This window comes from Pleurodeles waltl, chromosome 4_2, assembly GCF_031143425.1.
Source record: "Pleurodeles waltl isolate 20211129_DDA chromosome 4_2, aPleWal1.hap1.20221129, whole genome shotgun sequence".
Lineage (NCBI taxonomy): Eukaryota > Metazoa > Chordata > Amphibia > Caudata > Salamandridae > Pleurodeles > Pleurodeles waltl.
In genome coordinates, this window is record NC_090443.1 from 1,066,859,012 (window position 1) to 1,066,931,100 (window position 72,089).

A 72,089-nucleotide genomic window follows, 5' to 3' on the forward strand; every position below is an offset into this window, starting at 1 on the left:
GTGACTTTTGGACTTGGTCCCCTTGTTCCACAGGTACCCTAGATTGGAAATCCACAGTTGTTGCATTGCTGGTTTGTGTCTTTCCTGCATTATTCCTCTAACACGACTATTTTGTCCTTAGGGGAACTTTAGTGCACTTTGCACTCACTTTTCAGGGTCTTGGGGAGGGTTATTTTTCTAACTCTCACTATTTTCTAATAGTCCCAGCGACCCTCTACAAGGTCACATAGGTTTGGGGTCCATTCGTGGTTCGCATTCCACTTCTGGAGTATATGGTTTGTGTTGCCCCTATCCCTATGTTTCCCCATTGCATCCTATTGTAACTATACATTGTTTGCACTGTTTTCTAAGACTATACTGCATATTTTTGCTATTGTGTATATATATCTTGTGTATATTTCCTATCCTCTCACTGAGGGTACACTCTAAGATACTTTGGCATATTGTCATAAAAATAAAGTACCTTTATTTTTAGTATAACTGTGTATTGTGTTTTCTTATGATATTGTGCATATGACACTAGGTGGTACTGTAGTAGCTTCACACGTCTCCTAGTTCAGCCTAAGCTGCTCTGCTAAGCTACCATTATCTATCAGCCTAAGCTGCTAGACACCCTATACACTAATAAGGGATAACTGGGCCTGGTGCAAGGTGCAAGTACCCCTTGGTACTCACTACAAGCCAGTCCAGCCTCCTACATTGGTTGTGCAGTGGTGGGATAAGTGCTTGAGACTACTTACCACTCTTGTCATTGTACTTTTCATAAGAGAAAAATATACAAAACAAGGTCAGTGTATATACACATAGCCAAAAAGTTTTGCATTTCCTCTTTTCACTCTTTTCTAAGTGCTGAAAAGTACTCCTAAACTTTCAAAAAGTTCTTAAAAGTTTAAAAAGTTTTTTTTTCTGTCTTTGCAAAAAAGTTCTGAAAACTTTTGTCTCTTTCTCTATCACTTTAACTCTCTCTAAAAAATGTCTGGCACAGGCCAAAGTGTTGATCTGTCCAAACTTGCATATGACAACCTTAGCTGGAAAAGAGCAAGGAGTCTCTGTATAGAGAGAGGTTTGAGTGTAGGGAAGAATCCTGCCTTGGAACTGTTAATTAACATGCTTAGAGAACAGGATAAGGCCAGAGGTGGCCCATCTGTTGAAAAAGTACCTAATAGTTCCCAATCTGATTCAGGGACTCCCCCAGGAAAAGATTCAGGAAAGAAACTTCCTAGCCTGCCCATTACTAGACAATCTAGCATAGATGGTAATGATGATGAGCCACACCAAAGAAATAGTGTTATCTCACATCATAGCAAAAGCATTTATTCTCACCATACTGGTAGTAATGTTTCTGTAAACCAAGCTGTTAAGTTGGCTTCTGTAAGGGACAGGTCTCCTTCTGTTCATTCCCATCATAGCTCTGTTTCTAGAAATGTCCCTCCCACCAACCCTGATGACAGAATGTTAGAGAGGGAACTCAATAAGTTGAGGGTGGAACAAAGCAGACTGAAGCTTAAAAAGCAACAGCTGGATTTGGATAGACAGTCTTTTGAATTAGAGAAGGAAAGACAGAAGTTGGGTTTAGATACCCATGGTGGCAGCAGCAGTATTCCCCATAGTCATCCTGCAAAAGAGCATGATTCCAGGAATCTGCACAAGATAGTTCCCCCTTATAAGGAGGGGGATGACATTAACAAGTGGTTTGCTGCACTTGAGAGGGCCTGTGTTGTACAGGATGTCCCTCAAAGGCAGTGGGCTGCTATCCTATGTGAGAAGGTAGCCTCTTTCTAGCCTTGTTACCCCCACTTTTGGCCTGTTTGTGAGTGTATGTCAGGGTGTTTGTCACTGTTTTCACTGTCTCACTGGGATCCTGATAGCCAGGCCTCAGTGCTCATAGTGAAAACACCATGTTTTCAGTATGGTTGTTATGTGTCACTGGGATCCTGCTAGTCAGGACCCCAGTGCTCATAGGTTTGTGGCCTATATGTATGTGTCACTGGGACCCTGTCACACAGGGCCCCAGTGCTCATAGGTGTGCATGTATATGTTCCCTGTGTGGTGCCTAACTGTCTCACTGAGGCTCTGCTAACCAGAACCTCAGTGGTTATGCTCTCTCATTACTTTCAAATTGTCACTAACAGGCTAGTGACCATTTTTTACCAATTTACATTGGCTTACTGGAACACCCTTATAATTCCCTAGTATATGGTACTGAGGTACCCAGGGTATTGGGGTTCCAGGAGAACCCTATGGGCTGCAGCATTTCTTTTGCCACCCATAGGGAGCTCTGACAATTCTTACACAGGCCTGCCACTGCAGCCTGAGTGAAATAACGTCCACGTTATTTCACAGCCATTTTACACTGCACTTAAGTAACTTATAAGTCACCTATATGTCTAACCTTTACCTGGTAAAGGTTAGGTGCAAAGTTACTTAGTGTGAGGGCACCCTGGCACTAGCCAAGGTGCCCCCACATTGTTCAGAGCCAATTCCCTGAACTTTGTGAGTGCGGGGACACCATTACACGCGTGCACTACATATAGGTCACTACCTATATGTAGCTTCACCATGGTAACTCCGAATATGGCCATGTAACATGTCTATGATCATGGAATTGCCCCCTCTATGCCATCCTGGCATTGTTGGTACAATTCCATGATCCCAGTGGTCTGTAGCACAGACCCTGGTACTGCCAAACTGCCCTTCCTGGGGTTTCACTGCAGCTGCTGCTGCTGCCAACCCCTCAGACAGGCATCTGCCCTCCTGGGGTCCAGCCAGGCCTGGCCCAGGATGGCAGAACAAAGAACTTCCTCTGAGAGAGGGTGTGACACCCTCTCCCTTTGGAAAATGGTGTGAAGGCAGGGGAGGAGTAGCCTCCCCCAGCCTCTGGAAATGCTTTGTTGGGCACAGAGGTGCCCAATTCTGCATAAGCCAGTCTACACCGGTTCAGGGACCCCTTAGCCCCTGCTCTGGCGCGAAACTGGACAAAGGAAAGGGGAGTGACCACTCCCCTGACCTGCACCTCCCCTGGGAGGTGTCCAGAGCTCCTCCAGTGTGCTCCAGACCTCTGCCATCTTGGAAACAGAGGTGCTGCTAGCACACTGGACTGCTCTGAGTGGCCAGTGCCACCAGGTGATGTCAGAGACTCCTTGTGATAGGCTCCTTCAGGTGTTAGTAGCCTTTCCTCTCTCCTAGGTAGCCAAACCCTCTTTTCTGGCTAATTAGGGTCTCTGTCTCTGGGGAAACTTCAGATAACGAATGCATGAGCTCAGCCGAGTTCCTCTGCATCTCCCTCTTCACCTTCTGATAAGGAATCGACCGCTGACCGCGCTGGAAGCCTGCAAACCTGCAACATAGTAGCAAAGACGACTACTGCAACTCTGTAACGCTGATCCTGCCGCCTTCTCGACTGTTTTCCTGCTTGTGCATGCTGTGGGGGTAGTCTGCCTCCTCTCTGCACCAGAAGCTCCGAAGAAATCTCCCGTGGGTCGACAGAATCTTCCCCCTGCAACCGCAGGCACCAAAAAGCTGCATCTCCGGTCCCTTGGGTCTCCTCTCAGCACGACGAGCGAGGTCCCTCGAATCCAGCGACACCGTCCAAGTGACCACCACAGTCCAGTGACTCTTCAGCCCAAGTTTGGTGGAGGTAAGTCCTTGCCTCACCTCGCTGGGCTGCATTGCTGGGAACCGCGACTTTGCAAGCTACTCCGGCCCCTGTGCACTTCCGGCGGAAATCCTTCGTGCACAGCCAAGCCTGGGTCCACGGCACTCTAACCTGCATTGCACGACTTTCTAAGTTGGTCTCCGGCGACGTGGGACTCCTTTGTGCAACTTCGGCGAGCACCGTTTCACGCATCCTCGTAGTGCCTGTTTCTGGCACTTCTCCGGGTGCTACCTGCTTCAGTGAGGGCTCTTTGTCTTGCTCGTTGTCCCCTCTCTCTGCAGGTCCAATTTGCGACCCTCTGGTCCCTCCTGGGCCCCAGCAGCGTCCAAAAAAACGCCAAACGCACGATTTGCGTGTAGCAAGGCTTGTTGGCGTCCATCCGGCGGGAAAACACTTCTGCACGACTCTCCAAGGCGTGGGGGATCCATCCTCCAAAGGGGAAGTCTCTAGCCCTTGTCGTTCCTGCAGTATTCACAGTTCTTCAGCCTAGTAAGAGCTTCTTTGCACCAACCGCTGGCATTTCTTGGGCATCTGCCCATCTCCGAGCTGCTTGTGACTTTTGGACTTGGTCCCCTTGTTCCACAGGTACCTTCAGACAGGAATCCATCGTTGTTGCATTGCTGATTTGTGTTTTCCTTGCATTCTCCCTCTAACACGACTATTTTGTCCTTAGGGGAACTTTGGTGCACTTTGCACTCACTTTTCAGGGTCTTGGGGAGGGTTATTTTTCTAACTCTCACTATTTTCTAATAGTCCCAGCGACCCTCTACAAGGTCACATAGGTTTGGGGTCCATTCGTGGTTCACATTCCACTTTTGGAGTATATGGTTTGTGTTGCCCCTATCCCTATGTTTCCCCATTGCATCCTATTGTAACTATACATTGTTTGCACTGTTTTCTAAGACTATACTGCATATTTTTGCTATTGTGTATATATATCTTGTGTATATTTCCTATCCTCTCACTGAGGGTACACTCTAAGATACTTTGGCATATTGTCATAAAAATAAAGTACCTTTATTTTTAGTATAACTGTGTATTGTGTTTTCTTATGATATTGTGCATATGACACTAAGTGGTACTGTAGTAGCTTCACACGTCTCCTAGTTCAGCCTGAGCTGCTTTGCTAAGCTACCATTATCTATCAGCCTAAGCTGCTAGACACCCTATACACTAATAAGGGATAACTGGGCCTGGTACAAGGTGCAAGTACCCCTTGGTACTCACTACAAGCCAGTCCAGCCTCCTACATTGGTTGTGCAGTGGTGGGATAAGTGCTTTGAGACTACTTACCACTCTTGTCATTGTACTTTTCATAAGAGAAAAATATACAAAACAAGGTCAGTGTATATACACATAGCCAAAAAGTTTTGCATTTCCTCTTTTCACTCTTTTCTAAGTGCTGAAAAGTACTTCTAAACTTTCAAAAAGTTCTTAAAAGTTTAAAAAGTTTTTTCTGTCTTTCCAAAAAGTTCTGAAAACTTTTTTCTCTTTGTCTATCACTTTAACTCTCTCTAAAAATGTCTGGCACAGGCCAAAAAGTTGAACTGTCCAAACTTGCATATGATCACCTTAGCTGGAAAGGAGCAAGGAGTCTCTGCATAGAGAGAGGTTTGAGTGTAGGGAAGAATCCTTCTTTAGAACTGTTAATTAATATGCTTAGAGTACAGGATAAGGCCATAAGTGCCCAATCTGTAGAAAAAGTAGCTAATGGTTCTCAATCTGATCCAGGGACTCCCCCAGGAAAAGGTTCAGGAAATAAACTTCTCAGCCTGCCCATTACTAGACAGTCTAGCATAGTTGGTACAGAGGTTGAATCACATCATACTGATGATGTGCTCTCACATTATACTGGTAGCCAAGCTGTTAGGGTGCCCTCTGTAAGGGACAGGTCTCCTTCTGTTCATTCCCATCATACCTCTGTATCTAGAAATGTCCCTCCCACCCACCCTGATGACAGATTGTTGGAAAGGGAGCTCAATAGATTGAGAGTGGAGCAAACCAGACTGAAGCTCAAGAAGCAACAGCTGGATTTGGATAGACAGTCTTTAGAAATAGAGAGGGAAAGACAGAAAATGGGTTTAGATACCCATGGTGGCAGCAGCAGTATTCCCCATAGTCATCCTGCAAAAGAGCATGATTCCAGGAATCTGCACAAGATAGTTCCCCCTTATAAGGAGGGGGATGACATTAACAAGTGGTTTGCTGCACTTGAGAGGGCCTGTGCTGTACAGGATGTCCCTCAAAAGCAGTGGGCTGCTATCCTATGGCTATCATTTAGTGGAAAAGGTAGGGATAGGCTCCTTACAGTGAAAGAAAATGATGCCAATAATTTTACAGTTCTTAAGAATGCACTCCTGGATGGTTATGGCTTAACCACTGAACAGTACAGGATAAAGTTCAGAGAGACCAAAAAGGAGTCTTCACAAGACTGGGTTGATTTCATTGACCATTCAGTGAAGGCCTTGGAGGGGTGGTTACATGGCAGTAAAGTTACTGATTATGAAAGCCTGTATAACACAATCCTGAGAGAGCATATACTTAATAATTGTGTGTCTGATTTGTTGCACCAGTACCTGGTAGACTCTGATCTGACCTCTCCCCAAGAATTGGGAAAGAAGGCAGACAAATGGGTCAGAACAAGGGTGAACAGAAAAGTTCATACAGGGGGTGACAAAGATGGCAATAAGAAGAAAGATGGTGAAAAATCTCAAGATAAGCATGGGGATAAGGGTAAAACCAAAGATCCCACTTCAAATCTTAAACACTCTTCAGAGGGTGGGGATAAAACAAATTCTTCCTCTTCTTCCCAACCTGCACACATTAAAAAGCCCTGGTGCTTTGTGTGTAAAAACAGAGGCCATAGGCCAGGGGATAAGTCCTGTCCAGGTAAACCCCCTGAGCCTACCACCACTAATACATCAAGCTCTAGTGCCCCTAGCAGTAGTGGTACTAGTGGTGGGACTGCTGGCAACAGTCAAGCAAAGGGTGTAGTTGGGTTCACTTATGGGTCCATAGTGGAAACTGATGTAATCAGTCCCAAGACAGTTTCTGTCACACCTAGTGGCATTGGCCTTGCCACACTGGCTGCTTGTCCCCTTACAATGGATAAGTACAGGCAGACAGTTTCAATAAATGGTGTTGAGGCCTTGGCCTACAGGGACACAGGTGCCAGTTTCACTTTGGTGACTGAAAACCTAGTGCCTCCTGAACAACACATCATCGGACAACAGTATAAGATTATTGATGTCCATAACTCCACTAAGTTTCTTCCCTTAGCTATAATTCAGTTTAGTTGGGGTGGAGTTACTGGCCCTAAGCAGGTGGTGGTATCACCTAGCTTACCTGTAGACTGTCTCTTAGGTAATGACCTAGAGGCCTCAGGTTGGGCTGATGTAGAGTTTTATGCCCATGCAGCCATGCTGGGCATCCCTGAGGAATTGTTCCCTCTCATTTCAAGTGAAATGAAAAAGCAAAGGAGAGAAGGCCTGAAAACTCAGGATCCCTCTCCATCAACAGGTAAAAAGGGTATCACAGTATCCCCTAACCACCCTACCATTCAGGATACTATTCCTGTGGTGGGAGAAACCTCTCCTGGGGTGGCACCTGTTCCAAGGGAATCATCAGCTGGCAACGCTGGACTCCCTGAGGTGGAAGTACCTCTCTGTGGGATAACTAACATTGGTGAGAAAAACAGCACCATTTTAGTTAACATGGAGCATCCCTCCAACCCTCCCAGAGAAACTTTAGTGCAGAAACCCTGCACTACCTCACAACACTTAGGACAGCATCCCTGCCCTAGTGTGGAGCTGATAGGACAGCATCCCTGCCCTGCTCCAACCCAAGAGAAACAGCATCCCTGTTCTCTCTTCCAGCCATATGGACAAAGTTTTTGCCCAGCTATGGCTTTTCTGAGACAGCATCCCTGTCTGGCATTTCCATCACTACAAATAGGTTCAGTGGACAATTCCCACTGCTCTAAACTAAAACTTACTGATAGAAACTCTGAAAATACATCTACATTGTTGCTTAGCTAAAAAACTTCAAACAGGGTGGTTTACATCCCCACAGGGAAGTAACCATTTAGTGGATGATAAAGGGAGTAACCAGTCTATTGCAGAGCTACTCTCTACTTATCACCACTTAGACAATAAAGTCTCAACTGGCCAAGGTTAGCCTTATTGTCCTTCGTTTGGGGGGGGGTTGTGTGAGAAGGTAGCCTCTTTCTAGCCTTGTTACCCCCACTTTTGGCCTGTTTGTGAGTGTATGTCAGGGTGTTTGTCACTGTTTTCACTGTCTCACTGGGATCCTGATAGCCAGGCCTCAGTGCTCATAGTGAAAACACCATGTTTTCAGTATGGTTGTTATGTGTCACTGGGATCCTGCTAGTCAGGACCCCAGTGCTCATAGGTTTGTGGCCTATATGTATGTGTCACTGGGACCCTGTCACACAGGGCCCCAGTGCTCATAGGTGTGCATGTATATGTTCCCTGTGTGGTGCCTAACTGTCTCACTGAGGCTCTGCTAACCAGAACCTCAGTGGTTATGCTCTCTCATTACTTTCAAATTGTCACTAACAGGCTAGTGACCATTTTTTACCAATTTACATTGGCTTACTGGAACACCCTTATAATTCCCTAGTATATGGTACTGAGGTACCCAGGGTATTGGGGTTCCAGGAGAACCCTATGGGCTGCAGCATTTCTTTTGCCACCCATAGGGAGCTCTGACAATTCTTACACAGGCCTGCCACTGCAGCCTGAGTGAAATAACGTCCACGTTATTTCACAGCCATTTTACACTGCACTTAAGTAACTTATAAGTCACCTATATGTCTAACCTTTACCTGGTAAAGGTTAGGTGCAAAGTTACTTAGTGTGAGGGCACCCTGGCACTAGCCAAGGTGCCCCCACATTGTTCAGAGCCAATTCCCTGAACTTTGTGAGTGCGGGGACACCATTACACGCGTGCACTACATATAGGTCACTACCTATATGTAGCTTCACCATGGTAACTCCGAATATGGCCATGTAACATGTCTATGATCATGGAATTGCCCCCTCTATGCCATCCTGGCATTGTTGGTACAATTCCATGATCCCAGTGGTCTGTAGCACAGACCCTGGTACTGCCAAACTGCCCTTCCTGGGGTTTCACTGCAGCTGCTGCTGCTGCCAACCCCTCAGACAGGCATCTGCCCTCCTGGGGTCCAGCCAGGCCTGGCCCAGGATGGCAGAACAAAGAACTTCCTCTGAGAGAGGGTGTGACACCCTCTCCCTTTGGAAAATGGTGTGAAGGCAGGGGAGGAGTAGCCTCCCCCAGCCTCTGGAAATGCTTTGTTGGGCACAGAGGTGCCCAATTCTGCATAAGCCAGTCTACACCGGTTCAGGGACCCCTTAGCCCCTGCTCTGGCGCGAAACTGGACAAAGGAAAGGGGAGTGACCACTCCCCTGACCTGCACCTCCCCTGGGAGGTGTCCAGAGCTCCTCCAGTGTGCTCCAGACCTCTGCCATCTTGGAAACAGAGGTGCTGCTAGCACACTGGACTGCTCTGAGTGGCCAGTGCCACCAGGTGACGTCAGAGACTCCTTGTGATAGGCTCCTTCAGGTGTTAGTAGCCTTTCCTCTCTCCTAGGTAGCCAAACCCTCTTTTCTGGCTATTTAGGGTCTCTGTCTCTGGGGAAACTTCAGATAACGAATGCATGAGCTCAGCCGAGTTCCTCTGCATCTCCCTCTTCACCTTCTGATAAGGAATCGACCGCTGACCGCGCTGGAAGCCTGCAAACCTGCAACATAGTAGCAAAGACGACTACTGCAACTCTGTAACGCTGATCCTGCCGCCTTCTCGACTGTTTTCCTGCTTGTGCATGCTGTGGGGGTAGTCTGCCTCCTCTCTGCACCAGAAGCTCCGAAGAAATCTCCCGTGGGTCGACGGAATCTTCCCCCTGCAACCGCAGGCACCAAAAAGCTGCATCTCCGGTCCCTTGGGTCTCCTCTCAGCACGACGAGCGAGGTCCCTCGAATCCAGCGACACCGTCCAAGTGACCCCCACAGTCCAGTGACTCTTCAGCCCAAGTTTGGTGGAGGTAAGTCCTTGCCTCACCTCGCTGGGCTGCATTGCTGGGAACCGCGACTTTGCAAGCTACTCCGGCCCCTGTGCACTTCCGGCGGAAATCCTTCGTGCACAGCCAAGCCTGGGTCCACGGCACTCTAACCTGCATTGCACGACTTTCTAAGTTGGTCTCCGGCGACGTGGGACTCCTTTGTGCAACTTCGGCGAGCACCGTTTCACGCATCCTCGTAGTGCCTGTTTCTGGCACTTCTCCGGGTGCTACCTGCTTCAGTGAGGGCTCTTTGTCTTGCTCGACGTCCCCTCTCTCTGCAGGTCCAATTTGCGACCCTCTGGTCCCTCCTGGGCCCCAGCAGCGTCCAAAAAACGCCAAACGCACGATTTGCGTGTAGCAAGGCTTGTTGGCGTCCATCCGGCGGGAAAACACTTCTGCACGACTCTCCAAGGCGTGGGGGATCCATCCTCCAAAGGGGAAGTCTCTAGCCCTTGTCGTTCCTGCAGTATTCACAGTTCTTCAGCCTAGTAAGAGCTTCTTTGCACCAACCGCTGGCATTTCTTGGGCATCTGCCCATCTCCGAGCTGCTTGTGACTTTTGGACTTGGTCCCCTTGTTCCACAGGTACCTTCAGACAGGAATCCATCGTTGTTGCATTGCTGATTTGTGTTTTCCTTGCATTCTCCCTCTAACACGACTATTTTGTCCTTAGGGGAACTTTGGTGCACTTTGCACTCACTTTTCAGGGTCTTGGGGAGGGTTATTTTTCTAACTCTCACTATTTTCTAATAGTCCCAGCGACCCTCTACAAGGTCACATAGGTTTGGGGTCCATTCGTGGTTCACATTCCACTTTTGGAGTATATGGTTTGTGTTGCCCCTATCCCTATGTTTCCCCATTGCATCCTATTGTAACTATACATTGTTTGCACTGTTTTCTAAGACTATACTGCATATTTTTGCTATTGTGTATATATATCTTGTGTATATTTCCTATCCTCTCACTGAGGGTACACTCTAAGATACTTTGGCATATTGTCATAAAAATAAAGTACCTTTATTTTTAGTATAACTGTGTATTGTGTTTTCTTATGATATTGTGCATATGACACTAAGTGGTACTGTAGTAGCTTCACACGTCTCCTAGTTCAGCCTGAGCTGCTTTGCTAAGCTACCATTATCTATCAGCCTAAGCTGCTAGACACCCTATACACTAATAAGGGATAACTGGGCCTGGTACAAGGTGCAAGTACCCCTTGGTACTCACTACAAGCCAGTCCAGCCTCCTACATCCTATGGCTATCATTTAGTGGAAAAGGTAGGGATAGGCTCCTTACTGTGAAAGAAAATGATGCCAATAATTTTACAGTTCTTAAGAATGCACTCCTGGATGGTTATGGCTTAACCACTGAACAGTACAGGATAAAGTTCAGAGAGACCAAAAAGGAGTCTTCACAAGACTGGGTTGATTTCATTGACCATTCAGTGAAGGCCTTGGAGGGGTGGTTACATGGCAGTAAAGTTACTGATTATGAAAGCCTGTATAACACAATCCTGAGAGAGCATATACTTAATAATTGTGTGTCTGATTTGTTGCACCAGTACCTGGTAGACTCTGATCTGACCTCTCCCCAAGAATTGGGAAAGAAGGCAGACAAATGGGTCAGAACAAGGGTGAACAGAAAAGTTCATACAGGGGGTGACAAAGATGGCAATAAGAAGAAAGATGGTGAAAAATCTCAAGATAAGCATGGGGATAAGGGTAAAACCAAAGATCCCACTTCAAATCTTAAACACTCTTCAGAGGGTGGGGATAAAACAAATTCTTCCTCTTCTTCCCAACCTGCACACATTAAAAAGCCCTGGTGCTTTGTGTGTAAAAACAGAGGCCATAGGCCAGGGGATAAGTCCTGTCCAGGTAAACCCCCTGAGCCTACCACCACTAATACATCAAGCTCTAGTGCCCCTAGCAGTAGTGGTACTAGTGGTGGGACTGCTGGCAACAGTCAAGCAAAGGGTGTAGTTGGGTTCACTTATGGGTCCATAGTGGAAACTGATGTAATCAGTCCCAAGACAGTTTCTGTCACACCTAGTGGCATTGGCCTTGCCACACTGGCTGCTTGTCCCCTTACAATGGATAAGTACAGGCAGACAGTTTCAATAAATGGTGTTGAGGCCTTGGCCTACAGGGACACAGGTGCCAGTTTCACTTTGGTGACTGAAAACCTAGTGCACCCTGATCAACACATCATTGGACAACAGTATAAGATTATTGATGTCCATAACTCCACTAAGTTTCTTCCCTTAGCTATAATTCAGTTTAGTTGGGGTGGAGTTACTGGCCCTAAGCAGGTGGTGGTATCACCTAGCTTACCTGTAGACTGTCTCTTAGGTAATGACCTAGAGGCCTCAGGTTGGGCTGATGTAGAGTTTTATGCCCATGCAGCCATGCTGGGCATCCCTGAGGAATTGTTCCCTCTCATTTCTACTGAAATGAAAAAGCAAAGGAGAGAAGGCCTGAAAACTCAGGAACCCTCTCCATCAACAGGTAAAAAGGGTATCACAGTATCCCCTAACCACCCTACCATTCAGGATACCATTCCTGTGGTGGGAGAAACCTCTCCTGGGGTGGCACCTGTTCCAAGGGAATCATCAGTTGGCAAAACTGTACTCCCTGAGGTGGAAGTACCTCTCTGTGGGATAACTAACATTGGTGAGAAAAAGAGCACCATTTTAGTTAACATGGAGCATCCCTCCAACCCTCCCAGAGAAACTTTAGTGCAGAAACTCTGCACTGCCTCACAACACTTAGGACAGCATCCCTGCCCTAGTGTGGAGCTGATAGGACAGCATCCCTCCCCTGCTCCAACCCAAGAGAAACAGCATCCCTGTTCTCTCTTCCAGCCATATGGACAAAGTTTTTGCCCAGCTATGGCTTTTCTGAGACAGCATCCCTGTCTGGCATTTCCATCACTACAAATAGGTTCAGTGGACAATTCCCACTGCTCTAAACTAAAACTTACTGATAGAAACTCTGAAAATACATCTTCACATTGTTGCTTAGCTAAAAAACTTCAAACAGGGTGGTTTACATCCCCACAGGGAGGTAACCATATAGTGGATGATAAAGGGAGTAACCAGTCTATTGCAGAGCTACTCTCTACTTATCACCACTTAGACAATAAAGTCTCAACTGGCCAAGGTTAGCCTTATTGTCCTTCGTTTGGGGGGGGGTTGTGTGAGAAAGTAGCCTCTTTCTAGCCTTGTTACCCCCACTTTTGGCCTGTTTGTGAGTGTATGTCAGGATGTTTGTCACTGTTTTCACTGTCTCACTGGGATCCTGATGGCTGGGCCCCAGTGCTCATAGTGAAAACACTATATTTTCAGTATGGTTGTTATGTGTCACTGGGATCCTGCTGGTCAGGACCCCAGTGCTCATAGGTTTGTGGCCTATATGTATGTGTCACTGGGACCCTGTCACACAGGGCCCCAGTGCTCATAGGTGTGCATGTATATGTTCCATGTGTGGTGCCTAACTGTCTCACTGAGGCTCTGCTAACCAGAACCTCAGTGGTTATGCTCTCTCATTACTTTCAAATTGTCACTAACAGGCTAGTGACCAATTTTTCCAATTTACATTGGCTTACTGGAACACCCTTATAATTCCCTAGTATATGGTACTGAGGTACCCAGGGTATTGGGGTTCCAGGAGATCCCTATGGGCTGCAGCATTTCTTTTGCCACCCATAGGGAGCTCTGACAATTCTTACACAGGCCTGCCACTGCAGCCTGAGTGAAATAACGTCCACGTTATTTCACAGCCATTTTACACTGCACTTAAGTAACTTATAAGTAACCTATATGTCTAACCTTTACCTGGTAAAGGTTAGGTGCAAAGTTACTTAGTGTGAGGGCACCCTGGCACTAGCCAAGATGCCCCCACATTGTTCAGAGCCAATTCCCTGAACTTTGTGAGTGCGGGGACACCATTACACGCGTGCACTACATATAGGTCACTACCTATATGTAGCTTCACAATGGTAACTCCGAATATGGCCATGTAACATGTCTATGATCATGGAATTGCCCCCTCTATGCCATCCTGGCATAGTTGGCACAATCCCATGATCCCAGTGGTCTGTAGCACAGACCCTGGTACTGCCAAACTGCCCTTCCTGGGGTTTCACTGCAGCTGCTGCTGCTGCCAACCCCTCAGACAGGCAGCTGCCCTCCTGGGGTCCAGCCAGGCCTGGCCCAGGATGGAAGAACAAAGAACTTCCTCTGAGAGAGGGTGTGACACCCTCTCCCTTTGGAAAATGGTGTGAAGGCAGGGGAGGAGTAGCCTCCCCCAGCCTCTGGAAATGCTTTGTTGGGCACAGAGGTGCCCAATTCTGCATAAGCCAGTCTACACCGGTTCAGGGACCCCTTAGCCCCTGCTCTGGCGCGAAACTGGACAAAGGAAAGGGGAGTGACCACTCCCCTGACCTGCACCTCCCCTGGGAGGTGTCCAGAGCTCCTCCAGTGTGCTCCAGACCTCTGCCATCTTGGAAACAGAGGTGCTGCTGGCACACTGGACTGCTCTGAGTGGCCAGTGCCACCAGGTGACGTCAGAGACTCCTGCTGATAGGCTCCTTCAGGTGTTAGTAGCCTTTCCTCTCTCCTAGGTAGCCAAACCCTCTTTTCTGGCTATTTAGGGTCTCTGTCTCTGGGGAAACTTTAGATAACGAATGCATGAGCTCAGCCGAGTTCCTCTGCATCTCCCTCTTCACCTTCTGATAAGGAATCGACCGCTGACCGCGCTGGAAGCCTGCAAACCTGCAACATAGTAGCAAAGACGACTACTGCAACTCTGTAACGCTGATCCTGCCGCCTTCTCGACTGTTTTCCTGCTTGTGCATGCTGTGGGGGTAGCCTGCCTCCTCTCTGCACCAGAAGCTCCGAAGAAATCTCCCGTGGGTCGACGGAATCTTCCCCCTGCAACCGCAGGCACCAAAAAGCTGTATTACCGGTCCCTTGGGTCTCCTCTCAGCACGACGAGCGAGGTCCCTCGAATCCAGCGACGCTGTCCAAGTGACCCCCACAGTCCAGTGACTCTTCAGCCCAAGTTTGGTGGAGGTAAGTCCTTGCCTCACCTCGCTGGGCTGCATTGCTGGGAACCGCGACTTTGCAGCTACTCCGGCCCCTGTGCACTTCCGGCGGAAATCCTTCGTGCACAGCCAAGCCTGGGTCCCCGGCACTCTAACCTGCATTGCATGACTTTCTAAGTTGGTCTCCGGCGACGTGGGACTCCTTTGTGCAACTTCGGCGAGCACCGTTTCACGCATCCTCGTAGTGCCTGTTTCTGGCACTTCTCCGGGTGCTACCTGCTTCAGCGAGGGCTCTTTGTCTTGCTCGACGTCCCCTCTCTCTTCAGGTCCAATTTGCGACCTCCTGGTCCCTCCTGGGCCCCAGCAGCGTCCAAAAACGCCAAACGCACGATTTGCGTGTAGCAAGGCTTGTTGGCGTCCTTTCGGCGGGAAAACACTTCTGCACGACTCTCCAAGGCGAGAGGGATCCGTCCACCAAAGGGGAAGGCTCTAGCCCTTTTCGTTCCTGCAGAAACCTCAGCTTCTTCTGTCCAGTCGAAGCTTCTTTGCACCCGCAGCTGGCATTTCCTGGGCATCTGCCCATCTCCGACTTGCTTGTGACTTTTGGACTTGGTCCCCTTGTTCCACAGGTACCCTAGATTGGAAATCCACAGTTGTTGCATTGCTGGTTTGTGTCTTTCCTGCATTATTCCTCTAACACAACTACTTTGTCCTTAGGGGAACTTTAGTGCACTTTGCACTCACTTTTCAGGGTCTTGGGGAGGGTTATTTTTCTAACTCTCACTATTTTCTAATAGTCCCAGCGACCCTCTACAAGGTCACATAGGTTTGGGGTCCATTCCTGGTTCGCATTCCACTTCTGGAGTATATGGTTTGTGTTGCCCCTATCCCTATGTTTCCCCATTGCATCCTATTGTAACTATACATTGTTTGCACTGTTTTCTAAGACTATACTGCATATTTTTGCTATTGTGTATATATATCTTGTGTATATTTCCTATCCTCTCACTGAGGGTACACTCTAAGATACTTTGGCATATTGTCATAAAAATAAAGTACCTTTATTTTTAGTATAACTGTGTATTGTGTTTTCTTATGATATTGTGCATATGACACTAGGTGGTACTGTAGTAGCTTCACACGTCTCCTAGTTCAGCCTAAGCTGCTCTGCTAAGCTACCATTATCTATCAGCCTAAGCTGCTAGACACCCTATACACTAATAAGGGATAACTGGGCCTGGTGCAAGGTGCAAGTACCCCTTGGTACTCACTACAAGCCAGTCCAGCCTCCTACAGTTTGGCAGTACTGAGGGTCCATGGTGGAGTCCCCAGGATGCATGGAATTGGCTCCCCAATACCATATTTGGAATGGGGGACAATTCCATGATCTTAGACACCTTACATGGCCATATTCAGAGTTACCATTGTGAAGCTACATTTAGGTATTGACCAATATGTAGTGCACACGTGTAATGGCGTCCCCACATTCACAAAGTTCCGGGAAATGGCCCTGAACTATGTGGGTGCACCATTGCTAGTGCCAGGGTGCCCTCACTCTTAGTAACTTTGCACCTAACCTTCATCAAGTGAAGGTTAGACATATAGGTGACTTACAAGTTACTTAAGTGCAGTACAAATGGTTGTGAGATAACGTGTGCTTTATTTCACGCAGGCTGCAGTGGCAGTCTTGTGAAAGGGTTTGTCTGAGCTCCTTATGGGTGGCAAAGGAAATGCTGCAGCTCATAAGGATCTCCTGGAACCCCAATGCCCTGGGTTCCTGGGTACCATATACTAGGGACTTATAAGGGGGGATCCAGTGTGCCAATTAAAATTGGTAAATTAAGTCACTAGCCTATAGTTACAAATTTAAAAGCAGAGAGAGCATAAGACCTGTGGTTCTGATTAGTAGAGCCTCGGTGACACAGTCAAGCACTATACAGACACACACATTAGGCCATAAACTATGAGCACTGGGGTCCTGACCAGTAGGATCACAGTGAGACAGGCAAAAACATACTGACATACAGGTACAAATGGGGGTAACATGGCAAGAAAGATGGTACTTTCCTACAAACGGGTCTCTAGTTGGCAGTCAGTTTGCACCCTGTCCTAGTAGGGACCCTCACTCTAGTCAGGATAGGGGAGATACCCGCTCAGATAACTCCTGCTAACCTCCTTTGTAGCTTGGCACGAGCAGTCAGGCTTATCTCAGATCAATGTGGAAAGCATTTGCACATAACACACAGTAACAAGTGAAAACACTGCAAGAGGACATCACACCAGTTTTAGAGGAATAGCCCTTATTTATCTGTGTAAAACAAGACCAAAATGATAAAAATCCAACATACAGTGCTAAAGATATGAATTTTGTAAGATTTATCTTAAAAATACAATTCCTTGAAGTCGATAGCTTCACCTGGGGCTATGGTGCAGCCAGGTAGCGACGCCGCTGTCAGCTGGAGCGGCGTTGTAGTGGATGCCCAGGCTGCGGTGTGAGCAGGCGATGCCGGAGTGCGAGGCCCACAGGTCACGGTGCGAGAAGCAGCTCGGTGAAGTCATCCGATGACACGTCGGTGAGACCAGGGTCGCGGTGCGAAGAGGGGCAATGTGACTCAGTGCGGCGTTGACAGGTCACGGTGCAGGCCAGCGTTGTTGGCGGCATCGAGGTGGTTTCTCCTCTTGAACAGCACACAACACACAGTTCCTACAGCAGCAGGTTGAGGAAACTGAAGTCATTGGTGTCACTGAGACTTCCAACAGGAGGCAAGCTCCACTCAAAGCCCTTGGAAAACTTTCTCAAGCAGAACACACAGCAAAGTTCACCCTTTGCACACCTTTCAGGCAGAAGCAGCAACTGCAGTCCAGCAAAGCAACACAGCAAAGAGGCAGTACTCCTCCTCGAGCTCTTCAGCTCTTCTCCTTGGCAGAGGTTCCTCTTGATTTTAGAAAGATTCCAGAAGTCTGGGGTTTTGGGTCTTCTTCTTATACCCTGTTCTGCCTTTGAAGTTGGCAAACTTCAAAGCAAAGTCTCAAGTGTTTGCAAGATCCTTCTTTGTCCAGGCCAGGTCCAGACGCACATCAGGGGGTCGGAGAGTGCTTTGTTTGAGGGCAGGCACAGTCTTTTCATGTGTGAATGACCTCTCCTCCCTCCCCTCTAGCTCAGATGGCTCATCAGGATATGTAGGCTACACCCCCACTCCCTTTTGTGTCACTGTCTAGAAAGGTGCAATACAGCCCAACTGTTAAACTGACCCAGACAGAGCCACAGAATGGTTTCAGCAAGACAATGCCTACTTTCTAAAAGTGGCGTTTTCAAACAGATTCCTGACGAGAGTACCTGTGGAACAAGGGGACCAAGTCCAAGAGTCACGATCAAGTCGGGAGTGGGCAGATGCCCAGGAAATGACAGCTGTGGGTGCAAATAAGCTGCCACTGGATGGTAGAAGATGTGGATTCTGCAAGAACGACAAGGGCTAGAAACTTCCCCTTTGGAGGATGGATGTCCCACGTCATGAAGAAGCTTGCAGAGGTGTTTCTGTGCAGAAAGACCGCAAACAAGCCTTGCCAGCTGCAAGGGTCGCGGTTAGGGTTTTTGGATGCTGCTGTGGCCCAGGAGGGACCAGGATGTCGCCAATTGCGTGAGGAGACAGAGGGGGCGTCCAGCAAGACAAAGAGCCCACTCAGAAGCAAGCAGCACCCGCAGAAGTGCCGGAACAGGCACTACGAAGTGGAGTGAACCAGAGCTCACCCGAAGTCACAAAGGAAGGTCCCACGACACCGGAGGACAACTCAGAAGATCGTGCACTGCAGGTTAGAGTGTCGGGGACCCAGGCTTGGCTGGGCACAAAGGAAATCCTGGAAGAGTGCACAGGAGCCGGAGCAGCTGCAAATCACGCTGTACCCAGCAATGCAGTCTAGCGTGGGGAGGCAAGGACTTACCTCCACCAAACTTGGACTGAAGAGTCACTGGACTGTGGGAGTCACTTGGACAGAGTTGCTGAGTTCAAGGGACCTCGCTCGTCATGCTGAGAGGAGACCGAGAGGACCGGTGATGCAGTTCTTTGGTGCCTGCGGTTGCAGGGGGAAGATTCTGTCGACCCACGTGAGATTTCTTCGGAGCTTCTAGTGCAGAGAGGAGGCAGACTACCCCCACAGCATGCACCACCAGGAAAACAGTCGAGAAGGCGGCCGGATCAGCGTTACAAGGTCGCAGTAGTCGTCTTTGCTACTTTGTTGCAGTTTTGCTGGCTTCCAGAGCAGTCAGCAGTCGATTCCTTGGCAGAAGGTGAAGAGAGAGATGCAGTGGAACTCTGATGAGCTCTTGCATTCGTTATCTAAAGAATTCCCCAAAGCAGAGACCCTAAATAGCCAGAAAAGGAGGTTTGGCTACTCAGGAGAGAGGATAGGCTAGCAACACCTGGAGGAGCCTATCAGAAGGAGTCTCTGACGTCACCTGCTGGCCCTGGCCACTCAGAGCAGTCTAGTGTGCCAGCAGCACCTCTGTTTCCAAGATGGCAGAGGTCTGGAGCACACTGGAGGAGCTCTGGGCACCTCCCAGGGGAGGTGCAGGTCAGGGGAGTGGTCACTCCCCTTTCCTTTGTCCAGTTTCGCGCCAGAGCAGGGCTGGGGGATTCCTGAACCGGTGTAGACTGGCTTATGCAGAGATGGGCACCATATGTGCCCATCAAAGTATTTCCAGAGGCTGGGGGAGGCTACTCCTCCCCAGCCCTGACACCTTTTTCCAAAGGGAGAGGGTGTAACACCCTCTCTCTGAGGAAGTCCTTTGTTCTGCCTTTCTGGGCCAAGCCTGGCTGGACCCCAGGAGGGCAGAAACCTGTCTGAGGGGTTGGCAGCAGCAGCAGCTACAGTGAAACCCCGAGAAAGGTAGTTTGGCAGTACCAGGGTCTGTGCTAGAGACTCAGGGGATCATGGAATTGTTTCCCCAATGCCAGAATGGCATTGGGGTGACAATTCCATGTTCTTAGACATGTTACACGGCCATGTTCGGAGTTACCATTGTGACGCTATACATATGTAGTGATATATGTATAGTGCACATGTGTAATGGTGTCCCCGCACTCACAAAGTCCGGGGAATTTGCCCTGAACAATGTGGGGGCACCTTGGCTAGTGCCAGGGTGCCCACACACTAAGTAACTTAGCACCCAACCCTTACCAGGTAAAGGTTAGACATATAGGTGACTTATAAGTTACTTAAGTGCAGTGGTAAATGGCTGTGAAATAACGTGGACGCTATTTCACTCAGGCTGCAATGGCAGGCCTGTGTAAGAATTGTCAGAGCTCCCTATGGGTGGCAAAAGAAATGCTGCAGCCCATAGGGATCTCCTGGAACCCCAATACCCTGGGTACCTCAGTACCATATATTAGGGGATTATAAGGGTGTTGCAGTATGCCAATGTAAATTGGTGAAATTGGTCACTAGCCTGTTAGTGACAATTTGGAAAGAAATGAGAGAGCATAACCACTGAGGTTCTGGATAGCAGAGCCTCAGTGAGACAGTTAGTCATAACACAGGTAACACATACAGGGCACACTTATGAGCACTGGGGCCCTGGCTGGCAGGGTACCAGTGACACATACAACTAAAACAACATATATACAGTGAAATATGGGGGTAACATGCCAGGCAAGATGGTACTTTCCTACAAGGAGCACTTGCATGTTAGAACTGATTAGCAGTGGTAAAGTGCGCAGAGACAATAAACCGGCAAAAACAGACCGCAAAAAATAGGAGGAAGAAGGCAAAAAGTTTGGGGATAACCCTGCAAAAAGGGCCATTTCCAACAGCACTTCAATACAAACACATGCTTTGAGGAGCTGAGGTAACCTCAGCATGACACACCGCTGCCAATGGAATAGAAGCTTCTTTGAAAGCCTTTGATACAGCTTCCAGGATAGATGCTGTGATCAAGTTTATTTGCCATGCTTGAAGTATTGAAAGTTAAAACTGGATCTCCAAGACTTAGGTATTACATAGTTAAGTACTAAATCTGAAGACAGCAATGGAAGAAAAGGGGTGCAATATTTACTGAGTCATTCATAGTTGATAGGGAAGCTGTGGTATGAGGTGTAATTGGTCATTGGAAGGCATGATATGGTCAATACACTGGTATCAATTTACTTCTGGGACATCATTTGGTTCAGCAGAGCTCACAGAGTCTGTTGTTACCACCACCAGTTTTTTTCAACCAAGTAATGTCCTTCCTAATAATAGTACAATTTATTAGTCCCTAATCAGGCAGCAATATTTGATATTTACATTTTCTTGTCCTAACCATTTGGTACCTGTGTCCTGGGTCGCATGATTAAGTGTAGTTTGCAGTGGCCTTTGTGTATTCCTCCCAGACAGTGAGACAATGAAGGACTAGGTTTTGGTAGAATGGGAGGGGTGGAATTTCATCTCGCTCCCCTTACATTTGTGCTGCCTCCAGTACACCCACCAAGAACTCAGTCGGTGACTCTGGCCCTAACGCCCCATCCTTTCCCATCAGTTAAGAGAGTGAGACCTCAACTTAACTTACTGACTGGCCTTGTTACTATCACTAACCAGTGAAGGACAGACCCAGAGGCACACCACCCATGAAGAAAAGCCCTGCCTGAGCAGCAGAACAGTCACTATTCATGAGGAAAAGTCCTGCCTGAGCAGCAGAACAGTCACTATTCTTACCCTTCACCCATTATGGGAAAAGCCAGGTTGCTACAAGTTGCACTTAAAGAAGCATGGAGCAGGGGATGGATATGAGCTCCTGTAAAAGCATTGATGGAATGAGCTCCTGTAAAAGCTGTGATGGAAATGAGCTCCTGTAAAAGCTTTAATGAGACTCAGCTCCTGTAAAAGGTTTGATGAATGAGCTCTTGTAAAAGCTTTAATAGCTTCTGGCTGCGAGATCAACCTATGACTGAGGGAGGTCCCCTGATCACACATCTGTCTTCAGATTGGAGGGGTGCACAATGATTAAGACATCCAGAGGATTCTGAAACACCCCAATGGATACAGGTAGTGGGCTGGTGGTCAGACTTTTGGCCGCTATACAAATTACAGTCTATGTTATACCATCAGGAAAATCTATAGTAAAAAATGCCCCGGCAGCCCATGAATGAAGCGCACAAACAGCCACCACAAAGGCTCTCATACTGATCTGTCAGACTAGTCCTTGCACTGCCGCACTGTCCTTGAGGCCTCTTTGACCCGGACTGGAGGTGTGGACAGAGCATATGCTCAGGGTCACAGACACTTTGATTATTGTTTCTGGACGTGTGTGCCAGAAACAATGCACATCTATTGTAAGAAGCTGGGCCCCGAAGACGATTCCATGATAAGCCAGCGACCGCCCAGCTCAGACTGCAATAAGACTAAACAAATGAGCTCTGGCTGCAGTCAGGCCTCAAAGAAAGCAAAGCGTCCCGAGAAATATTCAGAGGAGCTAATAATATGTGAGAAATGTATTTTAGTGCAACAATGTGGTGAGATGCACCAAAATGTGTTACACTAACCCCTGAGGCGTGACACTTGCAGGGCAGATACTTGAAAATGCCTCCTCCCGGTTGGAACATTATGACTCTTTCAGCCATCATGAAGACTCTTGCACCTAAAGTAATAAAGAAAGTGAAAACAGAAATAAGAAAGAGGAGCCCTCGCCTAGTTTACATACAGAAAGGCAGGCCCTCTGACCCCAGAAGGTGGGTGGAAGACGTCATCAGCACTTACTCCTACATAACGTACAGCAGCCCAGGAAACAAGAAACAACAGTAACATTAAATTCAGAAGCTGCTTCTTTCAAGGCCAAATCAAAGCCCTGGAAACTGACAGATCTGCGACGTTGGATCATGTTCTTGACCCTGTGGCCCTCACTCCTAACATCTGGGACTCTGGGTGGGGAGGGGATAAGAAGATCCCTTTGAAGGGGTGTTGTGCAGGCCCCGAGGTGCAACAGAGCCCAGCTGCGGCCGGGGGTGAAAGAGACACGGTCAGGGGTTCACGCTCCAGCTCCTGCAGGGATCTGTTTCTGCAGACTCAGCAGCAGGTGCTGACGGCTCCTCCCGGCGCTGACCCCTCCGGACCCTCTGCTGCCCCTGGGCTGAGGGGCGGGTCCGAGGCCCGTGAGGGTCTGAGGAGGAGGTGAGACCGGACAGGACGTACTGCTGGTGCTGCCTCTGCCGCCGATGACCCGGAACTGATCCTACCTACAGGCGTGAGGGGCGGGTCCGAGGCCCGTGAGGGTCTGAGGAGGAGGAGGTGAGACTGGACAGGACCTGCTGCAGTTGCCGACGCTGCCGCCGCTGACCCGGAAGTGATCCTATCTACAGGCCTGAGGGGCGGGTCCGAGGCTTGTGAGTGTCTGAAGAGGAGGAGGAGGTGAGACTGCCCCGCTGCTGGTGCTGACTCTGCCACCGCTGACCCGGAAGCGATCCTATTGACAGGCTTCAGGGGCGGGTCTGAGGAGGAGGCGAGACTGTCCCGGTGCTATCGCTGACTCTGCCGCCGTCGACCCGGAAGTGATCCTACCGAAAGGCCTGAGGGGCGGGTCTGAAGCGTGTGAGTGTCTGAAGAGGAGGACGAGGTGAGACTGCCCCGCTGCTGGTGCTGCCTCCGCCGCCGCTGACCCGGAAGTTAATCTATCTTATTCTCTTCCCCGCAGAGCAGGGAGTAGGAGCTTCGACTTGAGCGGGAGGTGAGTCTGAGGAGGGCAGAGGGAGGGGGCAGGACCCGGTGCACTTTAAGGGGGGGTGAGTCTGAGGAGGGCAGAGGGAGGGGGCAGGACCCGGTGCACTTTAAGGGGTGGGAGGTGAGTCTGAGGAGGGCAGAGGGAGGGGGCAGGACCCGGTGCACTTTAAGGGGGGGAGGGTGAGTCTGAGGAGGGCAGAGGGAGGGGGCAGGACCCGGTGCATTTTAAGGGGGAGGTGAGTCTGAGGAGGGCAGAAGGAGGGGGCAGGACCCGGTGCACTTTAAGGGGAGGTGAGTCTGAGGAGCGCAGAGGGAGGGGGCAGGACCCGGTGCACTTTAAGGGGGGGGGGTGTCTGAGTAGCGCAGAGGGAGGGGGCAGGACCCGGTGCACTTTAAGGGGGGGGGTAAGTCTGAGGAGGGCAGAGGGAGGGGGCAGGACCCGGTGCACTTTAAGGGGTGGGAGGTGAGTCTGAGGAGGGCAGAGGGAGGGGGCAGGACCCGGTGCACTTTAAGGGGGGGAGGGTGAGTCTGAGGAGGGCAGAGGGAGGGGGCAGGACCCGGTGCATTTTAAGGGGGAGGTGAGTCTGAGGAGGGCAGAAGGAGGGGGCAGGACCCGGTGCACTTTAAGGGGAGGTGAGTCTGAGGAGCGCAGAGGGAGGGGGCAGGACCCGGTGCACTTTAAGGGGGGGGGGTGTCTGAGTAGCGCAGAGGGAGGGGGCAGGACCCGGTGCACTTTAAGGGTGAGGGTAAGTCTGAGGAGGGCAGAGGGAGGGGGCAGGACCCGGTGCACTTTAAGGGTGAGGGTAAGTCTGAGGAGGGCAGAGGGAGGGGGCAGGACCCGGTGCACTTTAAGGGGGAGGTGAGTCTGAGGAGGGGAGAGGGAGGGGGCAGGACCCGGTGCACTTTAAGGGGGGGGGGGTGAGTCTGAGGAGGGCAGAGGGAGGGGGCAGGACCCGGTGCACTTTAAGGGGGGGCGTTGAGTCAGAGGAGGTCAGAGGGAGGGGGCAGGACCCGGTGCACTTTGAGGGGAGGAGGTGAGTCTGAGGAGGGCAGAGGGAGGGGGCAGGACCCGGTGCACTTTAAGGGGGAGGTGAGTCTGATGAGGGCCGAGGGAGGGGGCAGAACCCGGTGCACTTTAAGGGGGCAGTGAAGTCACAGAGCCCAGACTCTCCCTTTTGTTTATATTTTTAGATCTAATCTCCAAGTCTGCGTCTTGTACAATATCTGCCCCCTGTGCAGGATCCTGGGCTCCACATCCCGCACCGGCCCATCCTCTGCATCTGCCTTGTTTTGGGGCTGGAAGGAAATGGACAGTTTGCACCACTTTGGTCTTGATTACCTGAATTACTGCCCTTTTTCTCCAGGGCCCAGGGGTGGCAGACAGAGCTGTTAACGCGTCCCTTTATGTTAATTTATACACATTAGGACTCGTTTTAGGCCAATGAATCTTGTGACCCAGTGGTGAGACACCGTAGGACGAGATAACTGATCAATATGTCGAGTAATATATCAATAATATCATCAATATTCACCACCACAATACAAGTTACCTTAGTTATAGACATTAATCAAATTGTCGACGCAACCATGACCTTTCAGCCTTGAATCACCAAACCTTTTGATAGAATTTTATGAATTTAATGCCCTATTGATTACAATCTGCTAGCAGAAGTGTCAATCTCAAAACCAAGAAGCATAAGAGCATAGTCACAATATGGCAACTGTGATAAGATTTCATTAATGCAAGAATCACAAACATAAGAACATAGCACGGCGTGAACATAGATCAGAATACAATGAATATCACGTAAATCTCAGTTCAGCATAGCGCAACATCTGTCTTTGTCTATTAGCGTCAGTCAGAGTGATCACCTTTCCTAACCACTAATTAGCATCAGCATGTTCGGCTTCATGCAAAATAATTTAGAACATCAATTTAGAAAACATCTAACTATGCCTCTATTAAAAAATGAGCAGTTGGTACCTAGAAAGGAAAAGAAAACTGACAAATTGCAAGTCGCATTGTCATAATTACCCTCCAAGGATTAGGTCAGCACACAGGATCAGTCTTCGTCTTCAGGACATCAGTCAAATCGCCATCAGTCTAACCTTGTCTAAAGGACAGGGGACACTTTTCCTCATAAGGAGAAGAAGCGAAAAGGGCAGTCTATGGGTGAGGATGGTTTATTAAGTCTCAAAGTCACCAAACAAAGTGACAGAGTTTCTGGATAAAAACAACAGTATTCCCTACCTAGTTTCTCACGACCCTTCTGTGACATGGGTTTTTATCCCTTTTTTGTAATACTTTCACCCAAAATTCTATTGGACATTTACTCTACCCCACTATCTTTAACCTATCAAATTAAGCATTAGGTAATTCCAATTGTCACCCCATGATAATCCATAACATTTTGATTGGTCTTCGTAATTGACGCCTTAGGAGGTGGCACATCCGGATTTACTTCACCATTTGGCACGTCTTCTCGGGTCATGAGTTTCCTTTGTCCATGGTTAAACGTCCTTGTACATTACATTAATCTACTTTTGTTTCAACTTTGTATTGAATTTATACTAAACAACGAGCATGCGGGTGAGAACAGAATCTTAGGTTGATACATGAAATGAAGAAAAAGGAACAAATGCAGGGTCATGGCCCTTTGCGAGTCAGCACACTGAAAAACAGAGAAAAATGCTTTAATATGAGAGCTAGGCAGCTAAATCTACAACTCACGCTAACTTAAGGCCTATGAGATCTTTAATACAAATGCAATATCGTAAATATTAATATAAAACCATAGCATGAATAGTTTTACTCATCATTGTTAGTTCACGTATATATTGGTGACCACACACATTATAGTCGTAATTCTGCTGCTTGTTTAAGCAAAACACTAATTATTGCCGTTTTCTATGCAGCATCATTAAACATTGATATACGCATTTCACTTTTAGTATATGTAATATTAAAACTACACTCTCTCAGAACCATATTGTGAGTGGGGGACTCCAGTCGTCTTCTGCCACTCACACGGTTGTGGAATGTTTAATAATTGTCAGACTACAGGGCCCACTGGTATATATGACCCCTTCAGCCAGCCTCGGCTCATTCAAGAGCAGCACATTGCATCATGATGTGTTTGCACCCATACTACCGGTCTTTAAATCTAAACTACATGTCCCAGAATACAATGCAAGCTTGATACAATGCAGGACTTCAGGTGTACCGTGCAATAGGGTCCCTTGGTAACCTTGTTATATACATCAGAGATTCAATGTGACCTCAGTGTGTGGTCTTTAACTACTTTATATCTGGAAGGTCCAGAAAGGGTCCGTTTGGAGTTCTTACTTGTTTTCACAAATACCTGCTCAGAACTTGTACTTCGATATTTGTATTTGGGTGGAGATTGTCTCTCTAGTGGATTAACGGTTGTGCTAGAAGAAAACAAGCATATACATTTGTTTAAAGCTTAAAATTAACAGATCCTCAGTACTTTAACAATGCACTGTTGAAGTGTTGAACATTATTACATATTTCCACGTGTTCCTAGTATAATGACGTATTACGTGTCTATGGTGGTGATAGAAAGAAGCAGGGTCGGCTACTCCATGTAAGCGGAGGAGAGTCGCCCCACCAAAGAAATGCCCCCATAACAGAAAAATAAAATGGTAATAAACCTTGTTTATTGCCATTTTATTTTTCAGCGCCCCGTCCTGAACCAATCGTAAAGACGGAGTGGGGCAATTGCTGCTGAGTGGCAGCAGGGAGCTGTGCACTTGTTTAAAGTCTGCATGTCCCCTTGGTTGGCCGTCTTGTGATGGCCAACCAGACATGCACACTTTAAACATCTCTGGGTTTGAGAAAGCACAGGCCACCATCGCTCTTGTGAGCACTGAGAGAGCCCACTCCCACCATCCTAACACTGCTTTTATGCTGATTACCAGTATGAAAGCAGCATCAGGGTTGATTAGTGGCATTTCCTGGTCCTGCTGGAGCTTCCAGGAGCAGGAGGACACCCCAAGGAACACAGCTGAAGGTAAGTGCCTTTTTAACAAAAAATATTATTTTTATTGTCTCCCACCCGCATTACCCTGCCCCCCTGCCATAAGCATAAGCCAGCCGCCACTGGAAAGAAGTCGTTTATTTCCTTACAAAATGCTCCAAACACAGACAGTTGTGCTTCCTCCTCTGACACTGATATCTCTAAACTCCCTCAACACAATTTCACATTCAATGTTGCCTTCGAGAATCTAGAATGATTATAGAGGCCTCAAAAACTTTCTGTTAAAAAAAAATAAGTGAACTAACATTATTTGGGGTGTTTCATGTGATTGTTAACATCAGTGCCCACCCTGTGATTAGGTCTATGGGGATAAGTAATGCCTGTGAAAGGCTTGGATGAGCCCTAATCTTCCTCTACCAAATGTATGTAGGCGATCTGTGTGTGAGACAATATGTATGTGCTTGTTTGTGATTTGGGCCTCTTGGGTAGATACATTATATATCAGTGTCTAAACGATTGATCAGTTTGATGAAAAAAAATCTTATTTCCAGTGTGTAGGTCTTTGTTCCTAGGGGACAATCGGAGTATGTGTGTGCGCAGAGCAGAATGCCTGTGTAATTGTGTGTCTCTGTGCAGCATTGTGTCGTAAGGACTCTCGTATCTCTACTGGACTGCTGGAGTATGTGAGCGAGTCACGCCTACACCAGCTGACAGCTGTCGGCCCAGTCCTTCCAGCTCTCTAGCAGCACCTCTGCTGGAGTATGTGAGCGAGTCACTCCTAAACCAGCTGACAGCTGTCGGCCCAGTCCTTCCAGCTCTCTACCAGCACCTCTGCTGGAGTATGTGAGCGAGTGACTCCTACACCAGCTGACAGCTGTCGGCCCAGTCCTTCCAGCTCTCTAGCAGCACCTCTGCTGGAGTATGTGAGCGAGTCACGCCTACACCAGCTGACAGCTGTCGGCCCAGTCCTTCCAGCTCTCTAGCAGCGCCTCTGCTGGAGTATGTGAGCGAGTCACGCCTACACCAGCTGACAGCTGTCGGCCCAGTCCTTCCAGCTCTCTAGCAGCACCTCTGCTGGAGTATGTGAGCGAGTCACTCCTACACCAGCTGACAGCTGTCGGCCCAGTCCTTCCAGCTCTCTAGCAGCGCCTCTGCTGGAGTATGTGAGCGAGTCACTCCTACACCAGCTGACAGCTGTCGGCCCAGTCCTTCCAGCTCTCTAGCAGCACCTCTGCTGGAGTATGTGAGCGAGTCACTCCTACACCAGCTGACAGCTGTCGGCCCAGTCCTTCCAGCTCTCTAGCAGCACCTCTGCTGGAGTATGTGAGCGAGTGACTCCTACACCAGCTGACAGCTGTCGGCCCAGTCCTTCCAGCTCTCTAGCAGCACCTCTGCTGGAGTATGTGAGCGAGTGACTCCTACACCAGCTGACAGCTGTCGGCCCAGTCCTTCCAGCTCTCTATGTGAGTGAGTGACTCCTACACCAGCTGACAGCTGTCGGCCCAGTCCTTCCAGCTCTCTAGCAGCACCTCTGCTGGAGTATGTGAGCGAGTCACTCCTACACCAGCTGACAGCTGTCGGCCCAGTCCTTCCAGCTCTCTAGCAGCGCCTCTGCTGGAGTATGTGAGCGAGTCACTCCTACACCAGCTGACAGCTGTCGGCCCAGTCCTTCCAGCTCTCTAGCAGCGCCTCTGCTGGAGTATGTGAGCGAGTCACTCCTACACCAGCTGACAGCTGTCGGCCCAGTCCCGCACTGATTAAGATAATGATGAATAACAAGACCCGGATTGTGTAAACAAGTGATGTAAATGTGAACAACAGCAACATATTTGCAATAAACCTGAAAATGCAAATTCCTCCCTAACGCAGATTTTCTGCCCTAAAGAGAGCAAGTCATGATGAACCTGATCCGCCCACGCCATGTCCCTGAGAAGCGCCGCGACCCCTCTTATGTTAGGACAAGGCCGGCCTCCCGTCGTGTTCTGTAGACACACAAAGGCTGAGGTCTGCTGCAAAGTGAGGTGCAGTATAGATGGAATATCCTGAGTGAACCCCCTCTTATGGCCTTGGTCTCAGTGTGTTTTTATAGCGCGCATGTTATTGTTCGTGCAGACATCCCGACATGGGTAGCACCTGTAGGAGGCTGGCCTGGCTCATACTGGGTACCTGATGGTTCTTACACCTTGTGCCAGGTCCAGCTATCCTAGATTAATAGTGTTCTAGCAGCTTAGGCTGATAGAGGTAGCTATAGCAGAGCAGCTTAGGCTGAACTAGGAGACATGCAAAGCTCCTACTATACCACTTATATCATGAAGGTACTATATCATAAGAAACACAATACTCAGAGTTACTAAAAATAAAGGTACTTTATTTTAGTGACAATGTGCCAAAAATATCTCAGAGGATATACTCCCTTAGGAGGTAAGTAAAATGGAAAAAATATACACACAAACCAACTTCAGGTAAGTAAAACATTCAGAAAGTAGTGCAAACACTGTAGAATACAATAGGATGCAATAGGCCTAGGGGCAACACAAACCATATACTAAGAAAGTGGAATGTGAACCACAAATGGACCCCTAGACTAGTGTAGTGTGTAGAGGGTCACTGGGAGTGTAAGAATACACTAAGGGTATCCAAGATACCCCACCCTAAGACCCTGGAAAGTAGGAGTAAAGTACTACTATTTCCCCAGAAACACACTAGAGTTGTGCTAGAGGATTTTGCAAAGACCACAGCAGACTGCAAAGCACCGAAATGGATTCCTGGACCTGAGGACCTGCAAAGGAAGGGGACCAAGTCCAAGAGTCACAAAAGTGTCCAGGGGGCAGGAGCCCACTAAATCCCGGATGAAGGTGCAAAATGGCTGCCTCTGGATGGAAGAAGCTGAAGATTCTGCAACAACGAAAGGTGCTAGGAACTTCTCCTTCGTGCAGAAGATGTCCCACGGAGTGCTGGAGGATGCAGAGTTGTTTCCTTGGCAAAAAAACACAAACAAGCCTTGCTAGCTGCAAGAGTGAAAAAAGGGTGCTGCCCAGGCCCAGGAAGGACCAGGATGTCACCACTTGGGAGAGGAGACAGAGGGGACCCTCAGCAACATAGAGAGCCCTCGCACAAGAAGGTAGCACCCGCAGAAGTACTTGAACACAGGTTCAAGAAGTCTGAATACGGCGGTCGTCTCAACATTGCAAAAGAGGGTCCCACGAAGCCGTAGATCAACTCAGGGAGCTTAGCATAACAGGACAGAGTGCTGGGGACCTAGGCTTGGCTGTGCATTAAGAATTCCATGGAAATGTGCAAAGAAGCCCTGGTAGCTGCAGTTCACATGGTGCACAGGATTTCTGTCTGGAGAGGGGAGGCAAGGACATACCTCTTCCAATTGTGGACAGTTGGACCACTGGACAGTCTGACTCACTTGGGTCCACCACCTGTGTTCCAGGGGCCATGTTCGTCAAGATGAGAGGGGTCCCAGAGTGCCCATGACGCTGAAGTTTGGTACCTGCTGAAGTAGGTGGAAGATTCCGTCGACCCACTGAGATTTCTTCGTGGCTTCCAGTGCAGAAAAGAACTCTACCACTCTATGCTCATTTCCAGTAATAAGCAAGCTCCATGAAGTTATGATCAAGGTTAGATCTGGGTCACCATCTGACCCTTGCCCTCCAGCAGTCACAGAATCTCAGCATCCCTCGCAGAGCATTTTAAACAAATAAGTATCTCAAGCTACAGTTCCAACTGCATTTCAAAATGCTGTAGTTATTCCGTTACTGAACAAGCACCAGATGTACTCAAGAATTATAGTCTAGTATCACTACTCCCTTAACCTGAAAAAATCTTATACTCTCACGTCGCTCAAGAGGATTGTGATGACCTTCAGTCCACAAACTTTCTACACCTCCTCCTAGCAGGCATTTGTCCGATGCACAGAACCAATTTTCCTAGTTGTAGTTGATAATTTAAGATCGGATGATATTCTAGGCCATATCTCTGCTCTGGTGCTTTTAGATTTGTCGGCCGCCTTTGAGAAGGTCGAACATCACATATTTGTCCACCACTTAGAAGAAGCCTTCTTTCTGGGCCCTCCCCTGGAATGGGTTAAATCCTTCCTAACCGATTGCTATCGGGCAGTTCATTTGATAAACTGTACTGTAGGTGCAACAACAGTGGAGTGTGGGGTACCCAGGGATTATCATTATTCACGCCCATCTGTGTCTTAATTTTAAGCTATTGGTCAAAGAACTGTCTTCAAGGAATTGCAGGGGTTATAATTACACCGACTCACAATTGTTAATTTGTTTGGATGGAATGTCAGCGTCACAACTCCAGTTTCAAAATATGATGTAATTTAATGATTACTTGATGAGGTCGAATCAGCAAAAACTGAATATGGAAAAAAAAAACTGCGATTGTAATTCTAAAGAATGAGACCGATCTTTGGAACCGACATTACTCACCAACAGAAAATAAGATTGTTACCAGAGCCTAAACCCTCGGCTAAAAGCCTGGGAGTGATAACAGATTATAATCTTAGCAAGAACTAGCAGGCTGGAGCAGTGGGATCTAAATACATATTTATACTGAAACTTCTTAAGAAAATAACCCCACTTCTCCCACTTTAGCCAAGAAAAGCAGTAGTGGTGGCAGTAGTTGCATCTCGATCACATGATACCAAACCAGTATATTTAAGATTATCCAATAACACTGTTCATGGGCTACAAGTGATTCACAGCGAGGCTCCTTGTTTAATATATGATCTCCAGAGGTGGGCACTTGTCACACTTATATTAAAATAACTTTACTGGCTTCCCACCAAGCAACTGTTTCCTCTTTAAGACCTGTTGCCTCACCTTTGAAGCGCTGAGAGGTCTAGCCCCTCATTCCATTGTAAACAAGGTGCAAATGCATACAACCATAGTGTCAGGCGTGATTGTGGCTTGTTCTGTGGGGTGCGCTGTGGTGCTGCAGCGAGACGAGCTTGTCATACGCATCTCGCAGCTAGATTCAGACGTGGCAGGAAGCTGCACCTACACTTACTTGAAAATGGAGGCTCTGTTGGTGGGGGGGTTCTCCAGGATGCTGTCTGGCTAGGGGAGTTCGGGGTGATCTCTAGAGGCCAGTTGCCATGCTTCCTGGCTGGCATATCCCACACAGCCACAGAGTGCAAGGCTTCTTATAGTCTGCCAATCTATCATGACTGCCATCCAGTGTTTTCCTAGGGAACTCTCCCAACCTAAGATGAAGGGGTTTGTTTTTATTTTCTCTTTGCACTTATTGCTTCCTGGTCTTTTCTTCCTATTTAAAGGCCTTGAAAGGGTTGCAATGCTACCGGATTCCTGGTTTCTGATTTGTTTTTTTCCCTTCTTCGTTCACGGTCTGCTGTTGTTGTTTGAGCGAATTCCAGAGCCAATTTTCCTGCCTTGTCACTTTTTCCTCCTGGTGTTTCCTTGGAGGCTGCATTCCAGCTTTGTGTTCCTTCACTGGCTGGCTGAAGCTTTAGTCATCGTACCATCTAGTCCAGACAGTCTGTCTTGCGTCCATCACATGAGACATACAAAACCTGAGAACTCCTCACTTGAACTTCCTTGCTATCCCGAAATTTCAGAAGATCAGATCAGGTGAACACAGCTTTGCGTTACAAGCATCTTCCATTTGGATCTCACTGCTGGCAGACATCCATTTTAAATCTAACTATATATTTTTTCTCCTAAAATCTAAAAACATACAAGCCTACTCATACTAGGTTCTTCCCTGATCTGATTCTTTGTCTCCACTGTTATGTATTTCTGTTTCCTTTCCAAGAAACCTCAGGTTGAACATGCGACCAATATATGCAATGAACATGCAAGCATTCTGCAGATCCTGTGGAGGTGTGGTATGTTGAGGTGTGCTTCAGTCACATAATCGAATATTGTAAAAGAGAGCTGTACAGTGCAAGTGAGAATGATAGTGCAGTCTTGTCTGCTAGGGTAACATAATCCTGTGGTAGCTGCAAACCAAGGAAAAGACATAGGCCCTCCTTACAACTTTGGCAGACGGAAAAGCCCGTCTGCAGAAGTTCTCGACAGGGAGGTTGCCGCCAATGTGGTTGACTCCCTGCTGGGGCCATTACGAGTTTCCCGCTGGGTCAGCAGGCAGAAGCTCAGTTTCCAACCGCTGGCCCAGTGAGAAATTACCTACAACGTTGTCACTGGCTCGTAATAGAGCTGGTGGCAATGCTATAGTGCATAGTGCATAGGGTGCACCAGCACCTGTTGCAGTGTTCTCTGTCTGCTAAACAGTAATGTGGCTGTCCGACCGCCATTGCGACCCTGGCGGTCATTACACCGACCGTGTCATAATGAGGCCCACAGTGTTGGAAACACATTTCAAAATAGCGCCTTTCATAATATGTTATGGGTCTTTTGCAATTTTAATGTTTTATTTTTCTCTGGATTTTAGAAATAAGCAATTTTCTCTGATCACACCAGGCTTAGTAAGACAGGAAGGAGTATTTTGATCTAATTGTTCTATCATAACATGTTATTTCTCTTTTCCATCCTTCTGCAGAATCTTGAGATCGGAATGGAGAGAAGACAGGCTCCAGGAAAGAGAGTGAGAGCGCAGTGTCCATCTGAAGTTGTGAAGGCCACACTCCCATCTTCTCCCGTCCATGACGTCTCCGCTTCAAGATCCCAAAATAATGCTCAGATGGACCTTAAGCTGGAGTCCCTTTCGGAGAACCTGTCCCACATTATCCTCTTATCTATGCTGGAGCAGCTGGAAGACAAATTGGATAACATGCAGAATACCCTAGAGGACGTACCGTCTAGAGTCGCAGGGTTTATGGAGCAAATCTGGATTGCAAAGAGTCAATATCACCCTCAAAATGGTGGGGTGTCTTTGGAGATGGTTTGTCCAATGAGCATTAGAGATTGTGCTGTTAGCCAGTCTCCTGCGACACCTCAGCTGGACAGGCCAGGTGAAGCAAGCTTTTGTCTTCAGCCAGTGTTTGCTGATAGGCATGCACCAAAGCAGGACTGTACGCTCTCCTCTCCAACCGATGTTCAGGTGCGCCCAGATGAACCACGCCTTTGTCTACAGCCAGTGTTGTCAGATCGACATGACCCACAGCAGGACCAGTGCATGCAGCCTGGGTTGCCAGATGTACACATGTTGCAGCAGGACCAGTGCGTGCAACCTGGGTTTCCGGATGTACATGAGTCGCAGCAGGACAAGTGCATCCAACATGGGTTTCTAGATGTACACGAGTCACACTCGCACCAGTGCATGCAGCCTGAGTTTCCACATGTACATGAGTCACAGCAGGACCAGTGCGTGCAACCTAGGTTTCCAGGTGTACACAAGTTGCACCCAGACCAGTGCATGCAACCTGGGTTTCCAGATATACACAATTCACAGCAGGACTGGTGCAAGCAACCTGGGTTTCCAGATGTACACGAGTCACACCCTGACCAGCGCATGCAGCCTGGATTTCCAGATATAAATGAACTACAACAGGATTCTATTGTATCCAGGTGCTCTCAGATAGATCCTCCAGTCAGATCACTGGAGGGAAGAATGCTTCTTCAGCTGGAATTCGGTGATGGGCAGGCACCACAGCAACCCCAAAGCATAAAACCAGCGTTCCCAGAAGAGAAGGAAGCAGATGAGCACCTGAAGCAGGAACCATCCCCTTTGTCTGCTAATAATTGGGACCAGCAGCAAAACATCTGCCTGCGCCCACTATTTCCTGCTGGAGATGAACCACCTCCAAACCACTGTAAACAACCCGTGTTACCAAATGGAAAGGAACCAGATGAACAAGTGGCGGAAGAGTTGATGTGTTTTGATTGCCAAGATCCCCAGGAGAACCAGTGCCTACAACCTGTGTCACCTGATGGAAAGGCACCATGTGAAGACTTACAGTCTGGGTTATTGACTCTTGATGGCGTTGGGTCACAACAAACCCATTGCCTACAGTTAGCATTTCAAGATTCCCAGAGTCAAGAGCAACACCTGTGCTTGAAGCAGGAATTTCCTTACGCACAGGATCCAAATGAGGACTTCAAGCTAGACTCTCTGCATCCTAACATGCAGTGTCCAGATCAGAAGTACAAGGTGGAACCACTGCACATTGCGGCACGTGATCGAGAGTTAAGACCAATGCTCCCTGAACCACAGGAACCAGATCAGAACTACAAGCTGGAACCACCCTGTACTGATGCACAAGGTTCGGATCAGAACTACAAGCTAGAACCAACCTATACTGATGCACGAGGTTCAGATCGGAACTACAAGCTAGAACCACCCTGTACAGATGTGCAAGGTTTATATCAGAAGTACAAGCTACAGCCACCCTGTAGTGACGCACAAAGTTCAGACTGGAACTCCATTCTCGAACCACTGCATCCTGAATCACAGGATCAGCAGCAAAACTACAAGCTAGAACTGCTCTGTTCTGATGAGCGGGGTCCTTCTGTGCCCCCATCATGCCTAGAAGTGGATACATGTACTGGAGATCAGGGTGCCCTCACAGACTCAATGGAGAGAGGAAATACAAAATCACATTTATTGCTGTTCAAAGCCACCTCAGGTATGTGTTTTTCTATAAATATGCACTCGGAGTGCATACTAACATGTAACCACCTCAAAATGCATATTGGCAGATTTCAGTAAGTCTCTGAAGGGATGATTATGGTTTGGTAAAACCCCCTGAGCGATACTGACCCTCAGATTACGAGTACACTGGGTTCAGATGTGTCCCTGCATTCTCCTCATTTCTACACAGCACTGCAGCCTTCCTGTGTAGAAACAGGCCTGGTATGGTACATTGCATGGCATGAGACAAGTAGGACAGTAGCTCTCATCTCTTACTGTTCGTCCCCTTTCCAAGCTGAAGAACTGGGAATAGCGCTATTCATGGGAGGAATTACTGGCGGGAGTCAAACATGATTGTCAGATGCAAGTGATGTGGTGTTCATTGCGAATAGCCAATTACAGCCCTGGGGACTGTCACCCCCCTGGGTCCCAGTTGACCATGAAAACTGGGAGAGGGCATAGCAGACCCCCCCTTCTCGGGCCATTTCAGGCCCCCGGAATGCCAACTCCTTGGGAACTGGCTGTGCACTTTGAAAAGGAGGGGCCAGGGCCATTAATGTCTCTGGGGATACCACGGCCGGCTCAGCTATATTCTGGGGTGCCCCTCCCGCCGGGACATAGCAGTTTCCTTGCCCATAGTGGTGCAAGCAGGGAAACCTCTGTTTGTTCTTGCTTAGCAGGAGCAATTTCAAAGCTCCCGCCAAGCAAGAGCAAATACTAAGGGCCTCGTTATGACAGTGGTGGTAAAAACACCTACTACCACGGCGACAGCCGCCAAAAGACCGTCGCCGTGACTACCAGCTGACCGCCATATTATGACCGTAGCCGAAAGTCCGTCAGAAGGATGGCGGCATTTCAGCTACGGTCATGGCGGCGGATGGCGGTAAGGTGGCGCTGCTGCCAGCAGCAGCGCCATGCCAGTAGACCGCCGCAGACCATATCATGACCCATGATGCAGCCTGGCGGTGTTCTGCTGGGGGATGCTGCTGCTGGCAGCAGCGCCCCGTCCCGTCTCCTGCCGGAGGACCCCCTTGGATCAGGTAAGTCAGGGCTCCAACAGGGGAGGGAGGTGGGGGGTGTTGTGTGTGTGTGTGGGTGTGTGTGTGTATGTTTGTGTGCACGTGAATGTGGGTGTGCTTTGCGTGTGGTGCATGTGTGGATGTGTGAGTGCGTGTATTGTGTGTTGTGTGAATCCGTGTGTGCTTGTATGTATGTCAGTGTGTGTGGATGTGTGTGTGAATGGATGTATGCATGCGTGGGTAAATGTAGGTATGAGTGTGTGTATGTATGTGTATGATGGTGCGTGAATGTGTGTGTATGTCGGGGGGTCTAGAGTGGGATGGGGACGGTGGGGGAGGACTCTGGGGGGGGGAGGGAGCGGGGAAGACCCCTATCAGTAACACGGAAGGGATTCCCTGTCACTGATAGTGCCTACGCCATGGTTTTCGTGGCAGTAAGGAAGCCACGAAAACCATGGCGGTAGGCGGGGTCATAATCCTGCGGGTGGGACACTGACGGCCGCCAGGCTGTTCCTGCCCTATTGGACGGAGTGGAACATTGGAGGTTTGGCAGTACCTTTCTCCAAAATACTGCCGTCCGCCAGGGTCAAAATGAGGGCCTTAGTCTGCATCCAGTTGGCAGGAGCATCAAAAATGCTCCCACCCACTAGGAGCAGACTTTTCATCTATTTACTTGCATGGTGTGAAGCAGGCATAGGAACAGATGAAAAAAAATCTCCCACCCGCAAGGAGCAGCCTTTTTTGCTGCTTCCTGTGGGCAGGGTCCATTTCCGGCTCCCGTTGGAGACGGGGAGCTAGCGGGGGCGAGGGGGACATTGGGGCTCACTCCACAGACCCCAGCAAAGATGAGATGGGTGCCCTGGGTGGGCTCCAGGGTGGGCTCCAGGGCACCCACCCTTTAGTGGCAGGGCCCCAGGGGATGGGGTCCCGGGGGCAATTTTGGCCCAGGGAGGGGGAATGTGTGCCTCCCTCCCCCTTGTTATTATAGCCAGGCCCCAGGAGGTGGGGTCCCTGGGGCCAGAAATCGGCCCTGGGAAAGGACAGCGTGGTCCCCTCTCCAAGTATTAAGTGCCCACGTCCCAGGTATTGGGTTCCCGGGGCGAATATTGGCCCTGGGAGGGGGACTGCGTGCCCCCTTCCCTTGTTATTATGGCCAGGCCCCATGAAATAGTGTCCATGCGGCCCAGAAATTGGTCTTGGTAATGGGGCTTCATAAATAGATATATTCACGAAAAAACAATTGTTAGAGGGACGTTATAGTTAGGTTCCGATTTTACATGCACAAAACTGTAGAAATTCAGTTGTTATAGTTAGATTTCTTTCAAGTAACTATAACTCGTGCCCTAAGGTAACCTATCTCCCTTGTCTGTGTGTATGCCATTATAGTCTCACTGTTGCCCTCCATGGTGTGTTGTGCTTCCAGTGCCCATCCCGTCTGCCCTCCATGGTCAGCTTGGTGCTCTAGTCCTGCCCCGTTGCCCCCTGCCCTCTGTTTTACATTTGCAGGCCCGTGTCCATCCTCCTGCCTTGTCTGGTCCATTGTCGTGCCCCTGCCCTCTCCCTCCTCTCCTTTATGGTCCATCATGCTGCAACTGTCCGTCGTGGCAGTTCAGTTTGGTCAGCTTGCTGCCATTGCCTCTTTTCCTCTGTGCTCTGTTTTCTATGTGGATGGCCCTGTCCCCTCCCTATTGCCTTCCATGGTCTGCTGTGCTGCACTGCCGTCCCACTTGCCTTGTGTGCTGTATTGTGCTGCTGCAACCCCTGACGCCTGCCCTGCAAGGTCAGTCTGCTGCTCCTGCCCATCACCCTCCTGCCCTCTGTTATCTGAGTCCATGTCCCTACCCCATTCCTCCTGCCCTCAGTGATCCAATGTACCATACTTGCCAGCATTGTGAACTTAGTAAGAGGGAGATTTTGAACAAACCTGGGTAATTGATTTTCCCCATTAACTTACATTGAAAAAGAGGACATTTTAGGCAGATAATATAAAGCCAATTTGGGCTTCAAAACTTCAGGAGTCTCCAGGGTCTGTTGGCATGTATGGTTGTACTGCCACAGCCTCTCCCTTTAGCACTCTGACATCCACCTCCCCACAGCATTCTAACAAAGAACTAGATTGCTAACATTCTATATTTATTACAAACGTGTGGCATGTGTGAAGTCATCTTGATGTAATCAAAACTTAAATACCTAAAGCATTTCCTTTTGAAATTATAAAAATGATAGGGTCTTAGTCCATAGAAATTATGGTTAGTGCTCTAAAAAATGAAAATGAGGACATATTTTCTGAGTTCTCAAATAGCGACGAGGCACTTTTAAATTATTTGCTATCTGGATTTTTTTTAAATCCAGTTGACCACTTCATTATCACCAGCTGACACCCATGGACCCCTCAGCTGCCTCTGCTGCCACCAAACCCACTCCTCCACCAAGACCTTGGACCCAGCACAACCCATCTGCAACAACACACAGACTCCGTAAACTCTGAAGTGCATTCTCCTCAACATCCGCTCCCTACATAAACACGCTACTGAAATTTGGGACCTCCTTGAGCACACCACCCCAGACGTCACGTTCCTCACCAAGACCTGGACCAACACTGCCTCAGGCCCAGGCATAGCCATCGCCATTCCCCAAGGATACAAGCTCAACCGGAAAGGCCGCCCCCAGGGGGACAATCACCGTCGTCCACAGGTCCAACCTCTGTCTGAGCACACACTCCGAAGACTCCACAACCCTGATGGAACACCGTCACTTCAAACTACAGACCAGCCCTACATCCACCCTCAGGGTAACCCTCATCTACTGCCCACCTGGACCCGTGCACCCTTCACCGACACCATCACTGACTACATCGCTGCACAAGTCATCGCAGCCACCAAGTACACCCTGCTGGGAGACCTCAACTTTCACCTTGACAACCTTCAAGATTCCAACACCACATCCCTCCTAGACCACCTCCACAACATAGGGCTTTGACAGATCATGATGGAACCAACACACTCAGCAGGACACACCCTGAACTCCATCTTCACAACAGGAACCTCCATCACTTTCAGCCACACCTCCTAGCTCCCATGGACAGACCATTGATGCATCCATTTCATCCACCACACCCACTGTCATCAGACCCGAGCGCCAACCATCACATAGAGGCTGGACAAAAATCACCGACGACCAACCCACTGTCCTCCTAGCCAACTCCGCCCCCACCATCGCACACGACAACCCAAACACCGGAGCACACACCTTTTACAAATGGATTGCCAACTGTGCCAACACCATAGTCCCCCCTCAAAAGAAAACAGCGCCCACGCCAAGAAAGCCAGCTGGTTCACCCCAGAACTCCAAGAATCCAGACGTACTAGTTGTCGCCTCGAGAAAATCTGGAGAAACGGCAAATCAACAGACATTCCACCCTCACAAGACCTCTGCGACAAACTCAACACCTACTTCCACCACAAAATCAAGACCATCAATGACAGCTTCAGCGAGGACAGCTCACGCGCAGAACCCCTCTACCAAAACCCGACACCAACAAACCAGCAATCAGCAGCTGGACCCCCCATCCCTACCGAAGACACACTTAAGACAATTAAATCCACACACTCCAGGCCCCCCAATGCCCCGCCTCATCATCAACCGCTCCCTAGCTGACACCTCCTTCCCCGATGACTGGAAACATGCAGAGATCAACCCCCTCCTCAAGAAACCCTTGGCAGACCCCACCGACCTCAAAAACCTCAGGCCCCTTCTCCCTACTCCCATTCCCTACGATAGTCATCAAAAAAGCCTTCAACAGCCAATTCGCCACGTTCATCGAAGACCACAACATCCTCAACATCTCCCAATCAGGATTCAAGAAAAACCACAGCAACGAAACAGCCCTCCTGGCCGCAACAGACAACATCCACTCCCTGCTGGACAAGGGAGAGACAGCTGCACTCATCCTGCTAGACCTCTCGGCGGCCTTCTACATAGTCTCCTACTACACCCTGATACGCAGACTTCACGAAGCCAGCATCAGAGACAAGGCCCTCGACTGGATCCAATCCTTCCACTCTGGCAGAACTCAATGAGTAAGACTCTCCCCCTTCCTCGCGAACCCCACACCTACCACCTTCAGAGTTCCCCAGGGATCCTCCCTCAGCCCTACACTGTTCAACGGCTACATGGCCCGCTGGCCACCGTCGTCAGAAGCTACGGAATCAACATTGTCTCCTACACTGACGACACCCAACTCATCCTCTCCCTATCCAACAAACTCAACACAGCAGGACACAACCTCCATGAAGGCATGGAGGCAATCGCCAACTGGATGAGAAACAGCTGGCTTCAACTCAATGCAAACAAGACAGAAGTACTTATCTTGGGCCCTCAACCCAACGCTTGGAACGACTCCTGGTGGCCAGCCACCCTCGGAAACCCGCCCACCCCCAAAAACCAAGCCTGCAACCTCAGAATCATCCTAGACTCCAAACTTCACATGAACCACCAAATCAACTCAGTCATCTCTTCCTGCTTCAAATGGATCCCCATCGAACTCAGAAAGACCGTCACATACGCCCTCATCACCAGCAGACTGGACTATGGCAACACACTCTACGCTGGAATCAACAAGAATCTCACCTGCAAACTACAGAACATCCAGAATGCCGCCGCCAGACTCGTCCTCAACCTGCCTCGACACTGCTACATCTCTCAACACCTGCACTCACTACACTGGTTTCCCGTAGAGAAAATAATCACCTTCAAGATCCTCACCCACGTACACAAAGCCCTCCACAACATCAGACCAGCCTACCTGAACAGGCGACTCCACTCCACTTCCACTTTCACGCACCCCACAGGGCCCTACGCTCAACGCAGCTCTCTCTCGCCAAAGTACCCCACATCAGGAAAACCAGAACATGGGGATGCTCCTTTTCCTACCACACAGCCACCTCCTAGAACACCCTCCCACTCCACATCAGACAAACCACCCCTCCATTTCACTTTTTTAAGAACAACTCTCCGTTGGACGCTACACACCCCCACCCCTAGGCAACCCCCCTACCCAGCGCCTTGAGACCTTTACGGGTGAGTAGCTGCGCTTCAAAAACACTGATTGATTGCTTGATTATATGTTGCACTTAGGGGAGAGGTGTTACGGCCAGAGCTGCAGACTTTGCAACTGGGGAGCTAGTTTTGAGTTTCAGCGTCAGCTCAACATCCTGTGATGTTTTGGAAATCACATAGTCCCCCCCCATGCCTAAACCCAAAAGGAACCTGTTCTTGTGTAATGTAACTAATGCCCATGTAAAGTAATCCAATACCTTCAGGTCAAGTCTGTGGTGTATAAACTGCACACAAAAAAAAATTAAGGTGGCCATTATGACATTGGTGGTGACTGTTAATGTGGAGGTAATACCGCCAACAGGCTGGCGGTAATTACCGCCAAATTAAGACCATAGCGGTGATAACTCCCATAGACAGCTAATGTACCACACCATCTGCCAGGCGTAAACACCACGCACCACTGTAGTAGCCATCAACAGGCAGGCGGAAGACAAGGTACCACCCACCATATCATGACGCTGCGAACCACCACGATTTCTGGGGTGGTACCAACGCCATCAAAAGCCTGGCGGAAACACATCAGAGAAGAACAAAGACTCAACAACAGAGACACAGAGAAGATCAACACCGCCATGGAACCGGAACTTCAAGTCCTCCGATGCTCTTCTACGCCATGCTCCACCTGGAACACCAACGCCGACGAAGACGACGATGGTGAGTACAGCCGTACAGCCGCCTACCACACAAGGGAGGGAGGAAAAAGAGAGTGACACACACCATTCACACACCATACACACAACCAGCTGCAGACGTAAACCAATGGCACAGGACACACGGCATGATAATACAAGGACTAGAGGTCGGCAGTACTGAAATTGTAATTGCAAGGCAAAAGCCACCATAGGAACCAATTTATAACAGAGATACATAAACAATTGTCCAGAAAGGGCCAATGCCCAGTCCAAAGTCCATAAGGCCCACAGGGCATAGTCCAAGCCCTAACTTGATCCTGACTATGCACAAAACTGTCAGGGGCAACATCACAGAAGTGGACAGGCACCTCAGGGGGAAGGGAGGTGGGGGCACCTTAGCTGAAGTCGGGAACTTGCCCATTGGTTCTGGAGGAGGCTCCATGCCCATTTCCCAATGCTGGGGAGTGCAAGGTCACAGTCTCTGAGGTGAGGAAGTTGCCCACTGAATCTTGAGGGGGCTTCATGCCCATTTCTCAATGCTGGGGAGTGCAAGGTCACAGTCTCTGAGGTGGGGAACTTGCCCACTGATCCTGGAGGGGGCTTCTTGTACATCAGTCTCTGGAGGATGGCCTACATGCCCTCTGCTGGAGGTGAAGGCTGCTGTGTCTCAGCTGGAGGTAAGGGCTCCGTGACCATTGGTGGTGGTACCCTGCCAGCCTCTGCTGGAGGTGAGGGCTGCTGTGTCTCAGCTGGGAAAGGTGCTTCCTGGGCATCCTCTGCTGGAAGTGAGGGCTGCTGTGTCTCAGCTGGGGAAGGTGCCCCCTGGGAAGCCTCTGCTGGAGGTGAGGGCTGCTGCGTGCCAGCTGGTGGTGAAGGCTTCTTGCCTGTCATTGGTGGTTGAGTGGGAACCTTTTCTGTCATTGGTGGTTGAGTGGGAACCTTACCCCTCCTGGCTGGTGGAGTGGGATCCTTCTCTTTCCTGGCTGGTGGAGTGGGATCCTTCACTGCCTTGCCTCCACTGTCCCTGTGGACTGTTTGGCTGAGGTGCTGGGATGGGTCATTGGGACCCTGCTCTTACATGGAGGAGGGGGGGGAAGAGGTCAAGTTGGGCAAGGAAAAGCTTATTAGGGACGGTGGGGCGGGATGAGGGAGGAGGGATGGGAGTAGTTGTTGGAGGAGTACATCTGCTGGACTTGGGTGCAGGTGCATGGGCAGTGTGCTGATGCGAGATAGGTACTTAGCTATCACATCACTACCAGTCTGCCTGCTTATAAAAATAAAAAATTATTTCGCATTATTTATCTTTTATGACTGTAGTAGTCACACGCTCCTTATAGCGTGGCTCCTGTTTTTAAATACAAATCTACGTTCCTATTTTTCCCTCAACTATGGTCCACTGGCCTAATTACCTTTTCCTTTTCTGCTCTATCCGACGCCTACTTAGAACACCACCACGGGCTTAACAGGGCCTGCTACACCTGCCTTCTCGTACGTGTCTATGACCCCACCCAGCCATACTTTTAATAGACTCACTTTTAGAAGGTATGTATGTTGTGACTCATCTACTCATTGTTTATCTCCCTTTCCCTCGCTGCTGGTTATTCATTTTCATTATTACCTCTCTTCCCAGTTCTAATTGACCTTCCAATAGCCCATACTTCTGACTACGGGGCTCCCTCGTTGCTTACACTCGCTACATACCACTCTGGCCGGATGGCCCAGGTATGTTTTTCATCTATACAGGCCCCGCCTGTTGTTTCCCCTGTCCTACTTCCTAATCTATTTTCTCTGACTTCTAAAAACTCTATGTTTGACTCTATCACACCTGCCAGCCAATTAGCTTTCTCTCAGTCCTTCGCAACTCTCATAGCCTCCTTTTGACACCATTTTAAGTAGGAGGTCACTTCTCTCAAACCACGTACTATGGGTGTTAACCTCCGATTACTCTAATTCTGCAGTACATAGCACTCTGTTTAGGTGTCTCTCTTCCTTTCTCTCACACTTCACACTATGGGTTCCAGTCACGAATGCTGTTTACCATGCTTTTTCAATGCTCACCTATGTACCTGTCTAGGCCCACAACTCACTCGTAAAGCAATGGCTACTGGGACACACTATTTGGAGTGTTTCCCACATGCTCATCTTTGAGCCCATTTTCGAATATTTACACTTGTTCATGCTCCCCTATTTATTCTTTGCCTGTATTATTATTTTGCAGCCTTGATAAAGTCACTTGTGTGACGAAACACGTGTTGGCTGTATCTCACTGATGATACTCTGATTTCTAGCTTCTACAAATAAAGTCATCTTCTGCAAACCAGACCCGGGACTCCATTGAACTATTTCACTACAACAACACACTACCAGGGCTACCTATCCCTGCATCACTATTGAACTTTACATTCTGTGTGCTGTGGCCTGCTTGTATAAATTTGTCCTGGGGTATTCTGTTACCCTTGTTTTCGTGCCTACTGGGTAGTAAGGCACTTGGGCAGTTTGCACCAGATTCCATACTTACTTGGACATTTGTCTCAATACCAGTGTTTTACTGCTTAGATGTGCGGCGTCGTTTCACCCTTACTACCCATATGTGCTGATGCAAGATGGATGGCTGTTGGGTGTCTCTGAGTGCCTGCGTTTGCATCCTTTAGGAGGAGGGGACAGACAATGTGGGAGAGGACACGGGGACTCGTGGATGGATGTTGTGGAGGTGTGTGCTGCTTGGTGTGGTGATGCTGGTGGTGGCTGTTGAAGCAGTGCATGCAGGTGTGAGTGTGGACGTGACTGTGAGGGAGATGGAGGAGGAGGAGGAGACAGTGGAGGCAGGGGATGTGGATGTGTGTGCAACTGTTTGGTATTTGTTTGAGTGCCTGTGGACTGAAGTGTGGTGCTTGTGTTTGACTATGCCACTCTTGTATGATGTCTTGTGTGCATGCTCGTCTGCCTGTGTGCTTGGGATGGGTTGGGTTGAGGAGAATGGGATTGGGAAGTGGAAGTTGAAGGGAGGACGGTAGAAACAGGGACAATCGCTGCCTTCAGAGAGGAGGCCAGAGCCTGAATCGATCTCTGTTGGGCCACCAATCCACCGTGGATGCCCTCCAGGAATGCATTACATTGCTACATCTGGGGTGCCAGCCCCTGGATGGCATTCACAATGGTTGACTGCCCTACAGAGATGGATCTCAGGAGGTCAGTAGCCTCCTCACTCAGGGCTGACTGGGGCAGGGCCTGAGGTGCCTGGTGCCAAGGAGATGCCCACCCTCCTGGGTGAGCGGGAACAGGCAACTCCGTGAGGGGCTCCTGAGAGGGAGGTGCTGGTACGGGGGTGGCGGCTGTACCTGCAGCTGGGGTGGTCAGAGGTGTCCGCCACCACCAGGGAGCTTCCATCGGAGGAGGAGTCTGTGTTGTCACCCCCTGTCTCTGCCGTGGTGCTCCCCTCGCCCTCCGTCCCTCTGGTTTACTCTGCCTCGGTGGACTCTGCCTCCTGGGTCCTGTGGGATGCAGCTCCCTCTGTCACCAGTGCCTCTGCTCTTCCGCCAGATGATGCCAATGCACACATGAATAGGATGACAGAAGGAGAAAGGGGTGGGAGGGAGAGAGAGAAAGGGAGCACTGGGTCAATTCCAACACCGCAGTTGGCATACACAGTACCGTGACACACAGGGATCAGGAATGAGCACTGTGCATTGCACTGGCATTCAGTTGGCTAGATGCCGCAGCAAGATGAGGGCCAACCATCGCCAACTGCACCCCTCCGGGACCCACAAAGCCCTGACTTAAATGGAATGCAACCGAGCTAGGTTACCTGAATTTGCTACACACCCACTAACCTTGAGCTGCATCATGCTACAAACTCTGACCTAGCATTAAGAGGCACCCACTAACTCACACCCACCACCCGGATCCCATGCCACCTATCAATTATTGTAGTAATGCCCACTGTACTCACCCCCTTGTGGCTGCTGTGATGCCCTCAAGTGCCCATCGAGCTCTGGGTAGGCCACTGCCAGTATGCGGGCCATTAGGGGGGTCAGGTTCTGACGGGCACCCCTTCCTCACTGGGAGGCCATCCCCAGCTGGGCCTCCGCGGTGTTCCATGCCCAGCGTCTCAGGTCTTCCCACCGTTTCCTGCGGTGGGTGCTCCGCCTGCTGTAGACCCCCAGGGTCTGCACATCCTTGGCGATGGCACGCCACAATCCCTTCTTTTGATGCGCGCAGACCGGCAGAAGTAATGCAGGTAGGAGGACGGCATTACACATACAATCCAGCCTGTCACACATATGGGCCACAAATCCCGTTTCCAACTCCATTGGCACACACATCACCCAGCGCCCACCATGTACACTACCAACAGACCTCCCCCAAAATGACACGATGCCTGCACACACATCTCCATGCAACTTTTCCACATGCATTGTGCCCAAGATGTACTCACCTGTTGGTCTGGAGGCCCATACAGTTGTCCATACTGGGGTAGGACCCTATCCGCCAAGTGCTCCAACTCCTCCGAAGTGAAGGCAGGGGCTCTTTCCCAGGTCACACGTGCCATGGTAGGTTCCAGACACAGGTCACAGCAGCACACACAGTGGAGGTGTTCTCCTGTGGAGAGTCAGGAATCAAGTGAGGTTATAGACTGAAAATGGCATTCACATCCACCGCGGTGTACACCGTCACCGCTGCCGCTGATCCCCTTTGGCCACTGTACTCCATAGAGCCCCATATTAGCCAATGAGGAATTGCACGGCAGTGCAAGACCGCCTTCCGCCATGACACCCAACGTCGGCGGAGTTACTTCACTTCCACCTGTCCCTAGATACAGGACATGGGGTCGCCATTTCATGGTGGTGGACAACATGCAGATCTTCCATAACTGTGTCATTGCGAAAATTGCACATACATTGCCATTCCCACTGTCCCATCACATTGATGCTGTATGCACACTGAGGTGGTGGTTCCATTTCTCAAATTGTGACGGCCTACTCACTCTTGTCTCCCTTAGATACCTACCACTGCTGTTGAATAGGAGGAGGAGGAGACCAACCCCCGTGTACAGACCTCTTGTGGACTTGGCTGCACTGGAGGACAGGCACATTATACTCACCTATAGACTGGACAGGGCCACAATCACAGAACTGTGTGCCCAATTGGAACCTGACCTGATATCAGCTATCCGTCATCCCACTGGGATCCCCCCTCACGTACAGTTTCTATCAGTGCTCCATTTCCTGGCAACTGGTTCTTTCCAAGTGACAGTGGGCCTGACAGCAGGAACGTCACAGCCAATGTTCTCAATCATGCTGGCAAGGGTATTGTCTGCCTTGGTGAAACACATGTGCAGCTACATTTCTTTCCCCCAGGTGTAAGATTTGGCCACTGTGAAGGCCGGATTCTATGCAATGGGACATATACACAATATTATTGGGGCCATTGACGGTACACATATTATGTTTGCCCCACCCCCCGCCAGAATGAACAGGTGTTCAGGAAACAGAAGAGTTTCCACTCACTGAATGTGCAAATGGTGTGCCTGGTGGACCAGTACATCTCCCACGTCACTGCCAAGTATCCTGGATTGGTGCATGACGCCTTCGTTCTGAGGAATAGCAGCATCCCAAATCTCATGGCCCAACTACAGAGGCACAGGGTGCGGCTAACAGGTGAACCAGAGTCCCCACCCACTGTATTTCAGTGTATGCCTTCAGGTGTTATCCCCATAGGATTGTGTAAGGCTAAATTTTGTACCTCAGTATTTTCAGGTGACTCTGGCTAACCAAAACTATTGTTGCTCCTGACCCCTGTGAGGAATGCCAGGAAAGGGGCTGAGTTCCGTTATAATGATGCACATGGGCGAACCAGGAGAATAATCGAGAGGACCTTCGGCCTCATGAAGGCCAAGTTCAGATGCCTGCATCTGACAGGTGGATCCCTGTGCTACTCACCCGAGAAAGTCTGCCAGATAGTAGTGGCATGCTGCATGTTGCACAACCTGGCCCTCAGACGACATGTGCCTTTTCTGTAGGAGGAGGGGACTGGAGATGACCCTGTGGCAGCAGTGGACCCTGAGGACAGTGAGGATGAGGAGGCAGAGGATGAGGACAACAGCACATCAGTAATTCGTCAATACTTCCAATGACACACAGGTGAGACAGTGCAACTGACCATTGATGTTTTCTGTGTGGCTGTAGCATGAAGGCATTCACTTCCTTTGCATCTCAACTTAGTGTCACCTATGGCTTGTCCTTTTACAGATGTTGGTGATATGACAACAGTGTCCTGATGTGTTTACTGCAGACAGCTACAGGTCATTATTTGTATGCTACCACAGTGTTCAGATCATTTGCACTAGATGTGACTGTTCCCATAAATGCACATTTTCAACACATCAAACAGTGTCACTCAAATTGTGTTCAAGGGTGTTTATTGTAGTGCAAATAATTGACTGAAAAGTGCAGTGGAATGGGGTGAATGTAGAGGAAAGCCCAGGGTATTGTTCCGGTCTGTTTGTAGCACAGGTCCAGTGTCCGAGGGGCCATAGGAAGGGGAGCAAAGGCAGTTCAAAGTGGACAAGGTGACAGGGTGGGACACAAGGCGGACAATCAGGAGAGTCTTATTTCCTGGCGGTGGTCTTGGTCTTGGCAAGTGACTCTGGCTTCTGTCTGGGTCGCAGGGAACGTTTGCGGGGTGGTTCACCTTCTGCAGGGGGAGGGGTGCTGGTGGCCTGTGGGTCCTGTGGTGGGGCCTCCTGTCCACTAGCTGTCGTAGAAGTGGAGAGCTGGTCAATAGACTGGCTAGTGGTAGGGGCCCGCTGGTGTGCTGTCCATTCCCTCATGATATTGGCCATCTCTGCCAGCACCCCTGCTATGGAGATCATGGTGGTGTTGCGGGCCTGCAAGTCCTCCCTGATCTCCTTATGGTGTTCCTCCTGCAGCCGCTTGTTCTCCTGCATGTTGTTAAGGATCTGGCCCATCGTGTCCTGGGATTGTTGGTAGGCCCTGTAGGAAAGTACCATCTTTCTTGGCATGTTACCCCAATTTCTACCTGTATGTCAGTATGTTTTTGGCTGTCTCACTGGGATCCTGCTGGTCAGGACACCAGTGCTCATACTTTATGGCCTAATGTGTGTGTTATGTATAGTGTTTGACTGTGTCACTGAGGATCTGCTAATCAGAACCTCAGTGTTTATGCTCTCTCTGCTTTTACATTTGTCACTATAGGCTAGTGACTTCATTTAGCAATTGCAATTGGCACACTGGACCCCCCTTATAAGTCCCTACTTGAGGTTCTAGGAGATCCTTATGGGCTGCAGCATTTCTTTTGCCACCCATAAGGAGCTCAGACAAACCCTTCCACAGCTCTGCCATTGCAGCCTGCATGAAATAGTGCACACATTATTTCACAGCCATTTTCACTGCACTTAAGTAACTTATAAGTGACCTATATGTCTAACCTTCATGTACTGAAAGTTAGGTGCAAAGTTACTAAGTGTGAGGGCACCCTTGAACTAGAAAAGGTGCACCCACATACTTCAGGGCCAATTCCTGGGACTTTGTGTGTGCGGGGACGCCATTACACGGGTGCTCTACATATAGGTCAATACCTATATGTAGCTTCACAATAGTAACTCCGAATATGGCCATGTGAGGTGTCTAAGATCATGGAATTGTCCCTCTATTCCAAATCTGGTATTGGGGAGCCAATTCCATGCATTCTGGGGGCTCCACTATAGACCCCCCAGTACTGCCAAACCAGCTCTCCGAGGCTTGCAATGCAGCTACAGCTGCTGCCACCTTACAGACAGGGTTCTGCCCTCCTAGGGTCTGAGCAGCTCAGTCCCAGGAAGGCAAGACAAAGCATTTCCTTTGGGAGCAGGGAGCTACACACTCTCCCTTTGGAAATAGGTGTAACAGGCTGGGGAGGGGTAGCCTCCCCCAGCACCTGGAAATGCTTTGAAGGGCACAGATGGTGCCCTCCTTGCATAAGCCAGTTTACACCGGTTCAGGGACTGCTCTGGTGCGAAACTGGACAAAGGAAAGGGGAGTGACCACTCCCCTGTCCATCACCACCCTAGGGGTGATGCCCAGAGCTCCTCCAATGTGTCCCAGACTTCAGTCATCTTACTTTGCAAAGTGTACTGACCCTTGGAGGCCTCTGATTGGCCAGTGCCAGCAGGTGACGTCAGAGACCCCTGCTGATAGGTCCATACCTGATAAGGTAGCCAATCCCCCTCTCAGGGCTATTAAGGGTCTCTCCTGTGGGTTCTCTTAAGATTCTACTTGCAAGTTTCCAGCAGGAATCCTCTTCAACTACTACTTCATCCTCTGACCTCGGATCAACCGCAGACTGCTCCAGGAACCGCTGTAACAGCAACAAAGTATCCAGAAGGGCTACTTTTCCTCTGCAACTTCAGCTCCAGCCAGCAACTGCAACAGTTTCCACAGTGTGCACGCTCTTGGGACTCCCTGTCTTCTCCCTTCACCAGATGGACCAAAGAAATCTCCAGTGGAGTGACGGAGTCACTCCCCTGCTGAAGCAGGCACCTTGTAAGTCGTTGACCGGTTCTCTCGGATGCCTCTTCTGGCAACGAGCATGCTCCTTGGAACACAGAGGGTGGACCCCATCGACACAGACTGTATTGAGGTCCTGCTGTCCCAATTTGGAGGAGATAAGACCTTGCCTTCCCCAAGAACGACAGTACCCCTGTGCACCCCGTCTTCTTCACCTCCTGAGGCCTCTATGCACTATTTACAAAATTCCTTTGTGCACAGCCTGGCCCAGATCCCCAGCACTCTATCCTGCGACGCTCAACTCGCTGAGTTGTTCTCCGGCGGCGTGGGGCCTTACTTTGTAGTGCTGCACCAACTGCAGTTTGCACCTCCTTTGTCCCCATGTCCTGGGACTCCCGTGGTTGCTATCTGGTGCCCTGTGGGCTCTCTCTAGTGCTGAGAGCCCCCTCTTCCTCCTCACACAGAGTTGAGGCCCCCAGGTCCCTGCTGGGTCCAAATAGTTCCAACGACGCAAAACGCAACTTTGCCGGAACCAAGGCTTGTTGGAGAATTCCAGCACCAAAACTCACCTGCATCCAGCTTCTCTTCGCGGGACATCCAGTGCATCACGCAGGAACCCGCTCACATCTTCCATGGGTGCATTTCTGCAGTCTTCGTCCAACTGGGGACTCTTCTTTTGCACCCTCTTCTGGGTTGGCAGGGGCTCCCGTCCTTCCTGGAACTTCTTCCAACTTCTGTACTTGGTCTCCTTCCTTTGCAGGTCTTCAGGTCCAGGAATCCACTTGTTGTTTGCAGTCTTGCTTGGTTTGTGCAGTAACTCTAATCACGACTTGTAGTGGGTCCTAAGGAAACTTGCAGTACTTTACTCCTGCTTTTCTGGGCTCTGGGGTGGGGTAATATATGTACAAATCAAAAAAGGCACACACGATTCCAAAAAGAGGGTTTCTTTTAGACCAGTAGGATCTGCATACCAAGGAAGATAAAAAATTCGAAGCACGAGCCCTCACTCACCTTCCGGTGACATGCTTTATCATAGGGCTATGCTCCTCGTCAAGCCGGCGCTGCAATGCCTGACGGGCCCCACGTGGGGGCTCTTTGCCGGAGATGATTTCTCTTGACGCGTGTTTCTTTTACTCTCATAGGCTTTGTTCTCCCTAGTATGGGATGTCCAAGTGTTTAAAGGATTAGGTACGTCTTTAAGGTCCTGACGAATCGCATAAGATCATGTATTGACTAAAAACCAGCGAGAAACATGTTGACCTGTGATGAAGAGTAACACAGGGGACCCTGTGTTTACTTTTTCTATTTTTACTACTCCCCAATGTGAGAGCTAGTAGCTGTAATTAGAAATTCTTCTTTTTTATGGGGAGTGTAGACATTATTTTACTATATCCCTATTTATTGTTTTTAATCTTGTCAGAGGTATTAGCATTGAATTAAATATATGAACATATTTTACCTCTAGGCATTTTTAACCATTTCTATACCAATCCTCGAATTTTTGTTTTTGACCGGTTGTGCATTTTCCTCTTAAAAGATCTCCGGCAAAGAGCCCCCACGTGGGGCCCGTCAGGCATTGCAGCGCCGGCTTGACGAGGAGCATAGCTCTATGATGAAGCATGTCACCGGAAGGTGAGTGAGGGCTCGTGCTTCAAGTTTTTTATCTTCCTTGGTATGCAGATCCTACTGGTCTAAAAGAAACCCTCTTTTTGGAATCGTGTGTGCCTTTTTTGATTTTTACTGTATTGGGAGCTTCACACACGGGACCAGGAGTCTGTCCTCCGAATATCCCACATTGGCCCCTCCTCTTGTTGTTTTTTGAGGGGTAATATATGTACCTTTACTGTATTCTTACTCTCCCAGCGATTCTGCACACACCACTCTTATCTAGGGGGGAATTTGTGTAGGAAAGTACCATCTTGCCTGGCATGTTACCCCCATTTTCACTGTATGTATGTTTGTTTTTGCCCATGTGTCACTGGGACCCTGATAGGCAGGACCCCGAGTGCTTATAATGTATGCCCTGTATGTGTTCTGTGTGTGGTGCCTAACTGTATCACTAAGGCTCTGCTAACCAGAACCTCAGTGTTTATGCTCTCTCTGCTTTCTAAAATTGTCACTGCAGGCTAGTGACTACTTTTACCTATTCTCATTGGCACACTGGTACACCCATGTACTTCCCTTGTATATGGTACTGAGGCACCCAAGATATTGGGGTTCCAGGAGATCCCTATGGGATGCAGCATTTCTTTTGACACCCAAAGGGAGCTCAGACAATTCTTACATAGGCCTGCCACTGCAGCCTGAGTGAAATAACGTCTAAGTTATTTCACAGCCATTTTTCACTGCACATAAGTAACTTATAAGTCACCTTTATGTCTAACCCTCACTTAGTGAAGGTTGGGTGCCAAGTTACTTAGTGTGTGGGCACCCTGGCACTAGCCAAGGTGCCCCCACATCGTTCAGGGCAAATTCCCCAAAATTTGTGAGTGCCGGGACACCATTACACGCGTGCACTATACATAGGTCACTACCTATGTGTAGCGTCACAATGGTAACTCCGAACATAGCCATGTAACATGTGTTAGATCATGGAATTGTCCCCCCAATACCATTCTGGTATTGGGAGGACAATTCCATGATCCCCCGGGTCTCTAGCACAGAACCCAGGTACTGCCAAACTGTCTTTTCGGGGTCTCCACTGCAGCTGCTGCTGCCAACCCCTCAGACAGGATTCTGCCGTCCTGGGGTCCAGGCAGCCCTGGCCCAGGAAGGCAGAACAAAGGATTTCCTCTGAGAGAGGGTTTTACACCCTCTCCCTTTGGAAATAGGTGTGAAGGGCTGGGGAGGAGTAGCCTCCCCCAGCCTCTGGAAATGCTTTGATGGGCACAGATGGTGCCCATCTCTGCATAAGCCAGTCTACACTGGTTCAGGGATCCCCCAGCCCTCCTCTGGCGTGAAACTGGACAAAGGAAAGGGGAGTGACCACTCCCCTGACCAGTAACTCCCAGGGGAGGTGCCCAGAGCTCCTCCAGTGTGTCCCAGACCTCTGCCATCTTGGAAACAGAGGTGTTGGGGTCACACTGGACTGCTCTGAGTGGCCAGTGCCATCAGGTGACGTCAGAGACCCCCTCTGATAGGCTCTTTCCTCTCTTTGTAGCCAATCCTCCTTTCTTGGTAGCCAAACCTCCTTTTCTGGCTATTTAGGGTCTCTCCTCTGAGGTATTCTTCAGATAACGAATGCAAGAGCTCACCAGAGTTCCTCTGCTCTTCCATGTTCGACTTCTGCCAAGGATCGACCGCTGACTGCTCCAGGACGCCTGCAAACCACAACAAAGTAGCAAGATGACTACCAGCAACATTGTAGCGCCTCATCCTGCCGGCTTTCTCGACTGTTTCCTGATGGTGCATGCTCTGGGGGGTCATCTGCCTTCACCCTGCACTGGAAGGCAAGAAGAAATCTCCTGTGGGTCGACGGAATCTTCCCTCTGCTAACGCAGGCACCAAAAGACTGCATCACCGGTCCTGTGGGTCCCCTCTCATCCTGACGAGCGTGGTCCCTGGAACACAGGAACTCTATCCAAGTGACTCCCACAGTCCAGTGATCCTTCAGTCCAAGTTTGGTGGAGATAAGTCCTTGCCTCCCCACGCTAGACTGCAAACCTGTGTACTGCGTGATTTGCAGCTGCTCCGGCTCCTGTGCACTCTCCCAGGATTTCCTTCGTGCACAGCCTATCCTTGGTCCCCAGCACTCCGTCCTGCAGTGCTGAACCCTCTGAGTTGGCCTCCGACGTCGTGGGACCCTCCTTTGTGACTCTGAGCCAGCTCTGGTTCACAAATCTTCTAAGTGCCTGCTCCGGTACTTCTGCATGTGCTGCCTGCTTCTGCAGGGGCTCTCTGAGTTGCTGAGCGCCCCCTCTGTCTCCTCCAAGGGGCGACATCCTGGTCCTTCCTGGTCCCCAGCAGCACCCAAAAACCTCTACCGCAACCCTTGCAGCTAGCAAGGCTTGTTTGCGGTACCTTCAGCACACCGTGGGACATCTTCCATCCAAAGGAGAAGTTCCTAGCTCTCTTCGTTGTTGCAGAATCCTAAGCTTCTTCCATCCGGAGGCAGCTTCCTTGCACCTTCATCTGGGGTTTCCTGGGCTCCTGCCCCCCCGGACACTATTGCGACTCTTGGACTTGGTCCCCTTGCCTTGCAGGTCTTCAGGTCAAGAAATCCGTCTTCAGTGCTTTACTGGTGTTTGTGGTTCTTGCAGAATCCCCCTATCACGACTTTTGTGTCCTTTTGGGGTAGTAGGTGTACTTTACTCCTACTTTTCAGGGTCTTGGGGTGGGGAATCTTTGACACCCTGACTGTTTTCTTACAGTCCCAGCAACCCTCTACAAGCTCCCATAGGCCTGGGGTCCATTTGTGATTCGCATTCCACTTTTGGAGTATATGGTTTGTGTTGCGCTAGACCTATGTTCACCTATTGCATCCTATTGTAATTCTACACTGTTTGCATTACTTTTCTTACTCTTACTTACCTGTTTTGGGTTTGTGTACACATGACTTGTGTATATTACTTACCTTCTAACTGAGGGTACTCACTGAGATACATGTGGCATATTATCATAAAAATAAAGTACCTTTATTTTTAGTAACTCTGTGTATTGTGTTTTCTTATGATATTGTGCATATGATATAAGTGGTATAGTAGGAGCTTTGCATGTCTCCTAGTTCAGCCTAAGCTTTGCCATAGCTACCTTCTATCAGTCTAAGCTGCTAGAAACACCTCTATTCTACTAATAAGGGATAACTGGACCTGGCACAGGGTGTAGGTACCACAAGGTACCCACTGTAAGGCAGGCCAGCCTCCTACACTAGCCACCATTTGCGTCTCAAAGTGAACTGTGACTCTTCTTGTTGGAATGTAAATATTTTCCTGAATTGTATCTGTCCACCTTTCCATATTATAACTGCAGCTTTTTCAAGAAATATTTCCCATGTGTAACTTTCCGTGTTCTTTTCATTCTGCAGCTCAACAATCACACTCAGAAAGTATGGATGGGGAAGAGAGACATAAAGGTTCCGTAAGCAAGATGAATTTTACTCAAAATATCCACTTAAGAAAACTCCACAGAATGCACATGAGGAGGAGACACTTTGCTTGCAATGTGTGTGAAAAAGGATTTATCAGTAAAACACTTCTTGTGAGGCACAAAAAAGTACACACCAGCCTCAGGCCATATCCCTGCACCAGGTGTAAGAAGTGTTTTACTCAAAAGGCAACTTTTTTACAGCATCAAAGAACACACACAGGAGAGAAACCTTATAACTGCACTGCATGTGAGAAGAGCTTCACTCGAAAGAAAACTTTTCATGAGCACCAACTCATACACACAGGAGAAAAACCTTATAGCTGCACTGTGTGTGAGAAGAGCTTTACTCATAAGGGAACCCTTGTACAGCATCAAAACATACACACAGGAGAGAGACCTTATCACTGCACTGTGTGTGCCAAGAGCTTCAATCAAAAGTCAAATCTTCTACAGCACCAAATTATACACACTGGAGAGAGACCCTATCACTGCACTGTGTGTGCCAAGAGCTTCACTCGAAAGAAAATTCTTCATCAGCATCAAAGCATACACACTGGAGAAAAGCCTTATAGCTGCACTGTGTGTGAGAAGAGCTTTAAATTTAAACAAAGCCTTTATCAGCATCAACGCATACACACAGGAGAAAAGCCTTATGGCTGCACTGTTTGTGAGAAACGCTTCAATCAAAAGGCAAATCTTTTGCAGCACCAAAAAATACACACAGGAGAGAGACCTTATCACTGTACTGTGTGTGAGAAGAACTTTACTCGAAAGGCACATTTTCTACGTCACCAAATAATACACACAGGAGAGAGGCCTTATCACTGCACTGTGTGTTCCAAGCACTTTACTCAAAAGGGCACCCTCGTACGGCATCAAAGCATACACACAGGCGAGAGGCCTTACCACTGTGCCAAGTGTAAGAAGAGCTTTACTCGAAAGGCACATCTTCAACTACATCAATGTTAATGCACCGGAGAGAGGACTTATCGCTGCACTGAGTGTAAGAAGAGCTTTACTCGAAAGGCAGATCTTCTGCGGCACCGAACAATGCACACTGAGTACGTTATCATTGCACAGTATATGCCAAGAGCTTTACTCTAAAGGAAATTTTCTAAATCACCAAGTAGTACAAACAAGATAGATTCATTTTCACTGTAACCATTGTTTGTTCTGTCTACCATAAAAAATCACTGCAACTCTGTATTTTGTACTTTTGACCTTCCTAATAATTCACTGTAACTCTATATTTTGACCTGTTAGTTCCATTAACCAAAAGAACTCTAGATTGTATACTGTTGATCCTGTAATGCACAGTTTTACTGGTATGTTGTAGCCAAGCCGGGGCTTATAGTGAAACATTCTTAATGGGTAGTTCAGCTGTTGGATGAATATTTAATGAGTCACACATGTTTTTCTGTGTCCATAGCAGATTAGCAGGTTCCACGTGTCCGCCACCTTACCAGAGCAGGCAGTTGGAAGCTTCCATTTATTAAAGGCGATTTCTGAAATATCATAAAAGGCTGTATAGTCCAGAATAATCTTGAACACTCTCAAGAGTTTCTTTTCTTTTCATGCAGAACTCCCTCCCTGCTGTATCTTTCCTAAACCCCTTCTCCTGGCCCTGCCCATACTCTACCGCTGCAGTCAGAGGTGCCTGGAGGTGGGCCCTGTAGAACATCTCCCACTCCTGAGGACAACGACTATTCCTGATAAATAACATTATTGATCCCTCTTTTGTGGTACAAACTCTTTAGATGGTGTGTTGAAGGTCTTTCCATGGTTTAACAAGACCTTGCTGTGGCTTGGTTAGAGGCAGCAGCTTTTCCTACAAGGGTCACTCAAATGCTATGAAGGACCCCATTCCGATCATGAATCCTTCATTTCCAAAGTACAGAGCTGCAGCTTCCTCCAAGCCCCCCTATAGCCCCCATTGTAGCTCCTAATATATCTGTGATAGTCCAGCCGTCTGCTTAGAAGAGATTTAGTGGAGTCAGAAAAGTCCAAACCTACTTAACCTAGGTGCAGTTGCAATGTGTGAGTTTTCCAGTCCGGGTAGAATGATTAATTTCCTATTTGGGAGGCAGCACTGCTCAATGGACAGAGCCATTAGAGAGAGAGGATAATTCCATAGTATAACTGGGATAACTCTAGATCTGAATTTGAGAAGATTTGTGATTGATGAGGCATCTGTATCTACAGCTGCCTCAACATTACGGAAGGGTAAGCGGGACAACAGTCCACAAAAATACTTTTCACACCCAGTATGTATTCCACGCGCTTTTGAAACTTTGAAAGTACAAAGTTCCACTTAGCAATGCGTGGCATAGCATCACAAGCACCCCTGGTGGTAAGCAGGCTGACTAAGGGTTTGTGGTGTACCCCGATAGTGAATTGTACACCCCTAGATAGTTCTTGAAATGGTTGATCCCCCACAAACAGGCCAAGGCTTCACATTCAATGACTGGGTATGTACTTTCTACCCCCCCCTCAAGGCTCGAGAAGCGAAGGCCACCACTTCATCATTTCCCTCATGTGTTTGCAACAATACAGCCCTTAGCCAATATTGACTGGCATCAGTGACTACGCTCAAGGGGCAACGTTTGTCAAATTGTTTTAAATTAATCGCATTAGCAACTTTCTTCTTGATCACTTCAAATTCCCTGTCTGCTTCCTCACTCCATATAAACTTCTCATTCTTCCTGAGCAAATTTCTCAGATTGGAGGTCCTCTCAGCACATTTGGGGATAAAACAGGAATAGAATGCAGTTTACCAAAAAATTAACAAACCTGATTCTTGTTGGTGGGAGCAGTACATTCGGATAGTGCTGTCACTAAACTTTCTTTTGCATCCACCCCTTTTATTGAAATGTTATAGCCCGAACAGTCAACACATTTAACAACAAATTTACACTTGTATGCCCTCAACGTCTGTAGGAGGCTGGCCTGGTTTGTAGTGGGTACCATGGGTACTTACACCAGGTCCAGTTACCCCTTGTTAGGGAATGTAGTAGTGTTCTAGCAGCTTAGGCTGATAGAGGTAACTATAGCAGGGCAGCTTAGGCTGACCTAGGAGACATGCAAAGCTTATGCAATACCACTTATAGTTACACAGCACTTACGCACAAGTAAAGACAATACTCAGTGTTACCAAAATAAAGGTATTTATTTGGGTGACGCAGTACCAAAAATATCTTAGAGGCAATACCTCCTTCTGGAGGTATTGTATTATACACAATATATACACTAGACAAGTAAAGAGTCATAGAACAATGCAAACAATAGAAAATGCTATAGAATGCAATGGGAAAAAATAGGTCTAGGGGCAACACAAACCACATACCAAGAAAGTGGAATGCGTATCACAAATTCCTCCCTAGACAAGTGTAGTATGTGCAGAATCACTGGGAGAGTAAGAATACAGTAAACGTAAGTAAATTACCCCACCCCAGAGCGCAGAAAAGCAGGAGTAAAGTACTGCAAGTTTCCTTAGGACACACTACACCTTGTGATTGGGATTTTGCAGTAACCAACCAAGTCTGCAGACAACAACTGCTGGATTCCTGGACCTGAAGACCTGCAAAAGAAGGGGATCAAGTCCAGAAGTCAAAAGAAGTTCCAGGAAGGACAGGAGCCCCTGCCAACCCAGAAGAAGGTGCAAAAGAAGAGTCCCTGGTTAGTTGAAGACTGCAGGAATGCAGCCTAGGAAAATGCCAGCAGGTTCCTGCATGATGCAAAGGGTGTCCCATGACGTGAAGATGGTTGCAGATGTGATTTTGTTTTGGAAGGCGCCAACAAGCCTTGGTTACGACAAAAGTGCATTTTGTGTCAAAATGGCGCTGGCTGGACCCGGGAGGGACCTGGGGGCCTCAACTGTGTGTGAGGGGAAAGAGGGGGCTCTCAGCACTTTAGAGAGCCCTCAGGATGCCAGACAGCACCCATGGGAGTCCCAGGACATGGGGACAAAGGAGGTGCAAAACGTGGTTGATGCAGCACAACAAAGGAAGGTCTCACGCCGAGGCTGCCCAGACCCTAGGAGGACAGAACCCGGTCTGTGAGGTGGCAGCAGCTGTAGCTGCAGAGAAAACCCCAGAGAACTGGTTTGGCAGTACTGGGGCTCCATGGTGAAGCCCCCAGGATGCATGGAATTGGCTCCCCAGCACCAGATTTGGAATGGGAGGACAATTCCATGATCTTAGACATGTGACATGGCCATATTCAGAGTTACCATTGTGAAGCTACATATAGGTATTGACCTATATGTTGTACACTCGTGTAATAGCGTCCCTGCACTCACAAAGTCCCGGTAAATGGCCCTGAACTCTGTGGGGGCACCTTTGCTAGTGCAAGGGTGCCCTCATACCTACTAACTTTGCACCTAACCTTTAGCAAGTGAAGGTTAGACATATAAGTGACCTGTAAGTTACTTAAGTGCAGTGAAAATGGCTGTGAAATAGTGTGTGCACTATTTCACACAGGCTGCAATGGCAGTCCTGTGTAAGGGTTTGTCTGAGCTCCCTATGGGTGGCAAAAGAAATGCTGCAGTCCATATGGATCTCCTGAACCCCAAATGCCCTGGGTACCTAGGTACTATATACTAGGGACTTATAATGGGGGTCCAGTGTGCCAATTGAAATTGGTAAATGAAGTCACTGGCCTGTAGTGACAAATTTAAAAGCAGAGAGAGCATTAGCACTGAGGTTCTGGTTAGCAGAGCCTCGGTGACACAGTCAAGCACTATACAGACACACACATTAGGCCATTAACTATGAGCACCGGGGTCCTGACCAGCAGGATCCCAGTGAGACAGGCACAAACATACTGGTAAAATTAGGGGTAACATGCCAAGGAAGATGGTGGTTTCCTACAATGTCATACCTTTCTTTCATATCAAACAAAACCATAGTCAAAAACTTGTTATGAGACGACACGTCTTGTCTAAAAATCAAAATATCATCCTGAAAGCGCTGTGTGTTAGGGATGCCCATGCACCACGCCTCCCCAACTCCCTGGAAGAAGAGACCAAAACCAAACCAAACGGCATGCTTTAAACCTAAACACACCCTCCGGCATGATAAATGACGTTAAATATCTTGATTCATGCTTCAAAGAAATCCTCTGCTAGGCAGCAGTCATGTCTAGCGTTGTGAACACTGTGGCAACCTTTACGGAGGCAACTATCTCTGTAATATTTGGTAGAGGGTGCCTGTCGATACAAATTCTTTCATTGAGGTTCCTTAAGCTGATGCACTTTTTCAATGACCCATTAGCCTTCCTTGCTAGTACAATTGGAGATCTCTGGAACTTTCAGTGAGCTCGATGATACCCTGATCACACAAATTTTATAACTGTTTCCTGAGTTCCTCCCTCTTTGTTAGAGGCACACGTCATACCTTGTGCACCACCGGAACAGGCCCAGATTTTAATACAATCTGATGTGAAAACCCTTGTGGTTTCCTAATTCTTCATGGAAAACCTCTGGAAAAGCTTTCACCCATGTGAACTCACTCACAGCTGCCACACACTCTTCCTTCAACAATGCCTGCTTCAGACTGTAGGAAGGTAGCCTCTTTCTAGCTTGGTTACCCCCACTTTTTGCCTGTTTGTCAGTGTTTTTGACTGTGTTTACTGGGATCCTGCTAAGCAGGACCCCAGCGATTACGCTCTCTCATTTTAAACTTGGTTGCTGGAACCTTGCGGAGGACCCCATTGAGGTTGACCTGTGGATCTCTCAAATAGAGGGTGATGTCGACTGCATATAGTGAGACTAGGATGTGTCTCGAGAGGTATTGGATTGCATATTCTCAGTAGCATTGTCATAGTTTGGCAGCTAGGTGCTCCACAGCATGGCCAAAAGTACAGAGAGAGTGGACAGCCCTGCTGTGTGCTCCTAGTGGTGATTAGTGTAGCGGAGTCTAAGCTGTTAATCCTGTCCCTTGCCACTGGTTGTGAGTAGAGTAGTGCAATCCAGGTCAGAAAGGAGTGGGGGATCTCCATCCGGTAGAATACAGGCATTAGGAAGTCCCACTCAAGGGAATCAAAGGCCTTGGTGGCGTTTAATAAGGCCGCCACTGAAGCAAGGTCTGGGTTTACATCTTGCATCACAGCAAATAATATACATAAACTGTGGAACGTAGCTCTCCCAGGTATAAAACCTGATTGGTCAGTAGAGGCATTCTTTCACAGCCATCTCCTGAAAATGGGAGAGGGTATTACTGATTTGTTTAGCCAGATTGGAGTCATCTGTATCTCCTAGTCGAGCCTGTAGGCTTTTTAGATAGCTTTCTGATTTGCTCAGTTGGACCTGCAGGGGACGTATTAATCCTCCACTTTAAGCAATATAAGTTCCTCTAATTGTAACTTTGAAGGCCTCCCAAACTGTGCCCAATGTGGGCACTGAATCAGGGTTTCTAGAGAAGAAGTCATCAATCTCCTGATGTAGCTCCTCATGGAATGGAGTATCTAGTAGCCATGAAGGATACACTCACCATGCCACATATGTTGAAGCGGGGACCGGGATGCACATCTCCATTAGAACAGGGGAGTGGTCTGAATATGTTTGTGCAAGGTGTGAAACTACATGTATCCATGACCCCATTCCTTTGGAGACAATCCAGTAGTCTAGGTGGGACCAGCTGTTGTGTACCCCAGAGTAGAAAGTGTCCCCCTTGTCAGATGAGTGAAATATTCTCCAAGCATCGAGATCATGGTCATCTATAATATCATGCATGTGGCAAGCAGAAACATTATTGTATTTGGAGGGTGTGTGTTAACAGTCAAGGGGTGCATTCAGGGCACTGTTAAAGTCCCTTCCCAAGAATGAGGGATGGGCCTACATCTGCAATCTGCCTCTAAGGTCAGTCAAAGAAAGTGGGGTCATTGACTTCTGGTCCATAACAGTTCACTAGAACAATAGCAAATGAAGCCAATCTACCCTACATCAGTGGTTGCTTGGCACAAGCAGTCAGGCTTATCTCAAAGGCAATGTGTAAAGTATATGCACAAAAACACACAGTAATACAGTGGAAACACTACAAAATGAACACAACATTAGTTTAGAAAAACAGGCAACATTTATCTAAATCAAACAAGACCAAAACTACAAAAATCTAACATACACAATTAAAGTTAAGAATTTTTAAAATAATAGAATCTTACTCCATCAAAAAAATGGAAACGTTGTTGTTACACAAAGTACCTGGTTCGTGTAAAAAATAAAGCCTCATGGGCGAGCGTGTGTCGGAAAAGTCAGCGATGTGCTGATTTCTTACTCGCAAGTGAGGCTGTGCGTTGTTTCTTCTACAGTCAAGTAGGTTATGCATCATTTTTCTCTCCCTAAAGAGAGGGATGCGTCGATTTCTGGGCAGAGCACCTCAGATCCATGCAGGTTCACGTTGATTTTGACACCCAGCGATAATGCGTGTGAAATCTAGCCGCATGGTGATGGAAAACTGCGCTGCCTAGGGTTGCATTGTTTTCAGCAGCCGCAAGCGGGTGTTGTGTCATTTCTCTAGCTGTGCCGCAGGTGATGTGTCGATTTCCCAGCAGCAATGCAGGGGGTGCGTCGATTTCTCAGCCGTGATGTAGGTGGTGTATCATTTTTACAGCCTTGTTGCAGGTGGTGCTTTGAAATTTTCCCCGCACAGCTCCTGTGCGTGGATTTCCACCTTGGCTCTATCAACTTCACCTTTCAAGGACCCAGGGACTGGATAGGGCACCACTTGGCATGGCAGGAGTTTCAGCAGAGAGTTCAAGTGCTGGCAGAGGAAGTCTTTGATGGCCCTGAGACTTCAAAACAGGAGGCAACCTTAGTTCAAGCCCTTGGAGACACTTCAGAAACAGGATTATACCACAAAGGCCAGCCTTTGGCAGAGGTTCCTCTGGAGTCCAGAAGTAATCTGAAACTCTGGGGTTTTGGGTCCACTACCTATACCCCTTTCTGCCTTTGAAGTAGGAAAACTTTAAAGGAAAATCTCTGTTGTTCACAAGATCCTGCCTTGCCTAGGCCTGGCCCCAGACACACACCAGGGGTTGGAGACTGCATTGTGTGAGGGCAGGTGTAGGAAGGTAGCCTCTTTCTAGCCTTGTTACCCCCTCTTTTGGCCTGTTGTGAGTATATGTCAGGGTGTTTTTACTATCTCACTGGGATCCTGCTAGCCAGGACCCCAGTGCTCATAGTGAAATCCCTATTTGTCAGTGTGTTTTATATGTCTCACTAGAATCCTGCTACCCAGGACCTCAGTGCTCATAGGTTGTGGCCTGTATGTGTATCCCTGTGTAGTGCCTAACTGTGTCACTGAGGCTCTGCTAATCAGAACCTCAGTGCTTATGCTCTCTCTGCCTTTAAAATTGTCACTGCAGGCTAGTGACCATTTTTACCAATTCTAATTGGCACACTGGAACACCCTTATAATTCCCTGGTATATGGTGCCTAGGTACCCAGGGTATTGGGGTTCCAGGAGATCCCTATTGGCTGCAGCATTTCTTTTGCCACCCATAGGGAGCTCAGACAAATACCCAGAACTGCCACTGTAGCCTGAGTTAGGGTCCATTAGGGTCTCTCCTGTGTGTTTCTCATCAGATAACGAATGCAAGAGCTCACCAGAGTCGCTCTGCATCTCCCTCTTCGACTTCTGCCAAGGATCGACCGCTGACTGCTCCAGGACACCTGCAAAACCGCAACAAAGTAGCAAGAAGACTACCAGCAACATTGTAGTGCCTAATCCTGCCAGCTTTCTCAACTGTTTCCTGGTGGTGCATGCTCTTAGGGCTGTCTGCCTTCACCCTGCACTGGAAGCCAAGAAGAAATCTCCCGTGGGTCGACGGAATCTTCCCCCTGCTAACGCAGGCACCAAACTTCTGCTTCACCGGTCCTCTGGGTCCCCTCTCATCTTGACGAGTGTGGCCCCTGGAACACAGGAGCTGGATCCAAGTGACCCCAACGGTCCAGTGGTCCATCTGTCCAAATTTGGTGGAGGTAAGTCCTTGCCTCCCCACGCCAGACAGTAATCCTGTGGCAGCTGCATGAACTGCAGCTGCTAGGGCTTCTGTGCACTTTTGCAAGGAATCCTTCGTGCACAGCATAGCCCAGGTCCCCAGCACTCCGTCCTGCATTGTTCAACTCGCTGAGTTGACCACCGGCTTCGTAAGACCCTCCTTTGTAGTGTTGAGACAACCGCCATGCTCAGTTCTCTTGAACCGTGTTCAAGTGCTTCTGCGGGTGCTGCTTGCTTCTGCTTGGGCTCTCTGTGTTGCTGAGCGCCCCCTCTGTCTCCTCCTCCAAGGGGCGACCTCCTTGTCCTCCCTGGGCATGGGCAGCACCCATTTTCTTAAACCGTTACATTTGCAGCTAGCAAGGCTTGTTTGCAGTCTTTCTGCGTGGAAACAACTCTGCATCCTCCAGCACACCGTGGGACATCTTCTGTGCAAAGGAGAAGTTCCTGGCATCTTCCGTTGTTGCAGAATCTTCAGCTTCTTCCACCCAGAGGCAGCCATTTTACACCTTCATCCAGGGTTTAGTGGGCTTCTGCCCCCCCGGACACTTTTGTGACTCTTGGACTTGGTTCCCTTCCTTCACAGGTCCTCAGGTCCAGGAATCCGTCTTTAGTGCTTTGCAGTCAGTTGTGGTCTTTGCAGAATCCCCTATCAAGACTTTAGTGTGTTTCTGGGGAAGTAGGGTAACTTTACTCCTACTTTTCAGGGTCTTGGGGTGGGTATCTTGGACACCCTTAGTGTTTTCTCACACTCCCAGTGACCTTCTACACACTACACTAGGCCTGGGGTCCCTAAGTGGTTCACATTCCACTTTCTTAGTATATGGTTTGGGTTGCCCCTAGGCCTATTGCATTCTATTGTATTCTACAGTGTTTGCACTACTTTTCTAACTGTTTACTTACCTGATTTTGGTTTGTGTGTATATTTTGTGTATTTTACTTACCTCCTAAGGATGTATATCCTCTGAGATATTTTTGGCACATTGTCACTAAAATAAAGTACCTTTATTTTTAGTAACTCTGAGTATTGTGAATCTTATGATATAGTGCTGTATGACATAATTAGTATAGTAGGAGCTTTGCATGGCTCCTAGTTCAGCCCTGAGCTGCTCTGCTATAGCTGCCTCTATCAGCCTAAGCTGCTAGAACACTACTAATCTACTAATAAGGGATAACTGGACCTGACACAAGGTGTAAGTACCATCAGGTGCTCACTATAAGCCAGGCCAGCCTCCTACAGCAGGCATAGCCCATTCAGGCGTAAGTGTCAGCTCCTTCTTCCACTCTAGCCCAGGTGACCCATCAGAATATGCAGGCTACACCCCAACTCCCTTTGTATGTATGTATGTATGTATGTATGTATTGAGTATTTATAAAGCGCATTCCGGCCCGAGGGCACCGAATCGCTAACTGGGTGAGGCAGGGTCTACTAACAGGAGGCTCCAAGACTTATTGCGGGAAGAGCCAAGTCTTGACCAGTCTCCTAAATGTTAGATAATTGTGTTCTTGCCTTAGATCCAATGGGAGTGAGTTCCAGATTTTAGCAGCCGCAATGGTAAACGCTCTATCTCCCCACTTCGCCTTCTTGGTGCAGGAAGTTTGGATTCGATAGGCAGAGGCAGATCGCAGCAGCCTATTCGGCCTATACCATTGCAGTTTGGTGGTTAGAGCCTTAGGCCCAATCCCATGGACAGCCTTGTGAGTAATACAGAGAGCCTTGAAAGAGAGCCGCTGGGCTACCGGAAGCCAGTGTAGATTTCTAAGGCACCTCTTGGCAGAGGCCCCGCGGGGCAGTTTCAGTAAGAGCCTAGCAGCAGTGTTCTGCATCACCTGTAGCTTATTCAGCGATTCTTTATCCAAGTTGAGCAGAAGCGCATTCCCGTAATCCAATCTGGAAATGACTAGAGCCAGAGTGGCAGTAGTTCTGCAGGATTGTGGAATAAAAGGAAATACTTTCTTTAATTTCTTCAGAGTCCACATACAGGTCTTGATTATCTGATTGACCTGAGGTTTGAATGACAATTGATCGTCAAACAGTAATCCTAAATTTCTCGAGGTAGACCCTGGTATAGGGAGAGTGCCACACTCTTCAGGCCACCAGATGGAAGACCAGTGTTCCCTCTTAATCCCAAAGCACAGAATCTCAGTTTTTTCACAATTAAGTTTTAGCCAATTGGCCTTCATCCAGTTATTCACTGCTGTCATGCAAGCGTTGAAGCGGATGGCCACTTCCTCCATATCTTTTTTAATAGGGATGATAATCTGAGTGTCGTCTGCATAAGAAGTTGGAATAAAGCCGAAAGGGCGAATTAGCTCTGCCAGCGGTGCCACATACACATTAAATAGCGTAGGGCTGAGGGAAGAGCCCTGAGGGACCCCACACGGCAAGAGGTTGGCTGGGGATCTAAAATCACCGCTGCTAACTGTGGCCCACCTATCTGATAAAAAGGATTCGATCAGCTTGAGAGCCTGATCTCTGATGCCTACCTGATGTAAACGGTCTAGCAGAATGTGAGGGGCAATGGTGTCAAATGCTGCCGACAGATCCAGTAGAACCAGAAAGACCCCCTGCCCCTCATCAACCAATCTGCGTATGGTATCGGATGATGCAATGAGAGCTGATTCAGTGCTATGGGATTTCCGAAAACCATGTTGCGAGCTGTCTAGGCCCTTTGAGGCTGACAGGAAATCAACCAATTCTTTATTAAGATGTTTTTCCAGAATTTTGGCTGCATAGGGAAGAAGGGCTATTGGGCGTAGATTAGTCAGATCATCGGGTTTGCCAGTTTCCTTCTTTTTTAAGGGAATAATGGTAGTTTCTTTCCATGCCTTAGGATACAAACCCGTTATAAGGACTTCCTGAATAATAGGGGCCAGCATAGATGCCGCTAGCTCTGGTACTAATTGAAGGATGGCAGGGGGGCAGGGATCCATAGGGGAACCTGATTTACATTCCAGAAGTAGCTTGCACATGACCTCTTGAGATGGCACTTTAAACCTAGAAAGTAGAAATGGCTTATCTGGCAACCCATTGGGTGTCAGCACAGGGTGCAGAGGCACAGCTAACCAGGGAGGGGAGTTTCTTTGTTCCTTGTCCGATATAAAGCTAGAGTAGATGTTAAGAATTTTACATTCGAAGAATTTCGCTACTTTGTTGCAAAAGTCTTGGGAGTTTTCTACTTTAGAAGTACCTAAGGGAGTGGTGAGAACATTAATGGTTCTAAATAGCTCTCTAGAAGAGTTGGCTGCCTCGCTAATTTTAAGTGTGAAATAGTCCGATTTGGCTACCAGACAGGCTTCTTTGTAGGTGTTTAGGGCTAATTTTAGCTCCGCCCTCTCATCTTCCCGGGGTCTAAGTTTCCAACAGCGCTCCTTCTGCCGGTATTTTCTCTGTAAGATTTTGAGGTCTTGAGAGAACCATGGTTGGTTGGGTTTTTTTCTGATGCGGGGGACAAAGACCCTCGCCGGTGCTAGCGAGTCCATTGCCTGCGTAATGCCCTGATTGAATCTGGCAAGCGGTGACAGAGTGGACGCCTTCAGATCATTCCAATTATGTATTAATGCTATTTCCAACGGTCCTGCTTTAATGTTTCTCCAGGGTCTTAGCAGTTTTCCCTGGGGAATGGGTATCAAAGGCTGACCAGAAATTTAAGTGTCAGGAGAGCGTGATCCGTCCACTCTAACGGGGTCGTTAAGAGATTAAGTTCTTCCTCAGGGTGGGTAAAAATCCCATCTAGGGTATGGCCTGCTCTATGAGTGGTCAGCCCATCCTTTAGGACCCAGTCCAGAGCTGCCATAAGATTGAGAAATTCCACGACCAGCAGATCAATCGTATTATCAAAGTGAATGTTAAAGTCTCCTAAGATAATTGCTTTAGGGGCCATGATTAGAGGTTCCAATAGTGAGGTCCATATCGAGAGGAGCTTAGGGATGGGGCCGGGGGGCCGGTAAATTAGCAGGCCTTCAAAGACCATAGATTTACCAAAGAAAAGTTTAAAGGCCATAGTTTCACAGACCTCTGGCATATGGCTAGCGCTATTCCAAGTGCAGGTAAACTCAGACCTGCAAATAATAGCCAGGCCTCCTCCTCTGCCTGTATTCCTGTCTACCCTATAAAAAGAGAAGCCGGTGGGGGCTGCCTCAATAAAATCAGGGTCCGAATCTGGCCTCGCCCACGTTTCTGTTAGGAAGAGACAATCTATGTTAATAACTGGACCTGACACAAGGTGTAAGTACCAACAGGTGCTCACTATAAGCCAGGCCAGCCTCGTACAGCAGGCATAGCCCATTCAGGCGTAAGTGTCAGCTCCTTCTTCCACTCTAGCCCAGGTGACCCTTCAGAATATGCAGGCTACACCCCAACTCCCTTTGTGTCACTGTCTAGTGGAGATTCACAAACAGCCCAACTATAATTCTGACCCAGACAGGGAATACACAAGCAGGCAGAGTGACAGAATGGATTAAGCAAGAAAATGCCCGCTTTCTAAAAGTGGCATTTTCAAACTGACAATTAAAAAAACAGCTTTACCAAAAGATGTATTTTTAGATTGTGAGTTCAGAGACCCCAAACTCCAGATCTCTATCTGCTCCTAAAGGGAAACTGCACTTAAATGTTATTATAAGGCAGTACCCATGTTAACCTATGAGAGAGATAGTCCTTGCAACAGTGAAAACGAATTTGGCAGTATTTCACTGTCAGGACATGTAAAACACATCAGTAAATGTCCTACCTTTAACATATACTGCACCCTACCTGCGGGCTACCTAGGGCCTGTCTTAGAGGTGCCTTCCATGTGTAAAAAGGGAAGGTTTGGGCCTGACAAGTGGGTACACTTACCAAGTCGAATTGGCAGTTTAAAACTGCGCACACAGACACTGCAGTGGCACATCTGAGCCATGTTTACCCATGTGGGTGGCACAATGAGTGCTGCAGGCCACTAGTAGCATTTGATTTACTGGCCCTGGGCACCTCTACTGCATTTTTACTAGGGACCTACTAGTAAATCAAACATGCCAATCATGAAAAAGCCAGTTACACATACAATTTACACAGGGAGCACTTGCACTTTAGCACTGGTCAGCAGTGGTAAAGTGCCCAGAGTACCAGAACCAGCAAAAACAAAGTCCAATACACACACAAAACATAGGCAGCAAAGGAGACTATGCTAAGGATGCCAGGTCTAACACCCACCCTCTCAAGCTTATGAAAATGTACAACCCTTTTAGAAAACATGTCAGGACTCTGCTAGGAGTGTCACCAACATGCTTTGAAAAGGGGATGAGTTAAAGGAGAAGAGCAGGAAAACAGTTTGGAGCAGAAGAAAGAAAGTGTAGTGGGGGGTAATACAAGCAAAAGGGATCACAGAGTTATAGAGAGGTTGTCAGCTTTTTGAATTAGGGGTAACCTGTAGAGCTCCTCCAGAGAGCCAAAGCGGTCATCCTTATATGTACTAGTGTGGGACTTGTCTCAGCCAGCTCCTTGTGTAAAGGTATACAAATAACAATATCTAATTGTGGATCAAAGGTGTGTATGAATCAATCTTGAAAAGCATTGCACCTGCCAGCACCCCACGTCCACTGTTTGGGTGAACAGAGAAAGCTGCATAGGTGTCTGTCACAGTTCATGGGTGTTTCTGAAGAAGGCGGCTTATTTGCTGTCTTGGTAGAGACACCGGAGTCAGCTCACTAGTGACACTGGGGAAGAGGATCTGGAGAGTGTGGCATACTGTTTCATCAGAGAAACTTGTATTGAATGTAGATGTACGAATTCGGTGACCATTTATATGTTTGCAAAAATATGGCCAATACTATCTGTATCTAACTTCACCCAAGGTTTGCTAGTAAAACTTATTGTCGCCAAAGGAGGTTGTCTCACCACTTTGTTTTTTTCACTATTTGCACTGGCTACACAGTTTCTTACTATCTCCTCTATTTCCCGATCCATACCCAGCCACCAGAATGATTGCCTCACCTTCCTTTTCATCATTCCACTGCCTAAGTGCCCTTCATGAGTGATATAAATTATGCACTTACGAACCCCCTCATGAGGAACTAGTTGTTTCCTTCTCATCAGTTTTCCATCTTGTGTACTCAGCTGATCTCTAATCTTAAAATAATTAGATATATCATCATTTAGCCCATCTTCGTTCTTCCATCTGCACACAACCTTTTCCTCAACCTTCTTCATGGTTAGGTCTTCTCTTTTTGCAAGCTCCCATTCCTCTACATTTATTGCTACACCTTCCAGAACACTTTCTCCTTCTCTCACAATTATATCTGCATCAACTTATTCCACTTCAGTTGGCGGCCTTGACAAATAATCTGCTACCAAATTTCTATTATCTCATAGAAATTCTACCTCAAAATTGTAATCCATTACTGTCAACAACCATCTAGAAATACGTGGTGTAACACTCCCTTGCAAACCCCTTCCTCCCTTAAAGATGTACGTCAGGGGTTTATGATCTGTCCTTAACTTGAAAGGTATACCCCAGACATAAAATCTGAAATTATTAATTCCCCAGCAACATGCCAATGCCTCCCTCTCTATACCCGAATATGACACCTTGCAATCTTCTGGACACAAATCCAACCACATACCCTTCATTATCTTTAACTTGTGTCAAAATTGCAAACTAGCATCAGTAGTAATTTATGTTTTCGCTGTTAGTGTT

The 72,089-nt window shown here is 48.4% G+C and overlaps 1 protein-coding gene across 1 annotated transcript; it reads left to right on the plus strand.

Annotated features, from left to right (window-relative positions):
* The first annotated feature begins 23,334 nt into the window (after positions 1–23,334).
* Positions 23,335–57,937, plus strand: LOC138293771 (uncharacterized). The gene is made up of 3 exons (XM_069233114.1): positions 23,335–23,496; positions 34,034–36,059; positions 56,361–57,937. The coding sequence occupies exons 2-3, from the start codon at positions 34,049–34,051 to the stop codon at positions 57,389–57,391; spliced, it is 3,042 nt and encodes a 1,013-aa protein (XP_069089215.1). The 5' UTR covers positions 23,335–23,496; positions 34,034–34,048; the 3' UTR covers positions 57,392–57,937.
* The last annotated feature ends 14,152 nt before the right edge of the window (positions 57,938–72,089 follow it).

What these genes read in the sequence shown, in the direction of transcription:
- LOC138293771 (XM_069233114.1), top strand. Translation starts at nt 34,049, where the DNA reads ATGGAGAGAAGACAGGCTCCAGGAAAGAGAGTGAGAGCGCAGTGTCCA. An exon ending in GCTGTTCAAAGCCACCTCAG is followed by an intron (nt 36,060 to 56,360) that starts GTATGTGTTTTT and finishes TTCATTCTGCAG; the next exon opens with CTCAACAATCACACTCAGAA.